Source organism: Carassius carassius, chromosome 17 (genome assembly GCF_963082965.1).
Source record: "Carassius carassius chromosome 17, fCarCar2.1, whole genome shotgun sequence".
In the NCBI taxonomy this organism is placed as follows: domain Eukaryota; kingdom Metazoa; phylum Chordata; class Actinopteri; order Cypriniformes; family Cyprinidae; genus Carassius; species Carassius carassius.
In genome coordinates this window covers 26,996,501-27,057,448 of record NC_081771.1, presented here as the reverse complement: position 1 = coordinate 27,057,448, position 60,948 = coordinate 26,996,501, and the positions used below count along the sequence as shown (strand labels likewise).

Genomic DNA, 60,948 nt, shown 5'->3' with positions numbered 1-60,948 from the left:
ACAGAAGTTTAGCCCGAACCTCGCGTCATTTTAATGACGTCATTTTTATTATGAATAATTGTAGCATGCTCAAGTATTTTGTGTAACGTTATGTGTGTTGTGTAACGTTAAGCTAGCGCAGCTTCTTGGTCTTTTGCTGTCAATTGTTTTGAACTGCTTGTCGTTGTTATTGGAGTTGTCATAAAGAATATAGCAGCAATACCTTGGTGTAATAACGTTACTGCAGCAGTGCTTTATCAATATGTTTATGCATAACGCTAGCAATGAATGACTGATTGGGTGTTGATGTGTTGTCATGGTTGTCATATTGTACAGACCCGGCAGTCAGCGCTAGTGCATTATGGGTAATTGTTTGTTGGGAGTTGATTTATGCGTTATTATAGCAATATGGTTGGGGTTTGTGTTAGTAAAGTTACGTGTGTTTATGTTCAAGTTAGGTTGGATGTTCTTGGTACATTTTCTGCCTTGTTATGTAAAAATGTGTCTCTCACCGTCATGGAGAGAGACGTGTGTAAGGCAGTGACTTTTGGCCATTCTAGGAGTGTTCAATTGAAGTTGAAGCCGGTTACATCAAGGGTATCACCACAGTGTAGGTAGGCTATGTGTGGCATGTTTTAATGTTTTGCAAAGTAAAGATTGCTGCTTGTTTACATGCTATTCTATAATTTACTACCAGATCGTACATTGATTAACATAACAGCAATTACAGTAGTATTGTTATATACAACATCCCCAATTTTGAGATACTATATTTCAGACTGATGACTGAGCTATTTCCTACGATTATGTAAGCAGCACCCTCACTATATTCAGAAGCATCCTCAGTGATTTGGTTCTAGAACCGGGCCTGGCCCTAGGAATCATCTCGCGTTCTTCAGCGGTTTTCTATGAGCAGTGTTAACTCCTCTTCGCGGACGCGATGAGTTTTCGAAGGTGTAAGGAGCCGTGTACCAGGTACATCACGAAGGGGGACTCTCATGAAAGGTGCGTAGTATGTCTGGGTTTACATCACACACAGGTCTTCTTGTCCCCATTGTGATGGCCTGCGGCTCAGAGTACTGCGCTCGAGGGTGGAAGTATTTTCTGATGTCGCCCCCGTGTTTAACCCCCGCCATGTCACTTCTGCGACTGCCGAGGCACCGCACGAGGCGATAGCTTGTGGTGACACGTGCGACATGGCTTTCGAGGACAGCGCAGCGCTGGAATATTCTCCACATCGCTCGCTCTCCCCTACCCTGGTGCAGAATAAAAGTTTTATTGAGCCTGTCGTCTGCTCTAATGAGGATTTTCAGTCCACACCGGAGGCATGTAGTGCCATCTCCTTCGGTTGTGGACGCTATGATGATGACGTTTAATCCACCGCGGCCTCGGGGTCTGAGGACTTCGCGGCCGACACTGGCCCTCTCCCTCCTAGCGGACAGGAGAGGCGTGTTTCCACCTCCTACAGCGAGCTGTTGGATGTGTTTTCTCGCGCGGTGGGTAAATTGGGACTGGATTGGGAGGTTGAGAAGGACGAGGCCCAACTTTCATCTAAGCTGGACGACCGTTTTCTAGCTAGTCGGACACCTGCACAGCCCCGAAGGCCTTTACCTTTTTTCCCGGACCTCCAGAGGTTTCGAGGTTTCGAGGTCCTGGAAACAGCCATTCTCGGCGCGGATTACTAACGCTGCAGCTGCGGATTTCGCAACCATTTCCGATATGGCGAACCATGGCTATGCAGCGATGCCTCCGGTGGAAGAGACTCTCGCCGAACACCTCGCACCTAATTCGGCCGCGGCATGGAAGTCTCGCCCCCTTCTTCCCTCTAAGGCGTGTCGAGTCACGTCCAGCCTAGTTGGAAAATCCTACATGGCCGCTCTATGGCGGTCCATCAGGCCTACCAAGCGGAGCTATTAAAGGAACTAGATGAAGGGGAGGGTATCACACCCGAGGCAGTGAAGGAATTACGGCGAGCAACAGATTTGGCGCTACGTGCTACCAAACATACTGCTCAAGCAGTGGGCCGTTTCATGGCTGGGTTGATTACGGTTGAGCGCCACCTCTGGCTTAATCTCACCAACATCAAAGAAAAGGATAAATCTTTCCTCATGGGTGCCCCTGTTTCTAAGGACGGTTTGGTCGGAGAGGCTGTCACTTCGGTGGTGGAAAAATTCAGGGCAGTGAAACAGCAATCAGCCGCTTTCCGCCAGCTGATTCCTCGCAGACCCAGGGAGGTTGAATGCCGGCAGGCGCCCGCGCATTCTCGCTCGACCTCCTCTCACTGCCAGCGAGTTGCCTCTCGGGAAGAGCCTTCACCTATGGCGCCCCCTCGTAAGGATTGGGGCCCTAAGGTTTTTCCACTGGCTCACCAACGTCAGCGCAAGAGGTTAAACCTGAGTTCGACGGCTAATGCCTCTTGTTCTCGGGCCCCGAATAGCAGCTCCTGATGTTCTCGCTGCTTGCCAGGGACTGTGCCCTCCACTAGAGAGCGCTGTTGAAGCGCTTTTGCGCATCCAACACTCTCACTGCAGTCCCCATGCTCAAACACTGACTGTCTCGCCGCAAACAGCACCTCGAGCAGCATTGGATCGAGCTGTTACGCCAAACGTTCCCTCAGACACTCTGTGCAATCCAGCTTTCAGAATTCGAGGGACGATTCAAGGGTCTTGCACAGATGACCCGTTTATGACGGCTCACACAGCCGCCGCTTTTTCGCTAGCGGCAGAGCCCGATGTTCAATCTGTTGGCCTAATTCCTGCCGTGGGCACGTTTCAGGATTATACACAACAAAACGCAACGACTTTTACGCATGCACTTCCCCTGTGCACGAACGCCACGAGCTTTTCGTGCCCGGACATTTTAACGCGTATGAAAGCGTAGCAGGAAGCGGTGAAACCGATGGAAATAGCGGTGCTGCGACAGGAGATGTCAACTCTGCTGAGCAAAGGGGCTATAGAAGAAGTACACCCCTCTCAGATGGAGTCAGGGTTTTACAGCCGTTATTATGTGGTACCAAAAAAAGACGGCGGGTTGCGACCCATTCTGGATTTACGCCGTTTGAATCTTGCACACAGGCCGAGCAAATTCAAGATGTTGTCTATTTTGTCTCAGATTCAACCAAACGACTGGTTTGTCACGATCGATCTGAAGGATGCATACTTTCATATTCAGATCATCAAGAGACACAGGAAGTTCCTCAGATTCGCTTTAGAGGGCAAAGCGTATCAGTACCGCGTTTTTCCCTTTGGCTTAGCTCTGGCTCCCCGTACTTTTTCAAAATGCATGGACGCAGCTCTGGCCCCGTTGCGGCTCCAAGGCGTTCGCGTTTTTTAACTACTTAGACGATTGGCTGGTGTTAGCGCAATCGCAGACTCAAGCACACTCTCATCGGGATCTTGTGCTGAATCATTTAAACAGCCTGGGCTTACGCATGAATTTCCAATAAACAGGTTGGAATTACTGGCAGTTGAATTTCCAATAAACAGGTTGGAATTACTGGCAGTTTTTCTGGCTCTCCAGTATTTCTCGAATCTGCTGATCGGCGGTCATGAGCTGCTCAGATCAGACAACACAGCGGTTGTGTCATATCTGAATCATCAGGGAGGATTACGCTCTTGCCCCCTGTGCAGGCTGGCGAGACATGTTCTTCTTTGGTCTCAGAACAAATTTCTGTCGATCCGAGCTGTTCATGTCCCCGGACGTTTGAACTTCGGAGCGGATTTGCTATCCAGACAGACTCTGGAGCAAGGGGAATGCAGGTTACACCCCCAAACGGTGAACCTCTTATGGCAGATTTTCGGAGAAGTGAGAGTGGATTTATTCGCGTCGAACATGACTACGCATTGCCCGCTATGGTTCTCCCTATGCCCTCCATCGCCCCTGGGCTTGGATGCGTTAGCTCACAATTGGCCCAGGACCAGTTTGTATGCTTTTCCCCCGATTCGTTTGATCCCAGCGGTATTATCCAGAATACCGCTGGACAGAGTGGAACAGCTGCTGCTGGTGGCTCCGCGGTGGCACACACAGCCGTGGTTTGCGGACCTGATCAGTCTGTTAGCGGGCTCTCCATGGGAGATTCCCCTCAGACAGGATTTATTATCACAAGCACAGGGAATGATTTGGCACCTGAGGCCAGATCTATGTAAACTGTGGGCGTGGCCTCTGAGCGGAGTGAGTTAGTATGTCCCGGTCTTTCTTTTGAAACTACCGAGACTATACTGAATTCTAGAGCAGCTTCTACGAGACGCTTAAATGCTTTCAAGTGGAGACTGTTTACGACCTGGTGTGAAATTCGTAATATGGATCCAGTTTACTGCCCAGTGGCTTCAGTACTGGAGTTCCTTCAGGACCGTTTTTCGGATGGAGTGACGCCAGCCACTCTAAAGGTTTACGTGGCAGCCATTTCGGCTTACCACGAATATTTAGAGATATATAGAGAGTTGGGGATTTACAGGCTCTCTCTGTCTCACCCTTGTGCATGGAATTTGCACCGGGCTCTGTGAAGGTGTTGTTGCGACCGAGGCCTAATTATGTCCCTAAGGTCGCATCTAATTCCTTTTGCTTTCAGCAGGTGGTCCTGGAGGCTTTACCCCCTGCTGAGGCGGGGTCAGGAGATCTAAGTCTTTGCCCTGTGAGAGCTTTAAAGGCTTATGTGGATCGTACAGCCCCATGGCGTGAGTCTGTCCAGCTGTTTGTCTGTTTTGGACATAAGGGTAAAGGCCATGCTGTTACAAAACAGTGCATGTCCCATTGGCTGGTGGAAGTGTGACGGACTGAAAATATTACAGTGAAAGATAAAAGTACTGAGTAATAATAGGTAACCCAAAATTATTATTTTTTTCTCTCTTTCTTCAGTTCAAGTAGTTAAAAGTGTCTAAAAAGTTATTCTAATGTTACATAGAATTAAGTGTATTCCGATTGAGGCCTGTAGGTGGCGCATTGCACTAGAGTGATGAGGAATGACGTCATTAAAAGAAGTCATTAAAAGAAAGCGCCAGAACGCTGCAGACACTAATGTGTGTTTTCTCATCATTTTATACAGGTATGTAAAATGTTTTGTATGGATCAATATCGATCATTAGTGATACTTGAGACATTCATAAATGCTTTAAGACTCTGTTTGTTCAGTTTAACTGATTGTGAGTGTTCAAATGATTATTTTATTTGTAATTCCGTCGATGCAATCTCCAGTTGAGTAAACAGTCTAAATTCACGAAGCTCATAGATGATGGTATGTGTAAGTAAGTGGTTTGAAACAATTATACAACAACAACTATATTTCAGGTGTAATCTTGATAGATTTTCCAGGTTGAGCTGTATAATGGGTTGTATTGTGTTTACTAACACCATTTTGTTATGTGCAAAAGTGAAATTCAAAATGATGTTTTTCTCTAAAAATTTACACTAGTAAGTGTTTAAAAACAAATCTTCATTAGTGTAGACTGTTAATCATTATTGATTGGTTTTTCCATCAGAGTTATTCTGTCGGTTTCATAGAAAGTATTCTGATTTCTCTTTGTTTAGAACTTTAATATATATATAAAATGGATAAAGTGAAACGTTAAAGTGTTGAGGGAAAATGGTGTGATGTTACAAGACAAGACACATGTAAAGTTGTTTCCAGATGTTTATTAAAGTTGCTCAAAAGTGTAATATAGAAGAGAAATGGTCAAATGTATTACACTAGCGGACTTAATGGACATACATTTAAATGCTGTGAGTTGAATTATGTATGCATGACCTGTTATGAATGAGTTATACTTACCTGTTACCTGGAAAAAGTCATTAAAAGAAAGCGCCAGAACGCTGCAGACACTAATGTGTGTTTTCTCATCATTTTATACAGTTACCATATCTCATCCTTCTTTGTTGAGACCGGTAACAGAAGCAATATCTTTAGCCTATGAGGCGCGCGGACTTGCTTCGCCCTTAGGAGTTAAAGCTCATTCCACGAGAGCAGTGGCTTCTTCTCGAGCTTTTCTCAGTGGATCTTCTATGGATGATATCTGTGCTGCGGCAGGTTGGTCCTCACCGAGCACTTTTATCAAGTCTTACAGTCTGGATGTGAGAATGGCCCCTGGTTCCCGGGTTCTCTCCGCTTGAGCAGATGCTTCCTTGGATCCCAGCTATCAGGTACGTCAGGCGTTATGGTATAGCGTTCCCATAGCTGGTGACATCACCGCAGCATCGAAGTGACCTATGAAAGGGAACATCTCGGTTACGTATGTAACCATGGTTCCCTGAATAGGGAACGAGATGCTGCGGTCCTGGCCGTGCCATACCTTGATAGCATTCTTCTTCTTCAGTTCATGAAATCTGAGCGAAATAGAGCGCGGCACATAGGCGGAGTTTGACATTCGAGCCAGGGGGGGCAAAAAAAAAAAAATCATTGTAGCAGCTGGGACTTGCATGGCCTATCAATTGGGGAACTCAGCACTAGCACATATGGACAAAACAAACATGCTAAATAAACACATATTTATTTTTAACCCAAGAAAAAACACTACAACAATACAATCATATTTGTAAACAGGTAGGCTACTTCGCATAAGCAGCCACTTGACTTCGCATCGCATCTTCGTTCGAACACAATTAATCAATGAAATGTGGACCACTTTTGCACTGTTAAAATATTATCTTCAACCAAAACGAAAAGATTTTTAACATTTTTCTTTCCTTTTTTCAAAACACACTGTGGCAATGAGAGTGATTAAAAAACAAGTTATTTCGCATTTTGTTGTAATTCATGAAACATTTAAAACATTTTGAGAGGGAAAAATGAACAGTCACACAATACTCTCCACTTTTGAAACACATTGTGGCAATGAGAGTGATTAAAAACAAGTTATTTCGCATTTTGTTGTAGCCTACTTCATGAAACATATAAAACATTTTAAGAGGGAAAAATGAACAGTCACACAATTCTCTACACATGACCACTTCTCTCCCTCTTTACTAATTTCTCTCAAACACTCCATAATCGCAGAGTAGTGACTTTTCACTGATTTCACACATCTCCACTTGCATGCCCATCTCGTGTCACTGGGCTGAACTACTTCAGTTACTTTCCCGTTTCAGCCACCAGGGGGGGCAATGCTCCCCCTGCCCCCCCGCAAACTCAGGCACCCAGGTATATGATGCGTGCGCATGCGTAAGGGTGGTGCCAGGCGCTATTTGGCCAATAGGATTGGCGAGATGGTATAGGGCTTCAGACATTCGTCACACCGAGGGGTGTTCCCATAGCCGGTGACGTCACCGCAGCATCTCGTTCCCTATTCAGGGAACCATGGTTACATACATAACTGAGATGTTTTCGGTTTTGTTTTTTTCAATTTTTTCAAGTCCAAAAAAATCTCCAGCAGATGAAAAATAAAGTATATGAACAATGCAGTGCTAATTGACACAGCATTTATTACAGTATAGAAACTATTCTGCATTATTATGTGATAAAAAGTGTTTGTAGTATATAAACAAATCATTATTATTTTTTATTGTCCAGCAGTTATAGATTTCTAAGCCAATTAAAAGCTAGAAATTAGAGAAACATTCAGAAATAATTCTGATATTCTCATTTGCTGCTAAAAAAAGAAAAAAACCCCTCTTATTATTATAATGTTGAAAACAGCTGATTATAATTTTTTTCAGGTTTCTTTGATGAATAGAAAGTTCAAAAGAGCAGCATTTATCTGAAATAGAAATCTCTTGTAAAATGATGCCTTTATCATCACTTTTGATCAATTTAAATAATCCTTGCTAAATACAAGTATTAATTTATATCATTAAGACATATTAAGACATATGAAGGTCAATTTAAGAGGTAACACTTTACAATAAGGTGTCATTGGTAAAAACTAGTTAATGTATTAATTAACATGAACTAACAATGAACAATACATGTCTTACAGTATATATTAGTCTTTGATAATGTTAATGAAAAAGATTACAAATATGATATTTTTTTTGCAATGCATGCAACCATCAATGGCATTACTTATATTAATAAGGTCTTTCTGCTCTATTTTAAGACATCTTTAATGGTTCATTTTAGGCGAAATAAAACTTTGAAAGACCAGAATTCGAATACTATATCATAAAACATGTCATAAATGTTTGAAATCGCACACATTTGCAATGACACTCTCTATGATTATGACCAAAGCATTCTTACAATTAAAAGCAATTTAAACGCAAATTTTTAAGAAAACAAAAGTAATATCTCATATCCACCATACCTTACGAACATCCGGAAGTGAATGAACCTGGATATGCGGTCGGTGGTCAGTTTGTGTGTAAATGTATGTTTCTGAACAACGTTTTCCACTTTTTATGTAATTTCTAGCGAGAAATTAATATTGCAGTCATGAAATATCCACTTAGTTATTACCAAAGCTCTCTATATTTTGCTGTAGATCATTAAACCTTTACTCCGCCTCAGAAGCCTGTCCGAAATCCGTTTCATGAGGTGCCTTCGGGCAAAAACGCTGCCTGCAAAGTCATTGCCTGATTAGACAGCAAGGCAGCAAGTCACCTGCCTAAGTTTTCGGATGCAGCCTGTGTATTGTGGCAACATCGGTTCCTTCAGAGAGAATCTTCTCAAAAACAGGGCAGATAACCACAGAAAGAAGAAATAGGATCAGTCCATCAAAGCCGAGGCATCTTATTTTTTTAATGCCAGTCTTCACTGAGGACATTAATACTGTTTGCTTGAGTTTGGTTCTAGTTCTGTGGATTTATTTGCTATTTTGTTGTTAATTTGTGCAATAAAATGTTTGATTAAAATATTAAACAAAAGAATGGTTTTGTAACAAAATAAATGCACAAAATTAGGCAATTATAAGGATTCTCATAAAAACACTACACATGAAAGGGTTTTCAACACACAAACCATTAATTTTTGCAAAGTTATGGTAAAATAAAGGCTTACAAAACATCCTAAATTAAGAGCCCTTCAGGAGTCGAAAGAGCCGGCTCTTCTTTGGGAGCTGAGCCAAAAGAGCCGGCTCTCTGAAAAGAGCCGAACTTCTCATCACTACTTCTAGCTGCTGCGTCTGTAAACAGCGCTGAAATGTCACGTGTAGCCTTTAAGTTGCTACACTATGTCTAACAGATAAAATCATCAGGGCAGCGCTGACAATAGTGGGGAACCAAAGTCTCAAAAATGGGTTGAACCTGACATGGTCTGCCATGCTTTTTATTTGTATTTTTTCTGTTAACGTTGACCATAAGAACCAATAATTGGAGGGTCTGTTCTTCCGGAAATATTGCGAAAGAAAATTTTGGCCATTTTAGTGTATGCACCCTTTATTTTTTTATCAGAAAAATGTGAAAAATGATTTTTGTTTCCCTAAAATCCTCAGTGGTTTTGGTAGGCTGTTAATAAATACATTCCAGATACAGAGAACACATGTGCTGACAACATCCACTGAAAAAAATTACTCTTAAAACACATTTCTACATGATTTTGCATCAATTTTAATTTTTCCAATATTTTCATCTTTACTTCATTGGCAATCAACTATTCCCCCAAGTTATGACATCAGTCAATATGTCATTCTTTTCACCAAACAGTATACTCATTCCACAGAAAAAATCATAAAAATCCAACCAAAATCAATGGATCTGTGATGATTTCACTATCAGCAGGCTCAGAACCTCAATAGAATTGTAGGCTACTCTCAAAATTCCGAAAGAAGTGCTGGATATTTTTATATGGATTTTAATGTCCACATTATTAAGCATCATGGCCTAGGCATCTTTTTAATTTCAACATAACCCTGTTCTCCCAATGGAAATGTGTCACACAAGAAATATAATACAGCAAAATGACTTTCATTATTTTATTGCCTCCGATGACAACTATTACAACTTTAACAAAAAAATAATTTAACATAACTTAATTAACTAGGTGCAGGTGGGATAATCAGGAGGGTGGCACACTGCAGATACTGCTTTGGGGACAGACCTTCACCCTCACCACCTGAGGAGACATACACACACTCGCGGCCTTCTTACGTGTCCCTTCAAGCGCAAGTTCAATCCTTGAACATCTGTTGGGGTCCCCGGTGCAGAGACATACAATGCCACACTTTACATTGGCTCTTGCACAGGAGCATCCTCGGGCACACATGCTTTTCTTGCAGCGGCAGTATTGGCTGTGTTTGAGTTCAGAAGGTTTTGCCTCTTTCAGCATCATGGTTGCCACCAATTTGCCATTGACAAGTTGTCTCGGAAAATCTGTGGCAGCTGGGTAGGTTGGCTGAACCATGTGTGCCCGCTTACACACAGCCACACAGCTAATGCAGGGCTCGGTGAAGGTGTAATAGGAAGACGTCTTCAGTTGGTGGAAGGCAACGCACGTCTCCTTTGATGCACACAAAGAGATGGGCTCGCAGTGCATCTAGAGTACCACCAAAGTCACACCTGTCACAGAGTGACACAATGTATCGCCGTGCTGCTGTTATAACCTCTTCCTGAACATCCAGGCTTTCCTCAGGGTCACCGTACCTGCACAGCGGCAGAAGGTCTGTCAGGTGTTTAATAGCAGTTGTGTAGGCCAATCTTTTTCCTCTTCTGTACAGATAGCTCACTGTGTCACATCCGGTAAGTATGTAGGTGCTGAGGCGAAGGGATCTAAGATCTGATGCTGCAACATCATACTTTCCCGCCAGAATTTCTGTGATGGCATGAACAGGTAGAAAGATATCCATCATCTTCACCCACAGCTCCTGCAGCCCATCCATGTGTGTGATGTAGTACATGCACATCATGATCACATCTGTGTCAGTTGCTACCACTACATCTCGTTTGTGGTGTAGAATTTGTACTGAGTATGCAATGTGAGCAAACAACCTGGTATCTGCCTCCTCATGTTTCTCACAGGAAAGTTCTGGAAGCTCAACCTGACAATCTGCAGACAAGAGGACAGTGCGACCAGGATCACAAAAGATTCCTCCAAGAATAAATGTGCATCCTGCAAAGGCTGTCTTAAATGCAGCCAGGTAGTCTGCCTTGTTTCCTTTACGCATTGCATAACTTTGGTCAAGGGACGGATCTGTCTCAAATGGGGAGGCTGGGCAACTTGTCCATTCATGGCCAAACACTTCCACCTTACTGTCTTCCTCTAAGTCCTAAACAAAGTACAGGTTCCGCACAACTGCACTCTCCTCTTCATAGACCTTTTTGGCTTTGAATGCCATGGACATTGACTTCTTTGGCTTTGCTGCGAAGTTTGAAAGTTTAATTTGGGATACTTTCTTACTGTCTGTTCTTGCTGCAGCCAGTGCCTCCAGTCCTTTTTCACGAGCTCAGATCAAGTCAGCAGATATGGCTTTGTGGTCTGTTTAAATGTTGATCAGCTCCTGTTCTTCACATGTGAAAGGATTGATCATCTGGTTGTTGATGACATCTGTTATTTTCCTTACACCTTCTGCCTCCTTTGTACCTTGGCTGTCCTTGTCCTTGTGGTGTTTGGTGTCATCTGCATCCAGGTGTGCCATAGCCTTTGTCTGCTCTGACACAGCTGTCAGATCTGGAAGAGATTTCAAAGTTATTTCTCCATGGCGCTGGCTGCTGACTGATGCCAGTGAAGAGTTTTTGCATCACGGTTGTAGATTTTCTCAAGTGCCATGTCTGTCCAGACACCATTGAACCATCCTTCTGTTTGACTAGTAGTCTTTCCCACTGATGATTTTGTTTGCTGTTCCATGGAGATAGACATCAGCTTCGACCATGATGTCTTCGATTCCAGTCGACTGCATCACATGCCCAATGGCTCCAAGGAAATTCTGAGCAATATGGAAGCCACCCATGCGCAAGATAAGTTTGGCATACTTCTCTTTGTTCTTCTTTTGCATACTCAGAAACACTTCATAGATTGCTTGATCACATGTGATGATGGCATACTCTTGACCATGTTTTCTCGACACATCCAAGCAGTACTGAACAGACTGTTCAACCACATCTGGGTTTGTTGGTGACTTGGAGAAGAAGGGACCATAGCTGATTACAGTTGGAGGGATGGTATCTGGGATGAGAAATGCTTGGATTGAACTCTATGTTGGAGCAGCACAACTTGGTTTCAGGTCCTCCAATAGTACAATAGGGCAGCTATGCACTAAATGCCAGAGGATGCTTAGGTGGTCAAGAGGTTCTGCTAGATACACAGGAAGCTTAGGCTCTGTTTCAACTCCAACCAGGGAGCGACTCATTTGATGATCTTTTAGACTGAGGTGGCTTTCCTTGGTCTGAAAAGGCTGAGAAGATTCCAAGGCTGGTTGGCGGGTTTTCAGTAGAGGTAAACTAACCATTGGTGTGGGATCTTCATCGGGTTTCTTGTACTGGATTATGATGTGTGTTGTGCCATGCAGTGTTCGTCCATCCTTTGTGTACTCTTGGAAGTCAAGGTTATCAAATGCAAACTTTGTGAATTGGCCAACCTTCAGGTTTGTTGGTATGAAGGCACCATCCCTAGTTGTCTGCTCTTCAACTGCCATTGCCATTGTTGTAATATATCTCTGTGCTTCTTTGTAGCTGATGCTGTTTCCAAATCTATTTAAAAGTGACACAGTCGACTTGCTTCTGGTTTCCTTAAGGATGTGCAAAGCTGTCCCAACATGTTTCGGTGTTGGGATCTTGGCAACTGCTTGGCAGACATCCTGGGCAAGGTTGAGAACTTGTTCTTGCTGCTTAGGACTGATTTTCACTCGGCCGTCCTCACCTAACTCTGGAGATGCATTTGTTATCATCCATGCCAGGTGGTTATAAAGGTTAGAGCTCACTCTTCGGGATGCCTCCAGGTATGATATCTCTAGCTGCAGTGACGGGTCTTCAATCATACTTCCAGGCATCTGGTGACTTCCACTGGCTTAAGCTGTTCTGGCTTCTCTTGCTTCCTTCAGGGCCTGCTTACGTTGGTCCTGGAGCTCCTTCCATATTCTCTTTGCAGTGTTATAGGAAGAGACTATGGTGTCATCTGGTGTCAACTCATCATCACTTTCTTCTTCATATTCTGCCTCTTCAGTTTCCTCCTTAAGTTCCTTTAACTTTGAGAGCATGCAGCCAACATTCACTTCTGCTAAGCAAATCAGGTTAGAACATCCTTTCTGTGGCACAACCATTATTTTACATTTGCCACCTACTTTTTAGTGCCTTCTAAGGCGGGAATCAAGGATTGACATCTATATGAGGTAACATTGTGAACTCCATAGCTTTCCAAGTATTTACGGAATTCATCCCTCAAAGCTGTAACAAAGAATATGGCATTCTCTTTCAAAAGGGGCACATCTATCCAAGATATGAGTTGGTTGAGTGCAGCATCATATTGAGTGGTGGCAGTACTAGTCTCTTCCTGTGAACGAAGATGCTTTGTCAGGTAGTTGGTCATGCATTCCTTCTGGTATTGGAAGTCCACAGCAATCATATCAGTACACCTGTTTCCATCAGGACCACGAATCTTGTGTAGTATCTCTTCATTTTCAAGTTTGTTTGTTTTTTTCCCATGCTGCATTTTGTCTGTCATAAGTTGCGATCAAAATGAGGGATCTATTCCCCCTGGTCATGCGTACTCTTCCACAAATGAAGCACTTTTCCTTGTGTTTGATGGGCTGTGGCATTTTTTTTAATTAGGCCTGCTGTTGTCTGGTTCAGGATTAAGTTCTGCTTCAAATTAAGTGCCTTTTGGCTTTTCAACTTTTTTAATTTAGAATTTCTCAAAAATTTCCAAACCCATTATAGACTCCCGGAGAAAACATCTATTAATTAACCTGTTAATGTGAATCATTTTTTAAGTTTGAACATGGAATATAGACACAGATTTAACTGCAGTGATATAAAAAAATTTCACAGATGAAAACCAGACGATAACTAAATAAAAACCAGCTTTAAATGACGACAACTATGAGGAAAATTTATTGACACTTTCGTCAATGTCAATGACAAAAAATGTCGTTGAAGAACAAAATTAACACTGTTCTGAGCATTTAAAAAAAGGTAAGTCTCTACCCCATTCCTGTGAGGAGTTATGGCCGTTTAAAGGAACCACAGAAAGTAGCTAAAATGGCTAAAGCTAGCTAAGTAAACTAGTAGAGAATGAATGCTACAGGGATACATTTGGGATGAGGAATCATCAGAAATATACTTGTTTGAAAACTGGCGTGGTCCTTTCAGTTAATTATCATTACAATTATCCATATTACCATTCTTTTCCCAAAACGCTGGGGCAGACCTACCGGTATTCACTAAAGTCACTGTCACTTACCACAGACAATGATGAGCAGCTTCGAAGTCAGTTGGTAAACGTTGGTTACCATTGGTTGGTTGTTCCAAACAAACTCATTGAAATTACTAAGATCATGTGTCTGTGCATAAGTGTGCCATTATGTTAAATATCCAGCATGTGTTTCGGAATTTTGAGAGTAGCCTTCAATTCTATTGAGGTTCTGAGCCTGCTGATCAACTATTAGTGAAATCATCACAGATCCATTGATTTTGGTTGGATTTTTATGATTTTTTTCTGTGAAATGAGTATACTGTTTGGTGAAAAGAATGAAATATTGACTGATGTCATAACTTAGGGGAATAGTTGATTGCCAATGAAGTAAAATGAAAATATTGGAAAAAAGTGAGAAAACGCCCAAATTTTTGGCATTAAATTGATGCAAATTCATGTAGAAATGTGTTTTAAGAGTTATTTTTTCAGTGGATGTTGTCAGCCCATGTGTTCTGTGTATCTGGAATGCATTTATTGACAGCCTACCAAACCCACTGAGGATTTGAGGAAAAAAATCATTTTTCAAATTTTTCTGATAAAAAATGGCCACAATTTTTTTTCGTGATATTTCCAGGAGAGCAGACCCTCCAATTATTGGATCTTAGGGTCAAAGTTAACAGAAAAAACACAAAAAAAGTATGGCAGACCATGTCAGGTTCAACCCATTTTATTTAGCTTTTGAGACTTTGGCTCCCCGACTACAACAGCTTTTCGTGCAGACTGCGTGACTGTTATTACAGTTAACTATGCAAAGTGATATGGAACTGTAATGCGGTCAAGAGAGCTGCCTGGAACTACGTTCGCCATGCGTTTCCCAGAAAATAGTTGCACACCTCAGAACGTTCGTCAGCCAATCAGATTCAAGCATTCAACGGCCCCGTAGTATAATAATGAATATAGGGGGCAGTGGCGGCTCAGCAGGAGAGGTGAAAATGGGAGGAGGATGATTTAATGTTAAATAAAATTCACAGTTCATTTCAGTTCATGTCTCAGAATGTGAATTGTTTGTAATTTCACAGCTGTAATACCAAGTTGAAAAGCGCCACTTTTCTTTCGCGAATGTGCCGAAACTGCAGATGTAATTACAACTGCTAAGTGATAGAGAAGGGGCTCTGAGCTGAGCTCTCTTGCCTCCGTTGTTTAAAACAAAATTATCCAATCAGCATCGAGTGTTCACGTTCACAGAAAAGAAACCTAGCAATGGAGACTAGCCTCCCTTCTGGTATGAAAACCAATCATCAGAGAGACATAAATTATGTGATATAAGTATGAACGTCTCGCGCTGTGCTGATAAAGTACTTATGATGAGAAGCAATATTGAATATTTGATCGCTGACAGATTTACCAAGCTATCATTCAAACAGTATATACAAATTCAAAATAAAAGGAGAACCTAAAATGGATATATGCTACAGCAGTCGGCTTTATTAAATAGCACAACAGGCAGCTATCTTTTAACACAGACTTTTAAGAAGGGATGGATGTTTGCTTCAAGTGACAGACCAGGTAAGTGAAGTTATATTATCTTGCTGCATGTGTGTCGTGTGTACAGCGTTTTCCTCTCATATAAAGGAGACAGTGATATTAAAATACCACATTCTGTGCACACCTTACTAATAAAGCATACTATGTGCAGGAAAACAGATGAGCCCAAAATATCAACTTTAAATGCAACTGCCTGTTCAATTCATAAGCCGTGTTAATTGTTTTGTTTTTATGGATTTCTAAAGGGAGGAAACACTTAACGTGTAATTAAACGCTTTGCGTTTATATCCTGGGCTCATGTCTTTTAATTTAACTGTTTTAGTAGGACTATATCAAGCCAGAATTTTAAAATGCTACAAAACTGTTAACAAGCTCCTAGGGATTTGATTTTGGTTGTCATTTACTGAAATAAATATTAAAAAGTGTTTTCGTGTCTGTCGACCAAATGTGACCCACAATCTCTGATTCTCCTCTATGGCCTGAAAAATTTGTATTTACAATAACAACAATTATACTTCATCACTGAAATGTTTCCAACAAAGAAATGGATCGACTTCTGTCAGCTTGTTGATCATTTTTTGGATATTCTACCATATGATGGCTGAAGCAGCATCTAGCGTCCAGTCTGAGACACTGTTTTCACCATAATAAGATCAACATTGTAAATGAAATTCTACAAAACTTAAGTGGAAAAAAAAATCACAGATCATGTGAAGCGATAAAATGACTTCTCTTCCTTGCTAGCAATACAAGATTGTTTTAAGTGTAATAGAAATAAGGGAAATTACCAAAAACATCTTCACTTATGCCAAAAGAGAACAAAAGGTAAATAATGACAACAGTTAATGACAGAATGATGCAAACACAAATTTATGTTATGTTTTATTTTAAGGAAATACAAAGGTGATGTTGACAATGGTAACTTTTGGTTTAATGTCTGCTCGAAGACCGCAATGTGACCATCGCCTCAACTGGACAAAACGCATCCACAACAAGAGAAAGTGGTGAACGCTTGCAGCCTCCCGTGTGAAAAAGCCTTAACACAGACTCAACACAACCACATAGTACTGACTGTGACCACAGACGCTGAGTATAAATGACATCTTTAATAAGGTGGGTGAGAAACCAAAGAAGGGAATAGTTCACAGTTTCATGCTAGTGAACAATGTTCTATGTTTGTATTCTGTGTTTGTACTTTTAGAAGTTTATTTCTCCTGTTCGGTTTTATTTTAGCGTTACATATATTTAGCATGCAACTGAAGAGGGTGAACTATTTTGTTGTGCAAATGTTTCCAACACACAAAACGTCATAAAGTCACTTATTTTAGAACATTTTTATTTATCCAGTTTGATAACATCTCAGACAGAGTAAAGAAACTTAGTGGATAGTTAGCCTTAAAGATGTCTCATTTTTGAAAGCAGGTGTAATATACAGTATATTGATATTGAGAACAAGATATTGAACACAAAATGGCTACATCATATAACAAAGAGTGATAGACATTTCTCGAAGAGCAGTCAATAACAAGAAGTGAAAAGCTTGTTGATACAAAGCAGGAAGTTTTTGTACAATAAGTCACTAGTAACACTGCCAGTAAATGGCACCATATAGTCCTCCACAGGCACTTTGATTTGAATGGAGCTTATGAATCAATTTGCCACTATGTAACAGAAGTAAATAGGCAAAACTTTTGTTGTTGTTCTGGAATCTGGTCCTTAACAGACAGGAGCATTCATGGGGAAAACGTTGTTGTGGTTTCGGTGTCCAGGCCGACAGAGGATCTTCGTTTACCGCAGTGGGTGTACATGAGGTGGCTCTTGCTGATACATCCCAAGTCTTTCAGTAACTTCAGGAGATCATTGCGAAACTTTACCCCAATGAAGGCATACAGGAATGGGTTTATGCAGCAGCGCAAGAAGGCCAAGGCTCTGGTCACATCCAAAGCGTAAAGGCGACTCTTGTCCTTGTTGCAATCTGTTGTTTCCTGAGTGGTCACTCCCATGACTACATTGTAGGGTAGTTGACTGAACACGAAGACAGATACCACAGCAATGATGACCTTGAAGGCTTTATTCCTCTCAAAGTTCTTGGCTTGGATAAGGGTCTTGATGATACAGGTGTAACAGAACCCCATGACAACCGTTGGAATTATAAAACCCAGGATCATCTGACTTACCAGCATCCTAATGCGGTAGTCTTCATAGTTGGAACCATTTGCCATACAAGTGCCATTAATGTTTATTTCAGAGAACACCATGTCAGGTACCGAAAAGATCACTGCCATTACCCAAGTAACCAGAGAGGACACCTGTCCGTAAAAGACTGCGATGGAGCGACAGCGATGAGCAGAGACAGCCTTTGTTATGGAGAAATAGCGATCAGCGCTGATACAGGTGAGTAGGAACATACCGCTGAAGAAGCTGACCTTGTAGATGGTGAACATGGCCTTGCACGGATACAGCCCCAAGTGCCACTTACTCATGAAACTAGCTGCCCAGAAGGGGAGAGAAATTGCAAACAGCAGGTCAGCCATGGCTAGATTGAGCAGGTAGACGTCAGTCATCGTCTTCAGCCTCTTGAAGTAAAGGTAGGTTAGGATGACCAGAAAGTTTCCCACGAGGGCCAGGAGGCAGATAATGGTGTAGATGGTGGGCAGGAACCAGGCGCGGAAGGAACGGTTGGAGCCTCTATCGCACATTATTTCAAGATCACTGTAATCCACCGTCTCTGTGGAATACTCATTCTCTGTTGTGGAATTGTCTTGCATTTGGTATTCAGCAGTCACATTGGACCAGCTTTTCTGAAATAAAGGTAATGCAGATGCTTCTCAAAAACCATTCAAGGAAAACGGTATCATTATCCTATAAATTTACAATCCCTTGAGAGTCTAAATCTGTACTTTATTCCTGTTTTACGATTAACTGTGTAAGTGTTTGAAAGCCCATTCTGCTATACAAAGTTGGATTTAAAACTAGGTGTGTGGACAAACAAGCAGTCCTCTTGAAGTACAATGAATAGTTCTCACAAGAATGGAAATTCTGGCATCTTGCAATAAGGTTCTATTTGTTCTACATTAGTCTACATGAACTAATAATGAAAAGAATTCTTCAAAAGCATTTATTAATCTTTTTTAATAATATTTTCAACATTTACTAATACATAAAAGTTGTATCTGTTAATATTATTAACATGAATTATTAATAACATGAACTAACAATTAACAACTGACATTAACAAAGATTAATGAATACTTTAAAAAGTATTGTATTGTCATCACAATATCACATTAATTTAAGCATTAACCAACGTTAACTAATGGAACCTTATTGGAAATTGTTATTGATTTACTTGTTTCTGTAGCATACAAAAGATGTCACTGTGCGTAAAACATGCGCAGTGAAAGTGAATGGTGACAGATTTTTTTTATTCACCCTCAAATCTCTTTCCGTGTTACACAATAGCAGTCATACAGGTTTAGAACTATGAGTACAGCAAGTAAATAATGACATAATTTTCATTTTGGGGTGAACAATATTCTCTGAATTTAGAGGTAAATGAAAGTTGAGTGCAGTTTGTCTAGGTTTAATTAATGAATTACCTTTATTTGGCACGACCATATCAGCAGCAAAGGGCAAAAAACTGTCAATAAAAAATGCAATCTGTCAGAAAATACACAAATTTATAGATTTCATTAAGAAAAAGGTTAAGAGAAAAAATAGAACCACACTAATTGATCCTTTTTCTTCTTTGACCAAATCCTGTACATTTTTATAGATTTGTAAAGCTATTTGATAAATTTAACAGCATTATTCAACAGATTAATCTTTAGGCTTACCGGTAAAAGCATGCATGATTTAAGACTTTCTCTTTGAATGTTTCACCAACACTGCTAACAACACAGTGAATACGAGAGCTCTGCATCTGCTGCGTTTAAAAGGTGAAGCACCACTTTTAACTTCGAAGCCAAGACCAGAGGAAAGGGTTTTCACCACAGCCTGCGCTGTGTTTCAAGAAAAACAACTTCATTTCTTACCTTTGTACAACCATATAGTTGTCCTCAAACATAAATTCATTCTATTTTAAATACTCTCCTGCTCTTCATTAAATGAAACAAACCTGTAATAATTTTTTTTTATATTGTTGTCTGCATATAATTTATGCTTTTATTTCTTAAACATTGTGAGTTTAAACAATATAGTCATTTAATAGGCACAGATACACCACAATACTGTGGCACATGGTAAAACAGCCTTTATACAATGTGACCAGTAGGGTATAAATTTAGATGCTATAACTTTATTATGATGACTTTATTATAATATAATTATCCACTTCAAGAAATTTTATTAGTTTATTTGATGGTAAAAAGCTGTTTTGTATGTGTGTGTGTGTGTGTGTGTGTGTAAAGTATCATGCTCTGACTGCTTGCTCTGACTGCTCTGTATTTCTCAGATTTTTCTGTTTTGTTTTACAGGGTATTCAAGTTCTGTCAAAATCCTTAACACATGTGCAGACTACAGATAAGGCAGACTATAAAGGAACGACAACAACAACAAGAATTAATTTAACTTGCTTTCCCCCACTTCTGGTTCTTTAAATTTCTTTGTCCTCAATCACTGTCATGCCCCCCCACCCCCCAACCCTCTATCAAGATTCAATTCTGCACAGGTACAGTCACTGCTACATGTGTGCAGCTGTGGGTTTGTGTGTACATTGCTGCCAGGAAAAGAGGCCTAAGCAGGAAGACGTGTTTCGGCCACAACTCAGGTGATTTGCGTGTAAAAATTGGTGCAGTTAACTCACACAAATGGTGAATAAACCTCACTGGCACAATCACCTGTACACTTACCTGTTTATACTGAAACCACTGGTGTTTGTGGGGACTTTTTTTTGTTATTGATTGACAAGTGGCCTTAAGACTGAATTATATACAATGTATGCAGTGGATTAAAAAATAGGTCTGAAAAATTAAGACTAAACAAAAAGGTTACACTCAAGATAATCTGGGTAAAGGCAAGACCATTTGTATACTTTAAATGCCAGTCATGGGCTGTTTGTAGCTATCAAACTTGAGTTTCAAAAAAAAAAAAAAAAAAGAGAAAGAAAGACAAAAGGAGCACACATCCCCCCACCCCATAATCAGAAAGGAAAACAACACACCAATGAAAGTTCCCTTTTCTCAAACCACCTCTAGTAAAAAACAAACCAATGCACGCTGTGACACGGAAAGTTTGCCAAAGTGCATGCAAGCATGTGCACAGCCTATGATCACTGTTATATACAGTCTATCTGTATATCGGTATGTCACTATAATTCATAGAAGCTTAAAAGAAATAGTTGACAGTTGTTTTAATAAAAATGGCAAAATGTAACTTTTTTTGTTTTTGGTATGTCAAATGGTGTGAAACCTAAGAAACCAATTACCACTTGACTGATTTTGGGGTAACTTGTAAAACCAAAGAAATATAAAAATAGGTATTTACTAGCTATTACAATAAAGAAGGATTCTTATGTGCTTTTAAATGAATTGCAAATTACATATGAAGAGTTTATTGGCAAATACAGATAAATGTTCAAAAATCATGTTTTTGTTATGTTATCATGTTTTTATTGTATTTGGGTTAGCTGTATTTTTTAGTTATTTTTTACCTAATCAAAATAGCCTAACTGCTGTTTGATTGAGATTAATTGGAACGCACAATGAAAAACCATGATTTTTGACAATTGTTAAAAATGGAGCTATCTGTTCTTGCAAATAAATATCCATTATTCATATCCATTAAAGAATTCCAGAGTATAAACTATTATTGGGTGTGAGTTGAGGCAACGCTTGAATAGCTTTTCAGTAGTTAGGGCCAGCATCTCTGTTATTTTAGAAAAAGCACGTTAAAGTTAAATGCTTCAGTATTTGTAAATCAATATATTGACTGAATTGCAAGAATACACTGAATATTAAGCAGTTAAGCAATGCAATACACTTCTCTATGTTGTACCATGAATGTAAGCACATATTATCTTTTCTATTTTCATTTCAAAGCAAGTTCTTAGCTGTTCACTGGACATATTCTGTGAAATATTAATATATTCTAGAGTTTGGGTTTTTATAATTAACAGCTAGATAACCTTAAGTTACCTTAGACCGTTAGTCAAACTACTCACTGGTGTGTACAGGAAGCCGGGCTAAGCCTGTCTGCACTCTGACATATGCCCTGTTTCCCTTACTGGCGTGTTTGTCTCATAATGAATTGTTTATATACATGGATATAACTTTAAAATTTCCCTTTAGACATGATGTGTTCTAACTCTTCTGGGAAGTTTCTTAGTCATGCCTTTGCTTAATCACGTATGTGAAAACATACATGATTTTTTTTTTACTCATGAAACTCCCACACAAAGTCACTGCTTTAAACTTCTATGAAGTTGCATGGAAAACAAAGCCTTGCAGACCTACCAGAAATTTACATCAAGCCTAAAATAATCTTCTACTTAAAAAAAAAAAATTAAGAAACAAAATACAGTTTACCAAAGTGCATGCAAGCAAACAGTAGCCTATGATCACTTTTAGATATTGCTCTATATCTGTATGTAACTGAAATTCATAGAAGCTTGAGGGAAAAAGTTGATGGTGGTTTTAATAAAAACAGTAAGACATAACTTATCAAAATAACACAGTATTTTGATACGATGAGGAATGGTGAGGAACCTAAGAAACCCAGACCAATTTGCTGATTTTAGGGTAACTTGTAAAAGCAAAGAAATATCAAAGGATTTCAAAACCTTGCAGATCTTCCAGAAATTGACATCAAGCTTAAAATAATATCCTCCTTTAAAGATATGTAAGAAACAAAGTACAATTATAAAACATGTCTCTGCCTAGAAAAAAACCCTGTGGTTCAAATAAGAATGTAAAAGTCTTAAAATTTAAACCTGAATTTTTTTTCTACTATTCAGAAAGTCAGTTTAGTTGGTTTTATTTATTTTTTCAATGAGATGGTGGTAAGATAGCAAAAAACTATAGAGCTAACCTAGAGAGTAGAAATAAGATCACTGATAAGATTGTGGTTAAGCACAAAAATGTATGACGGAAATCATTCTAGGTTGGAACAAGAATCACATTTCAAACAGATAAGTTAAGTCGTCTAACCACAGTGTTTTTGTAGTTGCTATTGTGCCATTCGCCATTGGATTCCATTCTGTTTTTAAATGGTCTAAGACAAGTTTTTAAGCAGTTTCTCATTAGTCAGCTTCCATTAGTCAACTACTCATGAAACCAAATAATGATTTTTGTCATGTGGTTCCTCTGTGCTCTTCAGGCACATTAACACACCATTCTAGCAAATCACAAACACACTTTGGGTTTCCAGGTTTTATGGGGACATTCCATAGATGTAACAGGTTTTGTATTTTCTACCCCCTTACTCTATCCCTGCCCCTAAACCTACCCCTCACACAAAACTTACAAACTTACAAAAAAAAAAAACCACTTAATTCTGTATGATTTATAAGCTGTTTTCCTCATAGGGGACCAAAAAAAGTACCAAGGTCAAAAATGACTGGTATCCTATCCTTGTGGGGACGTTTGGTCTCCATAACTTGGGGAATACCAGGTACCAACAACACACACACATTGAGATACCAGGTGTCTAAAACATCTTGTACATATAAAAGCTTTCATTCATCTTTTATTAGTGTTCAAGATAAGTCAAACCAACTATAAATGTCAAACGATATTACAGATCATGAAAATAGGCATGGAGTATAATCATATGATTGTAAGGTAATTACATTAAAATAGATGTTTTTGTTTTATGATGTATTTTTAAGGACATTCAGATGGTTATCAATATGTAACTAGACGTCTTATTCATATATAAGGCACAATTAAACAGATACCACATTTATCCATTCCCTATTATCATTCTGTGTCATTTTTATGATTCTTGACTGCAAAATGGACTACAATGTCTTAAAACAGCATGCACTTGCTAAAAAATAATACAGATATATAACATAGCGTAAGTATTGTTACAGGATGTTTGGATGAATGTGGTTATTGCAGTGTTCGGGTTTCTTGTCACCCTTTTTTAAGAAAAAAAACTGTTGTTATTAATCTGCGCACTGCTTTTCTCCAGAATGTGATGGAAAGCCAAACATCCTTCTAAATGTCCTTGCTGTTTATCAACTAGTACATTCTTCAGTTTTAGTTAACAGTAAATTCAGCTTTTCTTGATTTTGTTGGTACACTGATGTTGTCAGACAGTTTTAGCTAAAGCATTGAATTCAGACACCAGTTCTCTTATGGAAGTGATTAGTTAGATTAGCAGTTGTGATAACCATTGATTAACTGTGTCTAGCTAGAGTCGCTTGCTTGGAGAACCCAAAATCATTCTAGAACACAGTTGTAAAGGCAGACTGTCGGTACTGAAATCTAGTGACATGTTCACTAGACAAACCCAGGTCCTTCTCTGGAAGTGGCATGAGAGGAAGCCACTGAACAATCTCTAAAAAGTGTGGATGAGGTGAATTGTGTTGATGAGAACACCACCGCCGCTAATGCTAATTTAGCCACCACTGCTGACCATGCTGGCCGAAATATCTCCGCTTACATCCAAGCCGAGCTTTTGCAGGTCCAAACCCATACTGGCCAGCACCTGGAGTAGGGTCATCTCCTGTTGTGTGGCCTGGTCAATCAGGGCTGGACAGGTTGGGTTGCACTGTGGCCACTGGCAGTTATCGATGAGATGAAAGGGACAGCCCTTTAGAGGTGTTTTGCTGTTTTTATTAGCCTCCTGAAGACTTCTGTCCCAGCACTGCAGAGCACGAGAGAGTGACGTCCCCTTGATCTGGAAATCCATCCAATTACTGAAGGAGAGAAAAATTAGACAGCACTAAATCAAAATAGACCTTTGCTTTCTGAATCAGTGTTCATTAATTGTCCTGTTTAATTCGGAAGTGGGTTCTGACAGGAAGTCTCAGTCACAAGTGAAGTGCATAGGTGCAGCAAGAATGCAAAAAATGTGGTGTACCTGTTAAAGAAATAAATAATGCAGCCTTGGTAAACATAAGAGAGAAAAAAATTCAGCATTCCCATATGATTAAATAATGTTCTCCTTTAAAGAAATGTAAGAAATTATGTATAACTACAGAACATAACTCTAAAAACAACTGCAATTGTAACAAGACTGTAGAAGATTTGAAATTCCCCTCCATAAGGTTCTGTTCCATAAGTAAATATAGCTTTTTTATGTGAGATTGTGATGTGGTTGAAATCAACAATACAGCTAACAAAGAGAGTAGAAATAAGATATCTGATAAGATTGTGGTTAAGCAAAATTTTCTGACATAAATCATTCTGGGTTTGAACAAAAATCACAGTATTACTGTTTTGCTCTGTCTTTGATATAAATAATGTAGCTGTGGTGAACATAAGAGACTTCTTAAAAAATTCAAATAAATCCTAATTATTCCAAACTTTTAACTGGTAATATATATATATATATATATATATATATATATATATATATATATATATATACAGTACAGACCAAAAGTTTGGAAACATTACTATTTTTAATGTTTTTGAATGTTTTTGGAAAAAGTTTCTTCTGCTCATCAAGCCTGCATTTATTTGATCAAAAATACAGAAAAAAATTTAATATTGTGATATATTATTACAATTTAAAATAATTGATTTTAAATTGATTATATTTTAAATTATCATTTATTTCTGTGATGCAAAGCTGAATTTTTAGGATCATTATCACATGATCCTTTAGAAATCATTCTAATATGATGATTCATTATCAAAGTTGGAAACAGCTCTGCTGCTTAATATTTTTTTCAGAACATGTGATACTTTTTTAGGATACTTTGATGAATAAAAAGTAAAAAAAAAAAAAAAAAAAAAAGCTATATTTTTAAAATATAAATATTTTGTAATAACAATATAAACTACTGGTCAGTAATTTGGGGTCAGTAATTTTTTCTTTCTTTCTTTTTAAAAAAAAATAAAATCAATACTTTTATTCAGCAAGGATGTGTTAAATTGATAAAAAGTGACAGTAAAGAAAATATATTATTAGAATATATATTATTAGAAAAAAAATTTATTTTGAATAAATGCAGTTCTTTTTAACCTTTTATTCATCAAATATATTAGACAGCAGAACTGTTTCCAACACTCATAATAAATCAGAATATTAGAATGAATTCTAAATGATCATGTGATAGACTGGATGTTACATGTGACACTGAAGGCTGGAGTAATGATGCTGAAAATTCAGCTTTGCATCACAGGAATAATTTTTTTTTTTTAAAGTATATTCAAATAGAAAACTATTATTTTAAGTTGTAATAATATTTCACAATATTATTGTTTTTTCTGTATTTTTGATCAAATAAATGCTGGCTTGATGAGCAGAAGAAACTTCTTTCAAAAACATTAAAAATATTAATGTTGGTCTGTACTGTATATATATATATATATATATATATATATATATATATATATATATATATATATATATAAATAACTTACAGATTTTCATGAAACTTCTGGAATAACAAAACAAATTGCTCTGCTGTAAGTTTGACTTCATCCTGTGTTTCGCCATGGTTGTGTTTCACCTCACAAATCATCTGCCGCACTGCTCTCTCAGCTGAGCTCATACAGTGGGCCATTAATTAAGCGTGAAACCATGAGCTGGCATTTTGGTGACACTTAGAATGCATCATGATGGACGAGTGCTCAAATGCATGCGTATGAGCTCACCCATGAGGAGTGTGTCTCGGGGTGCTTGCGTGTCCTTACCTTTTGGTAATCAAAGTGTGGGAAAGACATGAGGGGGCGAATACAGCCCTAAAACAACATACAGCAGAACATATATATTATATATTATATAAATGTATATAAAAAAATATACTTTGCATGACATGATCTTGACGTGATTGTTCAACTATTAGTAACTATTTAGCTGTTTTGCAGACATATTTAGGTAGTTTAAGTGATATATAATATGTCAGTAATGCACTCACGTAACATCTTTGAGAGAGTTTTTAAACTCTTTTCCCAGGTTCTGCATGTAGGTCCACTGCTGCTCTGAGAGCGATTGCCCGCCCATATAAATGTTCTCCACTCGTAACTGTTCCTCATCAAACAACCACTGCACTACAAACAATGGAGCTAAAAAAGGACATATCCTCTTTTATTTTTAAGGAAGTAAGTCTTATTAACATTAACCAATTCTGTAAAGATGTTTTCATTCATATCAAACAGATGGCACACCCTCACCAGTTATGTATGTGTACAGTTTGTGTCCAAAAAAGCATTGCCATTCCTCTCCTCTTTTATACTGCTGCTTGCACCTTTCTGGAACAACACCACCCCACAACCTAAAATAGACATAATATCACCAAAAAACTGATATCAATGAAGCAGCACATTTTGAGAATGAATTTATGTCTACAGGAAAAATTTGTAGGATGACTGATATATTCAAATACCAAATCATAAGCAATAGTAACATTGCAGCTTGCTTTTGAAACAAAACACACATAATGTTTTTAAACCTTTTTTTTTGTATCCCTTGTGATTTTTATTGTATTGAATGTGCACTTGTAGTGTAGATCATATCTCAAAAGTAAATTTTAAAAAATCTGTCCCTACAGATGAAATATAGGGCCAATTAATAAACCTAAAGATATACACATACACACCATTGTTTGTTTACAGACTTTAAGTGAACTTCTAAAAAAGTGCACTTTATAATAATTCAGTGTTACTTTAAAGCACATTTTACTTTTATCATGTTTAAAAAGCGTATATAGCATAAATGCTTGTCATTGCATTCAGCAGTACACTTTAACCATATTACAACTACAGTTGAAATAATTATGAAATTAAATATAAAGTACTGAAGTCCTATTTAATTGGGTCACTTTACCGAATTCCTTTTTTTATGGCATCCACAGGGGTGCAGGAGGCACTCTCTGGACAATCAGGAGCTTTTTGCTGTTTACTCTCCAGAAACCAGCCTGAGTCGACAAGGCCGCGCACCTGAGCATCAGCCCCCAACTGCTCCAGAAGACTGGACACCTTATCAATGTTCAGCAGCACACCTGTTCCCCCAGCACTAACACAAAGAAAAAATAAGTGCTGCCAATTCAGTCCCAAAAGATTACCTTGTCAAATCAGTGAACTACAAATTGTTCTGAATATCAAATTGCTTCAAGAAATGCTTTGGGATAACCAACAAAACATGTTGCTAACACGGGAGGAATCATCAGAACTTGTTTTGCCTCCTTGACAGGCCATATATAGTTATTATGTCATTGTCTATAGCATTACAGGCTGCAGTAAACATTTTTATGATAGACAACAGGATGTGCTGAAAATAGTGCTTCGGTCAGTGTTGTGGTAAAACTAAAGGGGTGGTCCATGGACGGGAATAGGATTTCATGGTACTCCAGATGGCTCTGTTTCAATTGTTCATAGCATCTTGTTTTTAGATCTGCAGCAACAGGTGTAATGGATCTCTAATGGTGTCTTTGTTTATGAGTGAATTCAAATCTAATTATGGGATTTACAATAGCTATGCTTCTTGGATTGTGAAAACAAATAGCAGAAAAAAATTGTTTCAGGCCAGTAATTGAGGAAAAGTAATTGTATTTTAAGGATTAATACTGTTAAGTAATCTCTCAAATACAGCCCATCATTTAAGAAACATGTACAAAAACAATAGATACAAACCAATGTCAAGTACTTTTGTCCAAACTAAAACAGTTTGGTAACACAGCCAGAGACCTCACCTTGTTCCTCCCAACATCACAACTTTGGCTTGTTTCAATCCTTTTGGGGAAAGATCTTTGATCACTTCCCGAATGATTTGAGATCCCATGAAAGCATATTCTGTGGTGGAATAAATCATTAATTTTGCAAACAAAAAAAATGTAATAGTCTCACAAAAAAATTATCGAAAAATACCTGTTTCTTTTGCCTGTTTGGACTTTAATGCTGCTTTGTTACCACTCCACACATCACTTGAACAATAGGGAACAAACCTGTTCACATCAGATAAGATACCTAAGTAAGTTAGATGTCTATTAAAAAGCTTATATAAATAAGCTAATTAAAATACTTACACAATATTGGCATTATACCAGTGTGGATTTTCATCTACTTGTGTTGACAGTAAACCACTTCCTGCAAATAATAAGGTTGTTTTCACAGAAGTATGGCTTGCAAGGCTAGCTAGAAGGAAGCAAGTTGTTGTTGTGAGTCTGGTTAATATCAGCCTACCTTTGCGTGTCTGTGGCCAGTCAGCTGAGCTCATAAGTCGGGGGATTGTTTTGTATCTGGAATCGCAGGTCTCTTTGTTGTAGCAGCACCAGCCACCTAAAAGAGAATAATTGGCAGTAATCTAACATTATCCTTCTTTTGTGCAGATTTCGAAAATGTACATAGCTTGGACTGTATTGGCACAAATGTACAGTGTTTACCTTGCTCAAACAAAAACCTGCAACACAGCTTTTGTTACTATTTTATTTTATTATTTTAAAGTTAGTTTGAATTAGTCTAGTCACAAAACAGCACAGTGTACAATGAATCTGTGTTAGCTTGTTATTTTGACTGGAGTTACAGCTAAGTATTATTACAATTACATGTAAGTTTGCTAGATTTTTCCCTCTCCATTTAAAGTTGCTTCCTCTTGGCAAGACTTTCCAAGTAAAGACAGAGACATTGCAAGATGTGTGTGATTACACCTTGTTCTCCCTCTTGCATTGTTTAATATTGCCATGTCTAAATCAACATCGCATGTCTAATTCAACATCGCATGTTACTTTTCTTGACCAGTGACACTATAGATCTTCTCAACTTACTGGTGAACCAATGTGATGTGACGAGCTCCAAAAAAGCAAGAAAAACTATGTCTAAGAAGATGACCAGCCGTCAAATTAACGCTGAGCACTGCATTTAAGCCTGCTGACCTCTCTCGACAAAATTAACTTCGTTTTAAATACTCACCTTCCAAAAATATCAGCCATCTCTTACTTCCTTTGAACTCCTTTAGGTAAAACCTGGGGGCCACAAATAAATATAGATGGTCTAGGGAACACAGCCATATGAGGACATTTACAAAACTGTCAAAGGGCTGATATTTAACTTAACATTGCAACTCTTCAACAATTTTGTACATTCATGATTTGGCAGATGTTCTTTTTTCCCAAAGCCACATTGAATTTTTAAATATTACCAGTTACTGTGTCCTCTGGGAATCAAATCCATGACCTTGTTGCTCTACAAATTGCCAAGTTTACGCACCTCTGGCTAGCAGTGAGGATGTTAGTGCTGTGTCTTACCCAGCAGCAGTACCATCATTGCATGTCACTAATGTGTTCTTAAGAAAGTGCAGCTTCATTTCATCAACAGGCTTGTTGACAGATGCGCTTTGTTGGGTGGTGCCACGACCTCCAGAATTGGTTTCTTTACTGGAATCACCAGCACCTGCTGGCGCAAGGTTTGGGTCATCTTCAGGGCCATGCTGGGTTGTCTCTTTAGCCTGGCTGTTAGGTTTCTTCGCAGGTTTTCCACTTGACTTGGCATTTCGATTGTTGTTCTGACAAGAAATGACTCCCAGCAGAAGCAGGAACATGACATGACACAGAATATTCATATCAAATCCAACAGGACCTCCCTAGAAAGGCCAAATGGAACAGTCTGCGATGAAACTCCAAAAACGACACTGCTTTAAATTCATTTAATGATTTAATCTGTCACCACCAATGAAATCAGAAGTGATAAACTTTAAGTGATCAACACTCACCCCTTAAAGCAACTGGTCCTGGTCCCCTGGGTGTTTTAGAGAGCAAAAATCCTCAGGCAATGCGGGAAATGTGGTTTTCGAATTGCGTCGGCACCGGTGTCCTGAACAGATCTTGGTCTTTGGTTGTGGTCTGTGCTAGATTTTATAGTGCCACCATATGGATTGCATTTTTCAACATCCCCTTTGAGCTGGTGCCAGCTCTGGGCTGCAACCAATGACACACCAAACCTGGACGTCTAATGGCGAGGAGAAAAGATAACATGCGCTCTCACAACCATATTTCAAAGACATCCCCTCCCCACCTAACTTAGTCTCACAACAAGCCCTCCCGCCCTCCCCTAGACCGGGCTCACTTTGATTTAAACACCTACATGGTTGAAATACCTGCATAACCCTGCAGCTACATGGCATGTGGCTCTAGGTCATTGGAGCAGACCTCTCCCTGTTCACTCTAATAGGGAGAAACTCTTCACTCATTTGAATAATAATCCTATGAAACCTCTATGAGATAATCCTATGAAATTAATCCTTCAAAAAAGAGTAGAGTCTTCTCAAATTGAAGAAATGAAAGTGAGTGAATTGTGCACAGATTTATGAAGTATCTGCTGATTGATTGCACAGGGTTGCCTTACATAAAGCAACAGCTGATAGACTGATGCTGTCATTATCCACTCTGCTTATCAATCACGGTGAAATGTATACGTAAATGAATGATGTTATGGAAAGTATGCTACATCTTTGGCATAAGAGACATGTCTTTACATCTAACCTTTGGTATAGGAGACCTGTCTTTGAGTCTGACCAACTAGAGCACTTCCATCTAAGTATAAGCTCTGTCCAGGGCCTCTTTTTTAGACACGAGAATTTTCTACAAATATTACTGTAATCATGTGGTAATATAAGATACATTTATCCAGAAATTGCTGCATATAACCGACACTCAACAAGATTAAAGATTAAATCTATATGAATTCAGTAATTATTTTATAAAATTAAAATAAGCACGCTACGATTGCAGCAAAATGATATTATTTTCAAAGCAGTGAAAACCAGATAAACAGTAAGGAACCAAATGCCAACATTTTGCATCTAATATTACTACAAAATAATTAGACCTATTAATTCAGAAATAATTAACAAATTGCAAATCCGTATCAAGAACAGGAAGGGAGATACAATGCTGATCTATGATGGCTTTAGGCTGATGTAGTGATTAGCGAAAGAGATCACAAGTCTGACCCTCTTAAAGTCAGACCACTGAAATGTACACCATCCTTCAATGTCAATCAGGCATCAATGAGCCTCAAGTAAAAGGTTAGTGGTGAGACGCACTGAGATACTCCACTTATCATCCAAGATTGTCCAGATTGTTTTTTTAAATTCCTTTAAAAAATAAATAAAAATAAATAATATATATAATAGTAATGTTACACAGGAGCGAGGAGCGAGGAGCAAGGAGATGCTGGAGATTTTCAAAATGGAATTTTAATTCAAAAACGTGGAATTACACGGAGTACAAGGGGAGATAACATATACAACAGCTGACAAAGGAACTATAAACTGGAACACTATTCATACAAAGGACCAGACAATGGGAAGACAAGACACACCTGGGATCAAATTAATACAAACAAGGAACACCTGGAAAGAAATCAACACCATGGGGACAGGAACACACACAAAACATGGAACAGAGTCTGACATAACATCCTGTCCTCATGCACACGCCTCACGCACGTCCTTACAACATCCAGCAGGGAGGGGGGGTGGGCGCTGTCCCGTGTGTGTCCTGAAGGGCCTCCTGAGCGGAACCCGTTCTGATCAGGGTACTCGGAAGGCCATGGCGGAGCTCCCTCCGAGGCCGCGGCCCCAGCCCCCACCTCAGCCTCTACGGTTGGAGCACTACTACCCATCCCCCAAAAAAATACTTTGGGAAATTTACAGGGCTATACTTGGGGCCTCCCTGGGCTTAATGGGGGATCTGGAGCCCTCCCTAGGCTAAACGGGGGATCAGGAGCCCTTCCTAGGTGGAACTGGGGATCAGGAGCCCTCCCTGGGCTTAACACGAAAAACAGGAGCTCTTCCTCGGCTTAACTCGGGATGAGGAGTCCTCCCTGGGCTTTACTTGGGATCAGGAGCCCTTCCTGGGCTGAACTGGGGATCAGGGTAGCGTTTATGTGGTGCTGGCACTGGAGGGCACTCTGGAGGAGCAGGCACAGCAAAGTGCTTTCAAGTAGCTGGTACTGGAGTAAATTTTGGGACTGAAGCCGACACTGGAGTGAGCTCTGGGGCTGGCAGGCTTGCCAAATTAACGCCCTTTGGACTTGCCACATTAATGTTCATTGGGCTTGGCATAAGAATTGGCGGCAGGCTTAGGTGAGCTGCGGACAGTGGTGGGCTGCTTCTGGCTCGGGACCGGACACTCCCCAGACACCGGAAGACACTTTCCCTCCAACTTAGCCCAGTGGTGTGTGGTAGGTCCACGGGGTGATAGTAGTTGGCCCCGAGCCAGAACAGCTGATTAGGGATGGTATCATCCAACGCCGTCGCCATGGCAAGCTTGCAGAACTCCCCGTGGTACTCCTAGAAGGGGAGACCTTGGCGGGATATGGGGAGGAAATGAGCAGCAAATTCTATCAATGTGGGAAAAAAACAGGAAACAAAAAACGAGAAAAAGTTTTCTCAGGTCGGCTGTTCTATCATGTTACACAGGAGCGAGGAGCAAGGAGCAAGGAGATGCGATGAGATGAGATGAGATTTCTTCAAGATGAAATTTTAATTCAATAGCCGATAAAGGAACTCTAAACTGGAACACTATTTATACAAAGGGCAGGACAATGGGAAGATGATACACACCTGGGATCAAATTAATACAAACAGGGAACACCTGTAAAAAATTCAACACCATGGGGACAGTAATTTAATATAATATAATATAATATAAAATTATATAACAATGGTTGCTTAACCTTGACTTCTCATAGGCACAAGTTTCAGACTCAAGATGTTTTTACTGTTCATTGTGTTGTGAGAGCCTAAGTCTTTAAAGTGTTGCCAGATGAGTGAAAATATTTAGACAAAAAATGTCTAAATAGATAATCAAATGACATTTCTGAATTTGATCTACTGAGCTTAAAACATTCTTCATTCTTTCTGTATTTAGAAGCACGCATGCTGCCCGTATTCCCAGAATTCATTGCAACAATCTGTGAAGCAGACCTCAAAATACAGAAAAACAGAGAAAAAAAGGTGTAAATCCTTCAGCTTATTTTCCAATAACAGCCAGAATGTTTTGAAAAAAGTTTTTAGATGGCATTGCTTGTCTTTTTTGTCTTTGATATCTGCTTCAATAGATTCTTTCAATAGAAGCTGGCAAGATGCTGCAGATGTCTGTGGGTCTGAACCTGAAGCAATTCCGCTGCTCTGACCAGAAGTGACAAAAAGAAGAGCAGATATTCATCTATATTTAAATTTTTTTAAAAAGGTAACCAATCCCTTATCACTTGATAATCGTGTGGTCAGCGGAGAACTATAGGACTCAGTTTTGTTTGGAATGTGTTTTTCAAATGTTACAGCCAAGGTCAGATCCTGACATTGAGTACTCGAGTGGTCTGAGCAATTTGTCCAAGTCTTTGTGTGTCATCACTGCATTTGAAGGCTGGCGAATGCATTTCTCAGCTGACAGGCATCAAAGCATGCCACACTGCCGAACTGTATAAATGTGATTTTCAGAGCAGTAATGCGTAAAGGTCATGATCTTAATGGATCATATCATCTAGACATCTAAGCCGAATGCTTGTGACTTAAACATCCAAAATTTACACACTCAATGCATGCATCAAGTTCATCGGAGCTGTTACTTGAATTAAACCATGGGAGGAATAAGATCATTAGAAAAGTTTTGATTGTCAGCAGTGCTGAAGTGCACTTTATGAGTGAGAAATATATATGCAAAGGTGCAGGTGATTTGCATGCTTACAGTGTAAGCCCTAAGACGAGTGATGATTTTTGCTGAGAACAGTTTTTGCGGTTATGGCTGTTTGTCATCAGCACTTGACATCTCAGGCTTTGCTGGATTGGTGCAAAGTGTGAGAGGCCCACTAAAGGGACAAGTGCTGAAGCAAACATTATGGCACGCTCAATGATGTAATAGCCATAGACAACAAGTGGCACGATTTGAATTTTGAGGTTCCACGGCAAAAGTGTGACTCAAAAGTTACTTTCATCATGCAAGAACTTTAACTTCACACCAAAATGAGGTGTCTTAGAGTCAATGGCTGTGTCTACGAATTCCTGTACCTTTATGATACACTGAATATGATGAAAAAATGAATTCTTGACTTCTGAAGAACATTGCAGGTTTGTAGTAATACATTCCTGAACATTCTACACTTGGCATGTTGCATTGTTCTTTGACTTCTACTTACAACTGTGACAACAATTTTTGGCTACACTTTATTTTAAGGTGTTATCGTTACAGTGTAATTAAACATGTAAATACAGAGTAATAATAATTAACAGTACTTCCTAAAAGGTTAGGGTTAGGATTAGTGATTGGCTTAGGGTTTTGCATAATTTATTGTCATTATAATAGTAAGTGCATGTAACGTGTAACAAGGACAACTTAAAATAAAGTGTTATGCAAATTTCATGTGTTGCTGGCCAGTTAAGCAATGAGGACAGTGTTAACTAAGGTGGTTAGGTCAATAAATGTTAATAAAGTCACTGTTTGCAAATACCTTAGAAACCCCTTTCCTGTTTACCACAGCATTACATTTTGTTTAGGTTAAATCTATTTATGTGTCTCTGAAAAATAGTGATCTATTTTGAGCAAACTGAGTGAAAACATTCCATTTGAATTCATAGTGTGTCCAAACTCATTTGCTTAATCATTAAACTTTATCTAAATGTGTTTAAAAAGTAAATGCACATTGTTCTTACCAGGCGCATCTTCTGCTGTCTTACCCTATACACTCAATGTCTGAAATGTGCCAAAAAAAGATACAGTCCAAACAGTGGAGAAAAAAAGATGATGATGATTTTGGGCTTTAAGGGTTAGTTCACCCAAAACTTAAAATTCTGCCATTAATTACTCACCCTCATGTCGTTCCAAACACGTAGGACCTTCAGTCATCTTCAGAACACAACAATGTCTTCTGCCATTTTGGAGAGTACCCCAGAACGTGATGAGTTTGGTTTACATTCAGTAGAAAGTGCATGCATGCTAAATGTAAACAACACTGATAATGTTTACTACGTTCTAGGGTACTCTCCATTTTTAATTTTTTTTATTTGCTAAATAAAATATGTTTTTTCGCGCACACAAAAAGTATTCTCGTAGCTTCGTAAAATTACGGTTGAACCACTGATGTCACATAGACTATTTTACTGAAGTCCTTGCAACGTTTCTGGACCTGGAAACATTGCTGTTGCATTGTTATCAGAGAGCTCTCAGATTTGATAAAAAATATCTAAATTTGTGTTCTGAAGATGAATGATGGTCTTACGGGTTTGGAACAACATGAGGGTGAGTAATTTATGACAGAATTTTCAGTTTTGCTCTTTTTTCAGTAAGCTCTTATCCAAACATTTACAGTATACTTTTTACAGAGGCAGTTGCTTTGTGTATTCAAGGTTGAAGTGTATTGTTCAAGTGCACAGTGTGTCCTCTGTACATTTTCATAATTAAACGTATCTAAATTCTGAGCACTATTGGGATCCATCTGTAAGAGTTTGTTAGTGACCACAAGTTGGGTTGTGAGGGGCCTCGTCAAATGCTTGGGACAAATAGCTTGAAGAGCCAGCACAAACTCATGACAGTCTGAGCAGCAGCATGGCCTTGAAGTCACGCTGGTGAAGCCACACTCCTGTCAAAGCCATTGATTAATGTTCCCTGGTGTCATGCCACCCTCTGGGACCTCACATAAGCTGCCCCATCTGATCTGAAACACAGCCGTCAGAGGTGCCAACACAAATGAAGGCTCCCCAAACAATGTCATGACTTACAGAGACAAACATTTATACAGTCGTACATATGTTCACTGGTTTTAAACGCCAGTGTTACACTCATACTAATGGTTGGTGGCAAAGCTTTATGTCACAGTTTGGTTATCTGTTTAGACATGGATATTTCTATGTAAAAGACAAAAAATAAGAATTATTTTATTTTATAATTAATATTTGTGATTACAACAATAACATTAATCTTATTTTGTGGCCAGTTGCATAAAATGTTAAAGTTAGTCATCTCATATTTTTCTTTAAGCAAAGTGATAATTTTCTTTTTGTTTGTTTGTTTTTTGAAGAGGGTAACATAAGCTCGTAGATTGGTCTAATTTGAATCTGAAAAATAAGATATAGTCTTAATATAGACTATAGAGGCTAAGTTCATGTAACTGGTTCCTGTGGTAGTATTGTTGTTGTTGTTTTAGTACTTTTGGCTTATAAAGAATAGAATGGAATAAAATTAGAATGTTTGAGCATTCCACATATAAAGAATGGAACCGTTTTAAAACATTTATTGTATGGGCAAAAACATTCTTCAAAATATCTGCTTTTGTGTTCTGTAAAAGAAAGAAAATAATACAGGTTTGGAATTTATAGGTGAGTAAATAATGGCAGAAATTGTGAATTCTGTGTGTTGAATCAGAAACAGTTTAAAGTGGTAGTGATAGACCATGGTTTACTGTACAAAAATGCGCAGAAAAACTTTCATATTAAAAAAAAAAAAAAAAAAAAACCTGACGGAGAGATGTGAGCAAGATATGGTGTTTAACATTATAGTCAGTGGTTCATATAGATGCCTCTGGTCTTGCCAGGAAAGAAATGAGCTGCATCTGAAAGTTTTTATGATTTGTGTGGATTTATATTACCATTGTACAGCAACAATGTTTCACAGATACAGAAGCCATAATGTTTTGAATTTTTTTAAATCTATTCTTGATGTTGATTTCCTCAATATAAAAGTGGATTCCTCTGAGAGGTGATTTTAGGCCAAGCTCTTTTCCAGACACATACAGTTAGACGGGATCCAAAACACATATTATGCATAAACATCAGTCTGACTTTATGAATGAGAGCCAATGATCTAATGCATTTTTGCTCAAAATCTATTCTTGAAAGTTTAAATACCCGTGCTTATTTCACACCGTTAGCTGCTGAAATTTGATTGGCTTTATTTTGTGGTTTATCCGAGTGATATTTAAAGAACATGTCCTTTAACATTTGCCCCAAGTCTACCAGTTTTCAACTTGATGGAACATATGGTTGCAGAGTTCTGAGGGATTTTCAGTCGTAGCACACCCTATTGGTAGAATTTGACATGGCTTGTCATGCATCTTCAGAATGCCCCCTTATCTAGTTGTATTAAGGTTTCTTAAATTTGGACTATATATAAGTAGGCAACCCTAGAGTTGCAATGCTTAGAAATTTACATTCTTTTGATAACTTTTTGTCATTAAGATCTAGAGAAAGTGTCTTCCAGATTTCATGCAAATCAGCCCAGGAGTAGATTTTTCTGCAAAATGGCAGGGAAATAATGTGTACATGGAGACGACGGTTCCAAAGTATGATGTAAAACATAAATGCCCTTATTATAGCACCACTTAGTGTCAAACAGATCCTGTCAAGTTTGGTGTCTATGTGATTTAGTCTCTGACTCTCAAACACTTTTAGGGCAGAGAAGAAGAAGATCAGAACAATCTTCATCAAACATCAGAAATTACTATTATATAGTCATCTGTCGTGTTGGATGAAGTGATCATGCATGAATAAAGTCAACACACTAACAGCCTGTAAAGTGAGAGAGCTTAATAGAGTCAAACAGAAACGATAAGAGTGATGTTGTTTTTATGATGGCAGAATGAAATGGTAAAGACAGAAGCTGTTTCTGTGCTTAGTGCTGGCTCTGACACTGTGGGACATAGTTGTATGAAGCTTTATGGTTAAGTTTTATGGTTAAAATTTGGGGTGCTAAAACAAAGGTTGATCGTTCCCAAGTAGGTTTGAACCGTGGCCACTGAAAAAGTTAATTACTGCAAATTAGCTGCTTTGCATGATAAATATCCTGTGCTTTAAAAAAAGATCTACTTAAAAAGTTGAGTTCAGGCACATAAAAATACATTTATGGTCTATGACAAATGAGTAAATCTGGAAGACAGGCATTGGGAATAAAATAAAAAAACGTCCTTCTGGAGAAAAGTAAACGGTGGAATAATATTGTTTATTTCTTTTTTAACATCCGCTTTTTTGTGTGCACATCTGTGCATTGACTCAAAGTTTTGGAATTTTCTCTCTGTTCTCTTAAACAGTGAGATAATATAGTTGTCGGTTTTATGGTTTACTGGTATTAACACCTGCAGCTTGACCGGACTCATCACTCATGCTTTTATGTTATGGTAATTTTGTCACACAATCTGGATGCCAAATATGCAGTTCGATACTTGTTGCTTTTTTAAAACATCTTACATCATGCAATGAAGCTGTCAGCACTATTAATCTAAAACAGAAATAAACCCCTGACTCAGGTGGGCTTTAAGATGTGCAAATTCTGCTGTCGTTCAGAGAATAGTCTGTATGAGAGAATATGTCTTAACAACATATGTCAAAAAAGTTTGTTTATATTTTATTATCAGTAACAAAAAGTAAATATAAAACCGTTAAAAACTGCCAAGTAAAAAAAAATAAAAACATCTAATAAAAAATACATATAAATGATATTTAATGATGAATTATTACAGGCATTATGTATGTGTGCATGCATTTATGCCATTAATGTTCCTTAAATTGGATTATACTGTAAAAAATTAATAGTCTAACAGTATAAGACAAGAGATTAATTTAAACAATCACACACTGAAATCTGACCTATTGTGTGCTTTGGAAAAATGAACACATCTAATGCAGCACTGTGGCATCTCAGAAAGGTTTGACAGCTGTCATTTATGCAAGTCATATTCCAAACAAAATCAAAGTACTGTTGTTTAACCTCTTCTCAATCCTTTTGAAATATATGTGTTTTGCAACGGGATCTAAACTGGGGGACATGATTTATGATTTATGAACACACACGTCACTGTTTATATATGTGAACTAGAGCGAACTTGTGTGAACTAGAGTCTCAGGGTGCTGTATGGATGGAAAGTGATATCATCCGAACACTGACCATCTGATCCATTGTGAGGGGGAAGACTGGAAAAGACAAACTGCTCAGTTTGCTGAATCTCTGCTTATAAGATCTTACATTCATATCTGTCTTTTTATTCCTAGACTTCAAGTGGTGGAACTTAAATAATAATAGTACATTTATTTTATTTTCAGGAATTACATTAACTGCAAAATTAAATACTTGTTGCACAAATGAACGTGAACTTCTTTCACTGTCATCCACTATTCCTATTTATTATCAATTCTGACAAATGTTCTCTTGACGTCAGGCCTTCATAGGTTTTCATAGAGCTATCCTTTACATATCTTGCATTAAACCAAATAAAAACATAATTTTTCGCACAGAATATATTTTTGAAGAATGTTGATAAGCAGTTTGGTTTCCATTGTGTCTTTTGTACTTACAATGTAAGTTAATGGGAACCAAAACAGTTTAGTTACCAACATTTTTCAAAATATCTTCGTATATGTTTCACAGAATAAAGTAATGCATATAGAATGAAATATGAGGGCAGAATTTTCATATTTGTTGGGCAGTGTAATACTTTTGAGTCACTTTGCATATTATGTCCACCAAGTGGCGCCATACAGACAACATGCATGATATTATGACTTTCATATGTCATTACTTGCAATGGTTTCAATCTTCAAGTCACTTAACTTGCAATTTATTGTAAATATACATTTTTTTTAATTGATAATGATGTCAATGGTTAATTTTAAGACACTATGGTTTCTTTTATAGCTTGTCTGTCAAGGGTGTCCTCTAAGCTCAAAATAAAACAAAACAATGATTTTGTGAACACATTTATTTGGAGCAAATAAACATTTTTGTGAGTAAATTTTTTTAATTACAAAATTGTTTCAAATGTTAAAGATTTCAGAAGTTAACTTTTAGAATCACATAAACTGACCATAACCTCTTTTAAAATGTGCTCTCCATAAATCAACTACTAACTGTACATGATTGGCATAAACAAAACGATATTTACACATCATGCATTGTTAAAATGACTCTAAATTCGCTGAGAAATATAGATAGCAGCTTTACAGCCAGCCTGAATTGCTGTTTTCAAAAGAAAATATCCTGGTACCTGTAGTGGAAAAACAAAGTAAAAAAAAAAACTTCAAACACAACAACAACAAAACTAAAACATACATTTCATTTGAAACATTTCATCAAATCAATATATCAAACTCACCGACTCGGCATCATGTTCCAATCCTGTATCATGATGTTCTATTTCATCATCACGAAATTCTTTAATAAGCTGATTAAATTAAAAACATTAAGTTTATGTCTCAGTGTGCATTTTAGAAAGCTACCATTTTGCATTTTGCTAAAATAAAAAAAAATAGTTTGAATAAAGTGATTACTTTAAATGCTGTACTATAAGTGTGCATGCACAGCACTGGTATAAATACACACATTACCTGTAGTAACTCTGTGTATCTCTCTGGGTCAGCCTCCATTAGTGTTCGGATTTGGCTGTTGTAGTGCTCCGAGATGCTCTCCTCCACTGCAACAGTGCAGGCCATAGCCCCTTCCTTACCCAAAAGAGCAGTACAGGCCCCTGAAACCACAGAGGTAGGAGCAAATTATCACAAAGAACAGTGCAAAAGCAAGTAAATAAATATGCATAATTCTAAACATACCTAATGCAAACCCAGCAATATTCCATAATGGCAACAATAATGTTGGTCGAACCCGATGCTCACCAAGGATCTCATTAAACCTTTCCAAATGCATTTTCTCTTGGTCCCACATATGCTGCAAATGTGAAAAGCACATTTCAGTCAGTTACTGCATTAAACTGCATATGTGCATTGAAGACTAATGTTCAGTACCTGGATTAGAGGCCCTGTCTGAGTTCTTCCAAGAATTGCCATCTGCCCAGCGTAGATGCGATTAGCTCCGTACTCTCCTGCATGATCAACCCTCATCATACTGTCCAGCATGGCTTTCTCCTCTTCATTATGTGGTGGAGGAAGGACACTGTATCTTCTGGACGATACTGAGCCATTTACTGCACACATACAAAAATAATAATAACTCTGTAAGTAAAAGAACACATTCACTTTGAACCCACCTTGTCACTGATTATTATTACTATTTCCACATCTTAAAATAATAGTAATCACTTTACAATGGAACAGGAATGTTTTTTTTTTTTTTTTTTTTGACATTACAAACTCAAAATACTACATAATTTGGACATAATCTACATTATGGAGGTAAAACAATTACATTATAAATTTCATGTTTACTGCATTATTCAATTTAAACAGAGTCACAGGGTTTTATACTGGTTTTAAAATAGACATGTACACAATTTTAACATAGTTGATAAAGAAACCAAACATAGAAAATGAATAGAAACCTAGTAAATAAATCTAAATATTATAGAAATTGTAACTTTTAGTTTAACAATCACAATTTTCTGAATGTTATGTAAGCAATTCCACACTAACCACTTGTTGAAAGGGGAAAAAGGCATTATTTTGTACCGAGTTAGCAAAGTAAACCTCAGGATATTAAAAAATGTGTCTGAAAATATCGTGATTCACATATTACATATCTGCAAACAAAAGTTTCATTTTAGCCCTCATCTGCAAGTATCTGAAATATTGAGAGAGACTTCAAATTTTCCAAAACAAAAAACTATCATGTCACATAAATCAAAACAATCTAAACTTTACAAATCATATAAGTTTTTACTGTTATTATTCCTATGTTAAGGCTATCACTACAAGCCATCATGTAAGCAGTATTACAGCTGAAGTTCGCAGAAATGTTTTCTTGACATCAGTGTGAACAACTGTCATTATTACACACGTTTACCTCTGTTTACAGCACGACAGCTCCTCGCGCTTGACGGACAGAAAGCACGACTAATGTCCAATCTTAAAGCACACTTCGCGGCTACCTGCATGTCTAGAAATTAAACAATTATATATTTAACTGTACAGAGAAAAAGTATATTAACATTGAAGGTTGTGGCGCACATACGTGACGTCATCGCGTCGCTTCGTTCATGGACGTGCAGACGTCGGGTGTTTGTGTGATGTTGGTGGGCTTTATGTTCCAGATAACTTTTTTTTTTGAAGACACCGATAGCAAACAAAGAAAGCTGTTTGTAAAGCAAGGCATCAAAAAATATAACATATTGTGTATTATAAAACTATTCAATATTCCTCTTTACGCCCCATAGATGGCACTGTCACACAAATGAGTCCAACAAGTCTCTTTAGTTTGGTTACTAGATGTATGGATTGGAAGCAGTACAGAATACATTTGTCAGTAGGACAGCTGAACTATCAGTGATTTGCGTTATGAACTTCCAGCACCAGACATTTTCCCACTTGATTGGGCAGTCAGTGCAAAAGTTTCCCATAGCTAAATGTTATTCCTATACTTGCACAGTTCTCAGTGATGCAATTCTGTGGCGTAGACATAAACCATTGCCCTTTTCTTTCAGATTAAGCTTCTGGTCCTTCTGGTAGGCTGCATTTCACCCTTTGTAATTAGTGGAACATTCTAGTAAACCAGTAAATGAATTTTCAAAGTCATTTTCATGGTGTGTAAACTGTAGGCGTCCTGTTTACATGCCTTTGGTAAAGTGTAGAATGTGATTTTTCATCCAAGTTGGCCGGTAAATTCCATGGCTTCTGTAGCTATGTCTTAGATTAAGACATACTGCATATATTTCACTGCAGTGATAAAAATGGAGCCTGGCCATCTGAAGAAAGAAGGTGCTGACTGCTATGGAACTGCGACTGGCATTAGGTAAACATTGAACTGTAGGTAGAAGTCACCCTGTACAGTTAACGCTGTAAGTTAGTTATGGGAATTTAATGCTAGGTCAACATGACAAGACAATTTTAGCTTTAAACAGCCTATGAAATGGGGTATTATGTAATGTAAAAAATGTGAGGTCAAACAACTGAGAAACTGAACTGTAAAAGGGAATAGAGCATATGCCTCGAGGAAACAAAAAAGTAATACAGTGTTAATGTCACACCCAGGGGCTGGCTATGCTTTAACTAAGCCACACCCCTTCTCAACTTCCACCTCGAGGAGGTCCCCAAACCCGACCCAATGGCCAAACAACACGAGAACAAGTAAGTGATAAAACAATCTTTATTTAAATATCTAAAAATAGCTTGGGGAATAGGGAAAGGGCAATTAAAACTAAACTCTGACTCGGCCCTCCAGATGGGCTATGGCCGGGAAGAGGTCAGGGAGCAAGGGGGCCACGGGGATCCGGGGCGTGGGACTCGGGCCCCGGCCTGAGTCTTAGGTATCCGTAGCGCCCTCCTTCTTCCTCCTCTTCGCTGAATACAGCTCACGGTAAGTACTGGTTCACACAGTTCGTTCTCGAGGTGCTCACTCTCTTTCTCTTCCTCCACAGGCAACGGGCTCTTTCTCTTTCTCCACAGGCAACGGCTGGGACACACAGGCACAGTTAATTCAGCTTGGTTTTGCTCTCACCTCTTCGCTGATTACAGCTCACAGTAAGTACTGGTTCACACAGTTCGTTCCTTGGGTGCTCACTCGCTTTCTCTTTCTCCACAGGCAACGGCTGGGACACACAGGCACAGTTAGTTCAGCTTGGTTCTGCTCTCACCTCTTCGCTGATTACAGCTCACAGTAAGTACTGGTTCACACAGTTCGTTCCTTGGGTGCTCACTCGCTTTCTCTTTCTCCACAGGCAGCGGCGTAAGTACAGGTTTCCTCAGTCTCTCCTCGTGTTACCCACTCTCTCTCCTTTTCTCTCCACAGGTATCAACTTGGGCACAATAGCACAGTTAGTTTGCTTTGAATGGCTCTCACCTCTGGGCTGGACACAGCGTACTGTAAGTACAGGGTTCGCTCTATTCCTCCTCGTGTTATTCACTCTCTCTCTCCTTTTCTCTCCACAGGTATCAACTTGGGCACAATAGCACAGTTAGTTTGCTTTGAATGGCTCTCACCTCTGGGCTGGACACAGCGTACTGTAAGTACAGGGTTCGCTCTATTCCTCCTCGTGTTATTCACCTCTCTCTCCTTTTCTCTCCACAGGTATCAACTTGGGCACAATAGCACAGTTAGTTTGCTTTGAATGGCTCTCGCCTCTGGGCTGGACACAGCGTACTGTAAGTACAGGGTTCGCTCTATTCCTCCTCGTGTTATTCACTCTCTCTCTCCTTTTCTCTCCACAGGTATCAACTTGGGCACAATAGCACAGTTAGTTTGCTTTGAATGGCTCTCACCTCTGGGCTGGACACAGCGTACTGTAAGTACAGGGTTCGCTCTATTCCTCCTCGTGTTATTCACTCTCTCTCTCCTTTTCTCTCCACAGGTATCAACTTGGGCACAATAGCACAGTTAGTTTGCTTTGAATGGCTCTCACCTCTGGGCTGGACACAGCGTACTGTAAGTACAGGGTTCGCTCTATTCCTCCTCGTGTTATTCACCTCTCTCTCCTTTTCTCTCCACAGGTATCAACTTGGGCACAATAGCGCAGTTAGTTTGCTTTAAATGGCTCTCACCTCTGGGCTGGACACAGCGTACTGTAAGTACAGGGTTCGCTCTATTCCTCCTCGTGTTATTCACTCTCTCTCTCCTTTTCTCTCCACAGGTATCAACTTGGGCACAATAGCACAGTTAGTTTGCTTTGAATGGCTCTCACCTCTGGGCTGGACACAGCGTACTGTAAGTACAGGGTTCGCTCTATTCCTCCTCGTGTTATTCACTCTCTCTCTCCTTTTCTCTCCACAGGTATCAACTTGGGCACAATAGCACAGTTAGTTTGCTTTGAATGGCTCTCACCTCTGGGCTGGACACAGCGTACTGTAAGTACAGGGTTCGCTCTATTCCTCCTCGTGTTATTCACCTCTCTCTCCTTTTCTCTCCACAGGTATCAACTTGGGCACAATAGCGCAGTTAGTTTGCTTTAAATGGCTCTCACCTCTGGGCTGGACACAGCGTACTGTAAGTACAGGGTTCGCTCTATTCCTCCTCGTGTTATTCCCTCTCTCTCCTTTTCTCTCCACAGATATCAACTTGGGCACAATAGCACCGTTAGTTTGCTTTGAATGGCTCTCACCTCTGGGCTGAACACAGCGCACTGTAAGTACCGGTTTCCTCTGTTTCTCCTTGTGTTACTCACTCTCTTTCCTTTCCTCTCCACAGGTATCAACTTGGACACAAAACACAGTTACTCTGCTTTGGATGGCTTTCACCTCTGGGCTGGACACAGCGTACCGTGCTATCTCCGGAGATCTGAAGCACGCTCACAACATATACTGTACTGAACTAGGCTAGGACCAGCAATCTCCTTGTCCTCCCACGCCGAAGTGCGTGAAGGCGGGGGTTTATCTGACAGGACACACGGCAATACACAGCAGCCCACAGCAATATACAGCACCACGTCAAAATTATAGGTTTTCACAGCACGAAGACTCACCCACCACACTCAGTGTACGGAAAGGACACCCGTCTTCCTTCACTTCGCTTGGTTCGGATCTGGCGATGGAATATGCGGCCTAGCTAGTGATGTCGTCGTTGTGACTACTTCAATAAGTATTCCTTCGGCTCTCCCACCACACTATATTAGGGGTAGGGCCGCCCTCCTCCTCCTGGAGAGATCTACACAACGCCAGGTCAATATACAGGGCACTTTCGACTGGCTCTTAGTACTCACATCAATGCCACTTCCAATCCCCTTTTTCACGTCGTCTCAGTTCGCCGTATAATCTGTTCACTTCTCAACCTTTAAGGTTCGCGATGTCTTCACAATCATACAATTCCAGCCTGAGGGAGAGAGAGAGTTAGACAGCTACCAGCAGCGTACCAAGACGGGCACAACCCAGTGCTTCACACACACCAAAAAGAGCTTTTCAGACTGGGAAATAACTTGGCCTTAAGTACTGCCTTGTCCAGCGTATCCTCCAATCACCAACCGCTGTCCCTAACTAGGCACAGGTGCATCGAATTCCCTGATTTTCCTTCTTACGGCGCTACCGGAAGTTCCGGTGTTCTGTTTTTCCGGTCCGGGCGGAAACGCTTCCGGGCGGAACCAAACTTCCCGAATTTTGGTTCCGCCCCTAAAGATCGTCACCTTGTGACATCCTCCCCCGCCAATCCGTTCTAGTCCCTAGAACGTCCTCGGGCTGTCCACTCCCCATAGCGGGCAGGGGGTCGGCCTCGGTTCTCTCGCTGGGATCGTCTCACTGGTGAATCGGGCTCAGCTTGTTCAGGGGCTGCTTCTGGTTCTCTCGGGGCGATCGGGGGTGGTGCCACCACGGGTCTCCCTGGTACCACAGCCCAACCTTCAATCCAGGGGGCCGCTGGTACAGGTTCCGTGGGGACTTCTTCCACGGCTTCAGGGTAGTTAGGGCATGGGCGAATCATGTTCCGGTGCACCACACGGTCGGGGCCTGACTTCCCTTCTGGCCGGATGGTATAGACCGGCTGCCCCGGCCTCTGCTGCCGGCAGACTACATAAGGGGTGGCCTCCCAACGGTCACTCAGTTTCCCCTTCCCCTGCCGCCGATTATCTCTCACCAACACCCTCTCTCCTGGCAGTAGAGGGGCTTCTCTAGCAGTCCGATCATACAACCGCTTACTTTTCTCTCCTGCCGTCTGTATCCTTTTCGACACCTGCTCGTAGGCGAAATGCAAGCGCTGGTGATGGCGCCCCACCCACTCCGTTACACTTGCTTCCTCTTGGTCGGCTATCACTCCTAGGACCAGGTCAGTAGGCATTCGTATGTGTCTGCCAAACATCAGGTAAGTGGGAGCGTAACCCGTAGTACTATGTATACTGTTGTTATAGGCCTGTAGGAGGTTTGGCAAGGCACTCACCCAATCGTCCTGCCGTTGTTGGTCCAAGGTCCCCAGCAGCCCCAATAGGGTCTGATTGAATCTCTCACAGCCGCCGTTCCCCTGAGGATGATACGAAGTGGTGTGAGTTTTCGTGCAACCGTACAACTGGCATAGTTCTCTAATTACCCTGGACTCAAAGTTGGCTCCTTGATCGGAGTGCAGAAACTCCGGGCATCCGAACGTCTGGAAGACGGCCCGCCATAAAACTGTAGCGGTGGTGGTTGCAGTCTGGTCGAGGGTGGGGATAGCCCAAGCGTACTTTGTGAACAAATCCGTTATTACCAAGATGTTCTGGTAGCGATCTCGTGGTCGGCCCAGTGTCAAGAAGTCCATAGCCATGATATGAAGGGGGGCCTTCGCATGGATGGGTACCATTGGCGCTCGGACCTCCCGTCTGGACTTAAACAATATGCATCTCGGGCAAGCTTGAATTAGGGCGTGCACCGATGCCTCTAGCCCGGGCCAAAAGAAGAATCTCCTAAGCAGGGACACGGTCCTCTCCTGTCCCTGATGCCCCAACTGGTTGTGGTACGCCGAAACTAAAGCCGTTACCTCATCTGCGGGTACCACGATCTGGCGTACTTCTTCGCCCAACTTCGGGTCACTGACCCTTCTACACAAAACGCCATCTCTCAGCTCCAGCCTGTCCCATTGCCCCAGCAGCCTCCTCCCAGTATCCGTCTGGGCTAACCTCTCCGCTGGCGTCAGCCGTCGGCCCTGTTCCAGCCATTCTCTTACCAGCCGCACATCTTGATCCCTGGCCTGTCTCTCCCTCCACCGACGGGGATCCCATCCCCAGTTCTCAGGCACGGCCTCTTGTCTGCTGCCTGGTGCCTCTACTGCTCCTACCATATAGCCCTCCTCCGGGCTGGCCCCTCCGGGGCTTTCCGCTTCGGGCAGCCTTGAGAGGACGTCCGCGTTCGTGTGTTCACGCCCTGGTCGGTACTGTAGTTGATAGTCAAAGTTGGCCAGTTGGGCCACCCACCGCTGCTCCACGGCTCCCAGCTTCGCCGTCTGTAAGTGTACTAATGGGTTATTGTCTGTAATGATCGTCACCTTGGCACCCCAGAGGTAGTCTTTAAATTTCTCACTTAGGGCCCACTTCAACGCCAGCAGCTCCAATTTGAAAGAACTATAGTTCGCATCGTTCCTCTCGGCTGGGTGGAGGCTCCGGCTGGCGTACGCGATGACCCTCTCAACTCCGTCCTGCCGTTGAGCCAACACCGCTCCCAGCCCGAGATTGCTGGCATCTGTATACAAAAGGAATGGGTTTGTGAAATCTGCGTATGCCAAGATAGGGGCCTGTAGCAGCTCCTGCTTCAATGTCTGGAACGCCGACTCACAATTTGCATCCCAGTCTACGTTGGGCGACCCCCGGCCCCGGTTACGACCTGTGCCAACCAGCAACTGATTAAGGGGTTTAGCAATTTTTGAAAAGTCCTTTATGAAACGCCTATAGTATCCCACAAATCCTAAAAAGGATCGCACTTGCCTCACTGTCCTCGGGGCCTTCCAGTCCTTCACGGCCGATACCTTTCCAGGATCTACGGACACTCCAGCCGCACTGACCACGTGGCCCAGAAAGTTGACTTCTCTCCGTAGTAAGTGACACTTATTGGGCTGTAGTTTCAATCCGTACTTCTCCATGGCCCGAAAGACTTCCTCGAGGTGCCTCAGGTGTGAATCAAAATCTGGGGAGTAGACAATCACATCATCCAGGTAAACTAATACTGACTCCATTAACTGACCTCCCAAGCACCGCTGCATCAGCCGCTGGAAGGTGGCCGGAGCGTTACAGAGCCCGAAAGGCATCCGGTCCCATTCAAATAGTCCAAACGGGGTTGTAAAGGCAGTCTTCTCCCGGTCTGCTTCGGCCACCTGCACCTGCCAGTAGCCACTGGCCAAATCTAGGGTAGAGTACCATGCCGACTGCGTGAGGCTGGCAAGCGAATCTTCGACCCGTGGCAAAGGGAAAGCGTCTTTCTTAGTCACGAGGTTCAGCTTACGGTAGTCCACGCAGAATCTCCAAGCCCCCGTCTTCTTTTGCACCAGCACTATGGGGGCCGCCCACGGGCTGCTGCTTTCCCTAACAACTCCTTGCTTCAGCATGCCTTGCAGGAGTGTACGTACCTCGGTATACAAAGTGGGCGGAATTGGGCGATACCTCTCCCGGCTGGGCCCTGCATCCCCGGTAGGTATATGATGTTGTACCACCTGGGTGCATCCGTAGTCTTCGTCGTGGGTGGCGAACACATGCTGCCATCTCCGAAGGAGGGCCTGTAACTTCTGTGTCTGTGCTTGCTCTAAATCCTCCCCTTGTAACGACTCACCCGCCAGGTGGCTCGGCACACTCCTCTCCATACCACCCCATGGGGTGTCTACTTGTGTCAGGGCCACCTCGATGACAGTGGGGCACACCTGACGAAAACTAATATCCCTCTCTTCCCTTACTTGGTGGGATGTAACCGTTGTCAGACGGGCTAATCGTTGGTGCCGATGTAGTTGCACCGCGTATGGATGTACATTCCGTATCCTCACGGGGACTCTCCCCCGCCGGACCGTCGATAATCCTCGTGCCACTTCCACTTGTGGACAATCCACATGGGGCTCCACCAGCACCCACTCTTCTGGGCCCGCTCTTCGGGGCGGTACTCGCGCCCACACAACAGCCTCACTTTTTGCGGGGACAGACAAAGCAAAACGACACATCACTCTTCCTACCTCTTCCTGTTCCCTGCGGACTTGGCTCATTTGCACCCTTCGACAGTCAGCTACCACACACTCCCACTTGGGCCTCTCTGCAGGTGGTATCTTCGATACGGGCCTAGCCCGAAATAGCTCTTCCCAGCAATCAGCGAGGACATTCATGCCCAACAGGGCTCGATGTGCACCCAGACAATGGTCTTGCACGATAATCACACCTTTCTGGGGGACCATCACTCCGTGAACCTCTAGGTCCGTCAATCGGTAGCCAATATATGGGATGTCGAGGCCGTTTGCGCCCTTCAGAGTAAGCCAGGGGGCCTCCGCCCCTGGTGCCCCTTGTTTCCCAAACACTTCTTCGGATAAACTCTCAGCAAACAACGTCACTTGGGAGCCTGTGTCTACCAGGCATTGAATCTCCTTGCCGCACACTCTCACCTTCGCCACGGGGCTACGCCCAATCATCTGGCTCCTAGAGCCATATCCTCTTCCAGGGTCTTCTCGAGGGGTCCCGGCCACACGACCCACAGTGGCCGGCCGACCTAAAAACCCCCTTCTGACGCCCTGCGGGGCCCACACTGACGGCTATAGTGACCTGGTTTGCCACAGCGGTTACAGATGGGTCGCCCTTGCTCGTCCCATTCGAAACGGGGCCGGTTAAAGTGGTTCGGGCGCCTGAACGGCTCTCGGCCTCCCTCTGAGTACACTCGGTCTCGGGGCGCCGGCCGTGGTTCCTCCCGCGCCCGTCCTTGGCGCAATTCTCCTACGAGGGCTTTAGACAGTTCAGACATCTGATCGCGGACATCTTTCAAAAGTTCAGCCTTCAGTGCTTGCTTCCAGTCAGGGCCTCCGGGTTGTGCTGGTGCTACTTCACTGACAACCGCACACACTGGGGAACCACTCACCTCAGTCTCATCACCTTCCAGGGCCAGTGCCTCTTTCTTCAGATCTTCGAACGTAAGACCCGGGTCCCTTCGAAACTGGATACGTAGGCTCTGTCTCACCGGACCCTCCTTCAACCCCAGAAGAAACTGGTCCCGCAATAGAGTCTCTCCATCTCCCAACCCGTGGTCCCGACGGGTCTGTAGTCGGGCGAATTGCTCTCGCAACCTCAGGGCGAAAGCTCTAATCGGTTGGCGGGGGCCCTGCTTACAATTGAAGAACTGGGAGCGAAGGACAGCTACGGGGGTGTGGTCACCATACTGTTCAGTGAGGAACTGGAACACGGTTTGGGCGTTGGCTCTAACGGCTTCGGGGGCGGCATGCACCTCTCGCCGCGCTTCTCCATCCAGGGAGTTTAACACAAATTGAAGCCGCTGGGCTGCACTAAGGCCCTGTAGGTCGGCCAAGTACTCTAGTTGAGCCTTCCATTCAGACAATCGTACCTCGGATTCTATCCCCCCATATTTTTGAATCCAGGGGCTCCCCATAAAAACGGGCATGGCACGGGGTTGGGCTGAAAGCCCCGCGTTGTCGGTCATTGGACGACCTTGGTTACTCAACTCGAGGTGGAAATCCTGCCGACTACGCCAAATCTGTCACACCCAGGGGCTGGCTATGCTTTAACTAAGCCACACCCCTTCTCAACTTCCACCTCGAGGAGGTCCCCAAACCCGACCCAATGGCCAAACAACACGAGAACAAGTAAGTGATAAAACAATCTTTATTTAAATATCTAAAAATAGCTTGGGGAATAGGGAAAGGGCAATTAAAACTAAACTCTGACTCGGCCCTCCAGATGGGCTATGGCCGGGAAGAGGTCAGGGAGCAAGGGGGCCACGGGGATCCGGGGCGTGGGACTCGGGCCCCGGCCTGAGTCTTAGGTATCCGTAGCGCCCTCCTTCTTCCTCCTCTTCGCTGAATACAGCTCACGGTAAGTACTGGTTCACACAGTTCGTTCTCGAGGTGCTCACTCTCTTTCTCTTCCTCCACAGGCAACGGGCTCTTTCTCTTTCTCCACAGGCAACGGCTGGGACACACAGGCACAGTTAATTCAGCTTGGTTTTGCTCTCACCTCTTCGCTGATTACAGCTCACAGTAAGTACTGGTTCACACAGTTCGTTCCTTGGGTGCTCACTCGCTTTCTCTTTCTCCACAGGCAACGGCTGGGACACACAGGCACAGTTAGTTCAGCTTGGTTCTGCTCTCACCTCTTCGCTGATTACAGCTCACAGTAAGTACTGGTTCACACAGTTCGTTCCTTGGGTGCTCACTCGCTTTCTCTTTCTCCACAGGCAGCGGCGTAAGTACAGGTTTCCTCAGTCTCTCCTCGTGTTACCCACTCTCTCTCCTTTTCTCTCCACAGGTATCAACTTGGGCACAATAGCACAGTTAGTTTGCTTTGAATGGCTCTCACCTCTGGGCTGGACACAGCGTACTGTAAGTACAGGGTTCGCTCTATTCCTCCTCGTGTTATTCACTCTCTCTCTCCTTTTCTCTCCACAGGTATCAACTTGGGCACAATAGCACAGTTAGTTTGCTTTGAATGGCTCTCACCTCTGGGCTGGACACAGCGTACTGTAAGTACAGGGTTCGCTCTATTCCTCCTCGTGTTATTCACCTCTCTCTCCTTTTCTCTCCACAGGTATCAACTTGGGCACAATAGCACAGTTAGTTTGCTTTGAATGGCTCTCGCCTCTGGGCTGGACACAGCGTACTGTAAGTACAGGGTTCGCTCTATTCCTCCTCGTGTTATTCACTCTCTCTCTCCTTTTCTCTCCACAGGTATCAACTTGGGCACAATAGCACAGTTAGTTTGCTTTGAATGGCTCTCACCTCTGGGCTGGACACAGCGTACTGTAAGTACAGGGTTCGCTCTATTCCTCCTCGTGTTATTCACTCTCTCTCTCCTTTTCTCTCCACAGGTATCAACTTGGGCACAATAGCACAGTTAGTTTGCTTTGAATGGCTCTCACCTCTGGGCTGGACACAGCGTACTGTAAGTACAGGGTTCGCTCTATTCCTCCTCGTGTTATTCACTCTCTCTCTCCTTTTCTCTCCACAGGTATCAACTTGGGCACAATAGCACAGTTAGTTTGCTTTGAATGGCTCTCACCTCTGGGCTGGACACAGCGTACTGTAAGTACAGGGTTCGCTCTATTCCTCCTCGTGTTATTCACCTCTCTCTCCTTTTCTCTCCACAGGTATCAACTTGGGCACAATAGCGCAGTTAGTTTGCTTTAAATGGCTCTCACCTCTGGGCTGGACACAGCGTACTGTAAGTACAGGGTTCGCTCTATTCCTCCTCGTGTTATTCCCTCTCTCTCCTTTTCTCTCCACAGATATCAACTTGGGCACAATAGCACCGTTAGTTTGCTTTGAATGGCTCTCACCTCTGGGCTGAACACAGCGCACTGTAAGTACCGGTTTCCTCTGTTTCTCCTTGTGTTACTCACTCTCTTTCCTTTCCTCTCCACAGGTATCAACTTGGACACAAAACACAGTTACTCTGCTTTGGATGGCTTTCACCTCTGGGCTGGACACAGCGTACCGTGCTATCTCCGGAGATCTGAAGCACGCTCACAACATATACTGTACTGAACTAGGCTAGGACCAGCAATCTCCTTGTCCTCCCACGCCGAAGTGCGTGAAGGCGGGGGTTTATCTGACAGGACACACGGCAATACACAGCAGCCCACAGCAATATACAGCACCACGTCAAAATTATAGGTTTTCACAGCACGAAGACTCACCCACCACACTCAGTGTACGGAAAGGACACCCGTCTTCCTTCACTTCGCTTGGTTCGGATCTGGCGATGGAATATGCGGCCTAGCTAGTGATGTCGTCGTTGTGACTACTTCAATAAGTATTCCTTCGGCTCTCCCACCACACTATATTAGGGGTAGGGCCGCCCTCCTCCTCCTGGAGAGATCTACACAACGCCAGGTCAATATACAGGGCACTTTCGACTGGCTCTTAGTACTCACATCAATGCCACTTCCAATCCCCTTTTTCACGTCGTCTCAGTTCGCCGTATAATCTGTTCACTTCTCAACCTTTAAGGTTCGCGATGTCTTCACAATCATACAATTCCAGCCTGAGGGAGAGAGAGAGTTAGACAGCTACCAGCAGCGTACCAAGACGGGCACAACCCAGTGCTTCACACACACCAAAAAGAGCTTTTCAGACTGGGAAATAACTTGGCCTTAAGTACTGCCTTGTCCAGCGTATCCTCCAATCACCAACCGCTGTCCCTAACTAGGCACAGGTGCATCGAATTCCCTGATTTTCCTTCTTACGGCGCTACCGGAAGTTCCGGTGTTCTGTTTTTCCGGTCCGGGCGGAAACGCTTCCGGGCGGAACCAAACTTCCCGAATTTTGGTTCCGCCCCTAAAGATCGTCACCTTGTGACATTAACGCTTGTTTTATTTTTTAAATAAATCTTTATTTAATCAAGATATGTAAAATGAGATATCCATCACTCCGTGGTGTAGTATATTAAAATAATGCACTAGCAGATGGTTGTGGTTGACGCTAACATGCAATTTTAACACCACAACTATATATTTTATGTTACTGATATTTGACATCTTCAGTGTAGTTTATGATATAAAGAGGACCAGCTTATGTTATTACTCAGTCAAATACTATATAAAAGCTATACTACTATATAAACTATATAAAAGTGAGTTTTCAAGATCTGTAGCCATGTAATATGCCCACAAGTGTGGAAAGAAGTAATGTGTTCATGTCTGTTCCAAGCCTTTGGTCAGACAGCCTTAGACATAGCTGTGGTGGAGTAATGTCTAAGAGCTCATGCAAAATTTAGTTTATTTGTTTGCACTGATGAGGGAGACATGACAACTCTTGCTTTAATGTATGTCAAGGGCCATGTGACGTATTAATTTTCAAAATGTTGGACATATTAGTACCTCAAGAGTATAGTAAATAATTTTATTAGTAGCTTATAATGCATTTAGTGACTGAATATGTCCACATTTTAACATCCCTCTTATGCTACCACAGTTAAATCACTGGTGACAGATAATGGTGATTACTGTAATTTTAAGTCATTACTAATACAATAAAATATCATTTTATTTTCAAGTCAATGTGATGTAGCACAAAGGGTATAATTAAATGTACTTTTTTTTGAAGGCTTTTGGATAGATGCTTTCCATTGCTCCGTGCATTGAGGTAAATCCTTTGGAATCTTCTTGATTGTTTTTGAGGGAGCAATGTGCAATTGTCTTTCCAGATATTTAGACGGAAAACTGTTTTGACAGATACAATTTCAACATCACCTGGTGTTGTATCACTTGGTCAGAACTTTTTTGTATTATTGATTGAACTCTATTCTGATTATAATGTTTCTTCATCGGAACAGATTTGAAGGAATTAACATTAAATCAGTTACCAAGGGAACCTCTGTTGTTAATGGGTGCAGTCAAATTGAGAGTAAAAAATAATAGCAACGAATTGCATTATCAGTGTAATGAATAAATCTTCCTAATCATCCGGAAGAAGGAGGAGGGAACCGTCGGACAATCAAATGAAACTTTAATAATCAAAATAAACACAAAACAGCGCAACAGCCCCTCGCGGACGACTGTTGCGCACAAATAAAAAGCAAACACAAAATAAAGTCCAGGCCTGGTCCTCTCTCGTCCTTCACTGTCGTCGCTCCAGTTTTATATCCGTCCATCTCCTTCGTGGGACTCGAGACCGGTGGGTCGAACAGGTGTCGTTCATCTCCAATCACTCCACCGGCCTCGCTCCTGTTCCCACGTCTCTCGGCCCCGCTCCACTCGTCACATACCCCCATCACCCCTCGCAGGCAGGGGGGTACTCCCGAGACTGCGCTCTACCCAATACTCAATACTCAATAATGGCAGCGATCTTAGCCTCCACAGGACGAACCTGCCCCTGTCCTAGCTAACCTAAATAGGTGATGGTGGCTTGCCCAAATTCACATTTGCCAAATTAAGATTTTTAATAAAGCAAGATGTTCTACCCAATCAGAAGAATAAACAACTAAATCATCAAGGTAGGCATTACAACTTGGAACCACAGCTAACACAATGTTCACCAGCCTCTAAAATGTTGCGGGCGCATTTCGCAACCTGAAAGTTATAATCGAGTACTTGAGAATGAAGTCCAAACAGCTGATAAAAACATAAAAACCCACAAGTAATTCACACGACTCCAGTCCATCAATTAATGTATTTTAAAAGTGAAATGCTGTGTGCTTAGAAGAAACAAATCCATAATAAATTTGTTTTTAACTTCAAACCAACTTCCAGCTAATATACAAGTCCCCTATCCATAATATATGTTTTCTCTAGTGAAAAGCAAAAAAAAAAAAAAATATAAAAATAAAAAAACACATTTAGTCTGATTCAGCAGATATGCTTTTATGTCCTCTGATGTTAGTAAGGGGTATGGGGAATAACATTTTACTGTTGGGGTTTGACTTCAGTCCAATACCAGTGCAAGCTATGAAAACCAAAGTGCTAAAGGCAAACAACAAGTATTTATTTACAATGTTATTGTAGGAAAGCTTATATGCAAAAACAGCTTGCAGTAATATTTACATAAAAATAAATAAAAGGAAAAAATAAAATAAAACCCCCAGGTAAAGGAAATAGAAGGAGGGAATTGGGCAGTAATCAAACAAAATAAATCACTAAAACATAACCCTCTAACTCAATTGTCAATTTTACACTAACTAAAGAAAAAAAGAAAAGAAAAGAAAATCTTCAGTATCCGAAAATACCCCAATATTAGCTACTCTAGCTCAAACAAAAAGTACAGCAGGTGATACACTCCCCTTACCTCGTGTATATAACAAAAATAATACTGCAGGATGTAAATATTATGTGATATTCTTACCTTTCCTCTCCTTACCCCCCTTTGTATACATATAATGTTTAAATGAATGGAGGTCAAACAGGGCTTTTTGGTAATGCAGTGAACACATGCAAATATTCAAAAACAACAGCTTAACCCACAATACACAAAGTTAGCGTTGAGCATCGTCTAAAAAAAATCCCAGTAACAAAAATAATAGCAACGAATTACATTGTCAGTGTAATGTATAAACCTTCCTAATCATCGGGAAGAAGGAGGCGGGAACCGTCGGACAATCAAATGAAACTTTAATAATCAAAATAAACACAAAACAGCGCAACAGCCCCTCGCGGACGACTGTTGCGCACAAATAAAAAGCAAACACAAAATAAAGTCCAGGCCTGGTCCTCTCTCGTCCTTCACTGTCGTTGCTCCAGTTTTATATCCGTCCATCTCCTTCGTGGGACTCGAGACCGGTGGGTCGAACAGGTGTCGTTCATCTCCAATCACTCCACCGGCCTCGCTCCTGTTCCCACGTCTTTCGGCCCCGCTCCACTCGTCACATACCCCTATCACCCCTTGCAGGCCGGGGGGTACTCCCGAGCCTTCGCTCTACCCACCAACCCCCCCCCCTCCCTCCGGGGGGGGACCGCTCACGGTGACCTGTGGGAACCTGGGGGTAGAACAGACGAGGCGAGAGAAAAGGAGATGGAAGGAGGAGTGACAGAGACGAGAGAGGGGAGAGAGGAGAAAAAAAAAGAAAAAAAATCCGGTTCCCAGAGGCACTGCTGCTCAGCCCTCCACTAGCTGGGTGATCTCGTCCGTGGTGCCTGGCGGTGGCACTGGACGGCCCTCGGCGGACTGCACGACACTCCTCCGCCTCCCAGTGGACGGCGACAACTCCTCCGATTTTGGGCAGCCGGCAGGAGTCCCCCGTTCCCTGCCCCTCCGGATGCCTTCACGGAGGCAGCAGGCTCCGGCCCTCTGGCGAACGGCGCTGACTCCTCCGCTCCCTCATGGACGGCAGCCACCCCTCCACATCAAGGGCCGATGGCAGCGAGCTCGCCCGTCCCAGGCAACTCACTCTAGCCCACCGCCTCGAGCGTCCGTGGCGGCACACCTCCTCGCCTGCTCGATGGCACCGCGGATTCACCACAGCGGCGAGGGATCTTCAGCAGTGCGTCCCTCCTTCTCCCGGGTTTCGGCACCACTGTAATGAATAAACCTTCCTAATCATCGGGAAGAAGGAGGCGTGAACTGGCGGACAATCAAATTAAACTTTAATAATCAAAATAAACACAAAACAGCGCAACAGCCCCTCGCAGACGAATAAAAAGCAAACACAAAATAAAGTCCAGGCCTGGTCCTCTCTCGTCCTTCACTGTCGTCGCTCCAGTTTTATATCCTTCCATCTCCTTCATGGGACTCGAGACCAGTGGGTCGAACAGGTGTCGTTCATCTCCAATCACTCCACCGACCTCGCTCCTGTTCCCACGTCTCTCGGCCCCGTCCCACTCGTCACAGTCAGCATCTTCCTTTTATAGATCCTGGTATTTGCCAGGTGGAATTAATCAGATGACATCATCACCTCCAGTGATGATTGGCAGGAAGCAGAACCAATGGTGTAGCACTAAGAAAGTGCAAGTAAAAACCAACAAAAGAGAAAAGAGAAAAGAAAACACCACAAAATGGCACCACCTAGTTAGAAACCACAAAATGGCACTCTCCCCCTTAAGAATAAATATTTATAAAAACGTACAAAATATGTTTACATTAATAACCTTTCCTAGACACGTGACAGGGCATCTGCTACTACCTTCTCCTGTCCTCTTTTGTGCTGAATCTCCAAATCATAATTCTGTATCACCAGAACCCACCACATAAGCTGTTGATTGTGGTTATACATACAGGACAAAAAAGTAAGAGGACTGTGATCAGTAAAAACAACAACAGGTGGATTAGTAGAGCAAACGTTAACCTCGAAGTGCTGCAATGCAAGAAGAAGTGATAGAGCCTCCTTCTCAATAACAAACCAGATCAACTCCAGTCACATCCTCCTGCAACAAAACAGCTCCAGCCCCTACTGCACTGGCATCAACTTCCAATTTGAAGGGGCATAATAGATCTGGGACAGCCAAGACAGGCACACAACACAAAAGCACCTTCACACTATCAAAAGCATGTTGACATTCCTTGGCCTGTACAAATGAATTTGAAGGACTTAATAAGTTAGTGAGAGGGCATGCAACCATAGAAAATTTTCGGCAAAAACTACAATGATATCCTGCCATACCAAGAAACCTGCGCAACTCACGCCGGATCTGTGGAGCAGGAAACTCAATAATGGCAGCGATCTTAGCCTCCACAGGACGAACCTGCCCCTGTCCTAGCTAACCTAAATAGGTGATGGTGGCTTGCACAAATTCACATTTCGCCAAATTAAGATTTTTAATAAAGCAAGATGTTCTACCCAATCAGAAGAATAAAATCACAGCTAACACAATGTTCACCAGCCTCTAAAATGTTGCGGGCGCATTTCGCAACCCGAAAGTTATAATCGAGTACTTGAGAATGAAGGCTGAAATTTCAGAGGCATGAGGGGTAAGTGGGACTTGTCAGTGTCCTTTAAGCAACTCTAACTTGCCAACGAACCAGGCTGATCCAAGATTGTCTATTCAATCTTCCATCCTAGGTAAAGGAAACGAATCAGGAATGGTAACACTATTAACCCATTCTGTAATCAGTACAGAATTGATAAATTCCATCAGGTTTAGGTACCAACAGACATGGGCTACTCCATGGGCTACAACTAGGTACAGCCAATCCATTTTCTACCAAGTAATCAACTTCTGCATGCATAACAGATGGTTTTATCATATCAACACGATACGCATGCTGTTTAGACACCTAGATAGAAACCTTGATATCATGTTTTAAAGCAGTCATCCAAGTAGGCACATCGTGAAGTAATTGAGGAAACCAACTGCATAATGTCCTGTTTTTGAGCTGAAGACAAATGAACGAGATGCTGTGACAAATTTTGTAACATCAAAGAATTCGACAACCTCACCCCCTGTTGCACAACGTTATGCAACAAAGCTCCATCCTCATCAACATCAGTGTCACAGCAAGAGGGACTCACTCACAGCAAATTAGAGGATCAACACTAGCTAGTGTAAACAGCCCCCTCTTGCGGTGTAAATACGCAGAGGTACCTTTATTAACACTGTTGAGTGTTAATAGTCACATCCGGGACATTTGCTCGTGTGCGCGCGCCTGACTCATCTGAAATATTTTTCACAGACGCCATATACTTTGCTCACGACGCGGCTCGTATGAGGATGGAATACGGCGAAATAAAGTGTATAATCTTACTCATAAAATGGGTTTTGTAATATCATATCGTTTTATAACGACATTTATTTTCTGTGTGCGCATAAACTTTTCTCAACTACATTTCCTTTCGCTCGGGATGCGGAACAGACGAGGATGTCATTTATTTTCTATAAGGGGATTCTGAAAGTAAGTGTTTTTATCTCATTTAAAATATGTGTTTAATAACATTATATTGATTTATAGCGATATTTATGTTCTGTTCTCTCCAAAAAATTTTCTCAAGCGAGATATTTTCTTTCACTCACGATGGGGAGAAGATGGTGAATTTGGTTTTATCAAAGGAAAACACCATAAGTAAGTGTTTTACTTCGTTTACATGTATTTTATAAGATGATTTTACTTTATGATGATATTTAAATGCTGTGCGCGCCTAAAAGAGCCCAACCGTTCCTCACAGATTTGAACTGATGTGCAGCGCAGACCCTGGTGCAGACGCGGGTTAACTTAGAAACAGGAAAGACCAGAAGTA

At 41.4% G+C, this 60,948-nt stretch overlaps 3 protein-coding genes across 3 annotated transcripts; all 3 read right to left on the bottom strand.

Moving 5' to 3' along the window:
• Window positions 1-17,049: 17,049 nt before the first annotated feature.
• On the bottom strand, window positions 17,050-19,692 carry ccr7 (chemokine (C-C motif) receptor 7). The gene is made up of 3 exons (XM_059570242.1): window positions 19,567-19,692; window positions 19,330-19,370; window positions 17,050-18,531 (listed from the first exon to the last, which is right to left on the bottom strand). Exons 1-3 carry the CDS (start codon window positions 19,580-19,582, stop codon window positions 17,464-17,466), a joined length of 1,125 nt encoding a protein of 374 aa, XP_059426225.1. The 5' UTR covers window positions 19,583-19,692; the 3' UTR covers window positions 17,050-17,463.
• A 3,713-nt stretch (window positions 19,693-23,405) lies between these two features.
• Window positions 23,406-30,806, bottom strand: notum2 (notum pectinacetylesterase 2). The gene is made up of 12 exons (XM_059570241.1): window positions 30,554-30,806; window positions 30,090-30,424; window positions 29,755-29,807; window positions 29,029-29,124; window positions 28,872-28,932; window positions 28,714-28,790; window positions 28,539-28,638; window positions 27,674-27,862; window positions 27,022-27,122; window positions 26,766-26,913; window positions 26,542-26,589; window positions 23,406-24,593 (listed from the first exon to the last, which is right to left on the bottom strand). Exons 2-12 carry the CDS (start codon window positions 30,401-30,403, stop codon window positions 24,293-24,295), a joined length of 1,488 nt encoding a protein of 495 aa, XP_059426224.1. The 5' UTR covers window positions 30,404-30,424; window positions 30,554-30,806; the 3' UTR covers window positions 23,406-24,292.
• Window positions 30,807-40,509: 9,703 nt separating this feature from the next.
• coq7 (coenzyme Q7 homolog, ubiquinone (yeast)) lies at window positions 40,510-42,753 on the bottom strand. Its single transcript, XM_059570239.1, has 6 exons — window positions 42,561-42,753; window positions 41,567-41,745; window positions 41,375-41,489; window positions 41,153-41,292; window positions 40,921-40,989; window positions 40,510-40,812 (listed from the first exon to the last, which is right to left on the bottom strand). The coding sequence occupies exons 1-6, from the start codon at window positions 42,649-42,651 to the stop codon at window positions 40,735-40,737; spliced, it is 672 nt and encodes a 223-aa protein (XP_059426222.1). The 5' UTR covers window positions 42,652-42,753; the 3' UTR covers window positions 40,510-40,734.
• Between the last annotated feature and the right edge of the window lie 18,195 nt (window positions 42,754-60,948).

Bases quoted from the DNA above. Each gene is read 5' to 3' on its own strand.
- ccr7 (XM_059570242.1), bottom strand. The intron at 18,532-19,329 runs GTAATTCATTAA...CCTTTATTTCAG, and splicing joins TATGGTCGTGCCAAATAAAG to AAAAGCTGGTCCAATGTGAC.
- notum2 (XM_059570241.1), bottom strand. From the start codon at position 30,403: ATGAATATTCTGTGTCATGTCATGTTCCTGCTTCTGCTGGGAGTCATT. The intron at 27,123-27,673 runs GTAAAGTGACCC...TGTCTATTTTAG, and splicing joins GCCATAAAAAAAGGAATTCG to GTTGTGGGGTGGTGTTGTTC. The intron at 26,590-26,765 runs GTGAGTGCATTA...ATGTTGTTTTAG, and splicing joins AACTCTCTCAAAGATGTTAC to GGCTGTATTCGCCCCCTCAT.
- coq7 (XM_059570239.1), bottom strand. From the start codon at position 42,651: ATGCAGGTAGCCGCGAAGTGTGCTTTAAGATTGGACATTAGTCGTGCT. The intron at 41,746-42,560 runs GTAAACGTGTGT...GTATGTGTGCAG, and splicing joins CTGTCGTGCTGTAAACAGAG to TAAATGGCTCAGTATCGTCC. The intron at 41,293-41,374 runs GTATGTTTAGAA...CTGTGGTTTCAG, and splicing joins TATTGCTGGGTTTGCATTAG to GGGCCTGTACTGCTCTTTTG.